This window comes from Benincasa hispida, chromosome 4 (assembly GCF_009727055.1).
Source record: "Benincasa hispida cultivar B227 chromosome 4, ASM972705v1, whole genome shotgun sequence".
Lineage (NCBI taxonomy): Eukaryota > Viridiplantae > Streptophyta > Magnoliopsida > Cucurbitales > Cucurbitaceae > Benincasa > Benincasa hispida.
This window is the reverse complement of record NC_052352.1, coordinates 41,652,726-41,724,814: the sequence shown is the minus strand read 5'-3', so window position 1 is coordinate 41,724,814 and position 72,089 is coordinate 41,652,726. Positions and strand designations below refer to the sequence as shown.

At 31.5% G+C, this 72,089-nt stretch overlaps 4 protein-coding genes across 7 annotated transcripts in view; all 4 read right to left on the bottom strand.

Annotated features, from left to right (window-relative positions):
* Positions 1–32,207: 32,207 nt before the first annotated feature.
* Positions 32,208–36,589, bottom strand: LOC120075009. Its single transcript, XM_039028145.1, has 3 exons — positions 35,607–36,589; positions 33,997–34,151; positions 32,208–32,830 (listed from the first exon to the last, which is right to left on the bottom strand). The coding sequence occupies exons 1-3, from the start codon at positions 36,208–36,210 to the stop codon at positions 32,570–32,572; spliced, it is 1,020 nt and encodes a 339-aa protein (XP_038884073.1). The 5' UTR covers positions 36,211–36,589; the 3' UTR covers positions 32,208–32,569.
* A 6,828-nt stretch (positions 36,590–43,417) lies between these two features.
* LOC120074982 (vesicle-associated membrane protein 727) lies at positions 43,418–46,471 on the bottom strand. Its single transcript, XM_039028109.1, has 6 exons — positions 46,305–46,471; positions 45,372–45,619; positions 45,090–45,288; positions 44,894–45,014; positions 43,824–43,886; positions 43,418–43,710 (listed from the first exon to the last, which is right to left on the bottom strand). Exons 2-6 carry the CDS (start codon positions 45,559–45,561, stop codon positions 43,567–43,569), a joined length of 717 nt encoding a protein of 238 aa, XP_038884037.1. The 5' UTR covers positions 45,562–45,619; positions 46,305–46,471; the 3' UTR covers positions 43,418–43,566.
* Positions 46,472–59,028: 12,557 nt separating this feature from the next.
* LOC120075526 (uncharacterized protein At2g38710) lies at positions 59,029–66,784 on the bottom strand. The gene is made up of 5 exons (XM_039029005.1): positions 66,442–66,784; positions 64,739–64,858; positions 63,125–63,239; positions 61,203–61,296; positions 59,029–59,631 (listed from the first exon to the last, which is right to left on the bottom strand). Exons 1-5 carry the CDS (start codon positions 66,543–66,545, stop codon positions 59,435–59,437), a joined length of 630 nt encoding a protein of 209 aa, XP_038884933.1. The 5' UTR covers positions 66,546–66,784; the 3' UTR covers positions 59,029–59,434.
* Positions 66,785–71,215: 4,431 nt separating this feature from the next.
* The window catches only part of LOC120076551 (multiple myeloma tumor-associated protein 2 homolog), a 3,845-nt gene continuing 2,971 nt past the window's right edge, over positions 71,216–72,089 (bottom strand). For 2 of the 4 annotated variants that reach the window (XM_039030414.1, XM_039030413.1), the window contains exon 4: positions 71,216–72,089. This exon is cut by the window's right edge and continues 239 nt beyond it. In XM_039030414.1, the coding sequence (XP_038886342.1) occupies positions 72,013–72,089 (77 nt within the window). In that variant the 3' untranslated portion in view covers positions 71,216–72,012. The other 2 variants (XR_005481570.1, XR_005481571.1) reach the window with 2 other exon arrangements.

Sequence of the window (72,089 nt, the reverse complement as noted above, 5' to 3'; positions counted from 1 at the left end):
ATGTATTTTAGTAATTACTCTCCCAATTTTGATTATATGCACTTGAAGTTGCATAACTAAATAAATGCTCATGTTGATAAGAAGCACCTAAAGCATCATTATTTTATATAAAAAAATTACTCAATTTAAATATGTGCACCAATAGTTGCATGATTTTAAATCAATAAGCGATTGTAAACTAACAAGCATATAGCAAAGAAAATATATTATTAGTTCATGCTCTTGCAATAGCAATATCAAGAAAAGTGTTTAATATTTTGATGAGTAATATCATATATTTATAACTTAATGAGCTGTTTATGAAAATCATAAATCTTAATCAAATAGTTCGATATATCATTTTGAAAAGTGAATGATATAACATTTAATAATTGTGGTTGAGATTGAAGTCATGATTAATAGAGGAAGATGAATTTACTCATCTCATGGTAATTATAAATTACTTATTTTTTCAAGAAAACCACACACAAAATATAATGATTAAAAGAAAGGCTCCATATCTTAGATGTAGTACAAATGAAGTGTATGTCTTATACCTGTCATACATTTAATTTTTTTTAAATTTAAAATTCCTTAATAAATGAAAATTGAAACAATATGCGAAGAAACAAATTTTGCAAATCTCCTGAAGAGATAAATTAATCTTGAAAATATGAAATAATTAGATGTTGCAAATTCATTTAAATCTGCTGAAGAGAGAATGAACATTATTGTAGAAGCAACAAATATTATTTGAGATCATCAAACTATTTAATATTTTGTTATATTTTTCTCATATTTACTTGTTAAAGTCTAATTTTACATTTTGCATTTTGTTTATTACTAGGGCCCATTACTTATTTTTTTTCATGAAGAAATATGAATATTTCTCAAATTTTGGATGACTTCGAGATTAACAACGAAGATCTATATTAGGCGGATAATTGAACAACGCACACTATACTAAAAAAGCAGAAAATATTTTTCATAGTTGACAATGATGAAAGAAAAAATCAATATAATATCAGGTCCTGTAGACTTGATTGAAGACTTTGGAAAAGCATATATAATTTTACCTAGAGGAACACAAGTTACAGTTGATAATATTTTGTTCCCTAGTAAGTCCAAGAGAAATTTACTAAGTTTAAAGGATATACGTTCTAATGGTTATCATATAGAGACTAGTAGTATGAATTAGTGTATCTCTCTATTATATCAATTGTCTCACATGAAAAATGTATATTCGAAAAATTGTCTGCTTTTTCTTTTGGATTATATTATACTCACATTAGTGGTATTGAAGCTTATGCAACCACGAACCTGAAGTTCATTCATCCAAATATATTTTCTATTTGACATGATCGGTTAGGTCATCCTGGGTCAATAATGATGAGAAAAATTATTGAAAATTCACATGGACATCGGTTGAAGAACCAAAATATTCTTCAATCAAATGAATTGTCATGCATTGCTTGGTCTAAAGGAAAATTAATTATTAGACCTTCACAAGCAAAAATTGGGTTTGAATCCCTTACATTCTTAGAACAAATACATGGTGATATTTGTGAGCCTATTAAGCCATACAGTGGACCATTTGGATATTTTATGGTTTTAATTGACGTATCCAGTATATGGTCACATGTATGCTTATTTTCAAATCGAAATCTTGCATTTACAAGACTACTGGCTCAAATAATCAAGTTAAGAGCATTTTTTTTCTTCTGATTATGGATTTAAGAAAATTCATCTTGATAATGTTGGTGAATTTACGTCTCAAGCATTCAATGATTATTGCATGTCAATTGGGATAAGTGTTGAACATCATGTAGCTCTTGTTCATACACAAATTTATAAATCGTCTACAATTAATTGTTAGACCAATGCTTATAAGAGCAAAGCTTCCAATACCTGTATCGGGTCATGCGATTTTATATGCAACGTCACTTATACGAATTAGACCAACAATTTACCATAAATATTCCCTGATACAATTAGCATTATGTTTCCATGTGTGAATTTATGGTATCGTATATATGAGAAAGACTGCATTTTGGAGTGATCTTTCCCTCTTTTTCAAACCAGCGGTGATCTCACTTTCGAAAGAGAGTCTCGACGTACTTAGTAGCACATAAATAGAACACGTAGTTTCGTACTAGAACTAGTCAATGGCTACAGGATAATTGGAGCATAGTACCCTATCCATTTATTCATTCGATCCGACTTGACTTGACTTTTTCTTCCGTATCAAGAATTTAAACATGGTTTGGCCTAATCTAGTAATGTAAAAATATGATTGAAATTTTTCATTGATACGACATGCTGCTTTTTCCATTCATTCCCTTCAGGATCAATCGTGGTCTTACAAACTCTACCAATAATGAACGAATCTGTTACTTCATAGAAACGTGTAAAAGATGCTAGCCACACTTAAAATCCGAGTATTCTACCATTGAGTTAGCAACCCCAAAAGTATCAAAAAGAAATTCTAGGTAGATATAATCAGAATTAAAGTAACAAAAGAAATGAAATTACACGACGTAATCAAAATATTCCAATAAAAAAAACTTCTTATATCACACAAAAGTAATATTTTGTATAACAAAAAATACAATGAGACCATCATGGGCCTGAAAAGCAAAGGTCATGAAATGGAGATAACTAGCTTCATTTATACACGATCAGATTATATTTGTTTGATACACTGTTGTTAATATTAATGTGAATAATTAAAAAAAGAATTATAAATGAATAAAAAATAAATGAAAATAATAATTTGAATTGAATAAATAGATTTATTTTATATTTATTATATATATACATATATATGTCAAATACATAAAACTAAAACTATAAATATTTATGGGACTTAAATTGATAGTTCAAAAACTCTTTTATATATTTTTGAAATTTACAGACCAAATAGTTATATAAACTTCAAAGTTTACTAATCAAAAGTATAATAGAAGATAAATATAAATAATAGCATAAACTAAATTTACATGAATGTATATTATCAATTTCAAAACTTAAGGTTCGATTTTTCGTATAAAAAATGTTTCCACATAAGAAAAAAACTAAAAACCATCCTGAGTTAACTTAGTAATAAAAAAAACATAATTTTAATAAATGGTTAAGAGGTTAAGGGTTCAATCCATGATGATTACTGATAACTTGTAGAAATATAAGTTATTTTTGCTATTAAGTTAGAACAACTAAGGTTATAGATTCTCCTCATTTTTAGAAGAAACGCATGGATTTATTCAAACATTAGCAAACTCATGCAAAAGAAGTTTTATTACTAAATATCGTGACACTAACGCATTGTATTGCANATAAATTATATTAAAATAAGAGAAAATAATTAAAAAAATTACAGACTTAGATTGGATTGATACTATAGAGATAATCAACATAGATAGACATAAAAGATGTAGGTGAAAGAAGAAATTAAGGAAGAAGTAGAAAAAAATATATCGATCACACTCCATAAATATAAATAAATAAAAAACTTAAACCCATTTTTTTATTTATTCATAAAAATTGCAACCAAATCACCTCATTGATGTGGTAATGTATAAATTTTTATTTATAATATATTGTATAGAACCAATTAGTTCTTTAATAACTTAATTGATATTTTTTCTATCCATCTTAGATCAATTTATATCAATAAAATAAAATATCTTTTTATCCTTTTCGAAGATGGAATTTTAAGGTAATAAATGTATAGTATGAATAGAACAAGAGGGGGAAGGGGGAAATACTAAAGAAAAGGTTAGCCAAAGCTATATACAAGTAATCCACACTTTTTTTTTATTATTTTATTAAATATTAATGGAATTTCGGTTATTGATTAAGGTGTAGTTTTGTAAAAACACCTGTCTTCTTTAAAATATCATGAACAGTTCTGGTAGGTTGAGCACCATTTTCAAGGAAATATAGAATAGCAGTAACATTTAAATAGGTTTGATTCTTTATCGGATCATAAAAACCCACTTTACATTCCCTCTCTTCAAGATTGAATATCAATTGTAATGGTTCGATAAACGACTCATTGGAATAGATGTAAATTAACACTACCCCTCCCAAAACCGTATAAGAAGTTTTCTCCTTATACAACTCGAGGAAATTCAAAGTTATGTATAAAATTCTACTTAATGTCAAATAGATCCAAATATATTAGACTATGATATAAATATTTCTTTCTTATTCTTTTGTTTCTTTTTGGGGAAAAAAAAAGCTCATTTTTATCCCCATAACTCAAGTGAGATAACTTTCACTCAAAGAAAAACAACCCTTAAGCTTAAGCATTTCATTTATTGAGTGGTCCCTAACCCCTTTATTTTTGCTGGCCTCCTTTAGAATCTATTTCGATTCTTCATTATGATCTAGTTTAGTTATTGAGACAATTGAAAAGGATTGTTACTTGTTTCAGGATCCTTTGTCCTTGCCTTGAATCATTGGATGTGCAGTATATGTTCCAATTACTCTACTACAACATACTAAGATGGGTTCTCAAAGGAGGCTAGGAATATATGTTGGATTTGATTTCCCATCAATCATTAGATATCTTGAACCTCGACAGGTGATGTATTTACTGCATGTTTTGCTAATTGTCATTTTAGTGAGACAAAATTTTCAACATTAGGGGGAGGAATTCATAAGTTGAAAAAAGAAATTACATGGAACGCGTCTTCACTATCTAATTTAGATTCCCATACAAAACAATGTGAACTGGAAGTTCAAAAAATAATTAATATGCAAAATATAACAAATCAAATGCCATATGCATTTACAAATGCTAATAAAGTGACTAAGTCACATATACCCACTGCAAATGTACCCTCTAAAATTGATATCCTATAGCAACAAGTTGTCATAACTAATGAGTCAACGATTTATGTCAAATAGTGCATATTTTTACTATATATTTTGGTACATATTTTAGTAAAAGTAGAACTTTATGTGATATTTTGACTTCGAGATGACTTAAGTTGAGTAAAATTAGAAAACACATGCCTTTGAATTGTATAAAATCGATTTAGAGTGATTTGAGCTAAGTATATAAGCTTTTATACTGATTTTTAACTATTTTGGTAAATTTTTGTCTGATGCGACCGCAAAACCAAATTTGATGCACCTGCATTAGAAAACCTTAATTTTTCATATTCATGCCCAGTCAATTCTAGTTACTAGTTTCTCGGTCAAAGCTGTTATTCCACACTTAAAATCATGGGAAAATGACCAACCATGATTTTAGGTCATCCTTAAACCAATGTTGGCCTATATAAAGGATGGAAAGCCTCCCATTTTATCATTTAACTCTCTGTCCACAAGTCAATCACAATTTACTCACATTTTCTGTCATTTTCATCATTCTCCTTGAGCTTCTTCTCAAATTCTCAAGTCAGTAGCCTTAAGAGCAGAAGTTTCTTTAAGGCTTAGCAGCTCTAGGTCATCTCATCCCATGGAAGCGTGTGGTGAGAGGAATCAACTTAGGAAAATACTAAAAATTTGAGGAATTGTCCCAAGGCATCTTTGAGTTGTATTTATTTAATTTATTTTCCTGTAATTCTCTATTTTCTTTCTTTATCCATTGAACATCATGTTGTAGCTATGATTCTTGTTTTAGTAAAGTTCATTATTTTATCATTTATCATGAGATACATTCTCTAAGGGGTTCAATTATGTGAATACCCTAGGGTTTTATGGCTTAAGCAATGCTTATGTTTCATACCTCTTTGACTTTTGCATTTCCTTTGCTAAGTTTATAGATAAATATTTTTAAGTTAAATTTAATTTAGCAATCTAGTGGAGTTCTAATACTAAGAAGCTTAGGATATAAACTGATGTCACAAAGGAATACGTGACTATGAGCCTAGGAACAAGATGGTTAGTCGCTTTAGGAATAAGGGACACCGTAAGATAAAGAACCTGAACTTGAATTAATCTAGGATTCAACTAACCATGTGAATATTAGGCATTAATTGCTTAGTTCTCCTAAAGAAATTGGACCACCAGATCGAATAGGAGTAGTTTTCTGTTCATGCATATTTCACAGTCCTGGTATGATGCGCCCGCATCACTTTTAGCATATAACCCGAAAGGTTGAAATGTAACTTATCCCTGTTCAACATATCTATTCACTAATTTTATAAACATTAAATCTCAAAATAACTTATTTACTGGTTACCCTTTGAGTTGCATCGAAAAACTCTTTTTTATAAAGATTGAATTGCATAAATAGTCTCGTGGGATTCGACTCTTACAATACTTCAAGATTTATTACTTCATCAATAGTGTATGCTTGCACTTAGACCATATTTATCCTCATTTTATCATTCATATACGTTTGGTCGATCAGTTAGCAACACGCATGAAGTAGGTTCCAAAGATTAAAATCCTCAAAAAAGAAAAGTTGTCAATAACTCAATTAAGAACGCAGATATTCAAGAAGAAATTCAAAATTTGACTCCTCAGAGGGATATTGAAGAAGACCAAATAATTAAAGATAATCATGAGATTTCAATAAATTATGTCACTACAGGAAAAAAGAAGGAACTGGATTGATATAGTTATTGACAACATTTTTGCTTATAATGTTACTTATGATATTATTTCTGAAATTGATGATTATGAGCCAAAATCTATCAAATAATGTCAAAATCGAAAAGATTGGTCTAAATGGAAAGAACCAATTGAGGCACAACTAAGCTCACTTTAAAAAAGAGAGGTTCTTGAACCAATAGTCCAGATACCAGAAGATGTCAAACCAATGGGATACAAATGGGTATTTATAAGAAAAAGAAATGAAAAGAATGAGGTCACAAGATATAAAGCGAGACTTATTGCACAAGGTTTCTTGCAAAAACCTGGTATTGATTATGATGAGTCATATTATCCCGTAGTGGATGCAATAACATATATCTAATTAACTTAGCTGTATACGACAAGCTTGACATGCATCTTATGAATGTAGCCACAACATATCCATATGGATCTCTAGATAATGATATTTACATGAAAATATCTAAAGGATTAAAGATACCATAATCGTATAATTCAATAATTCAAATGCTAGAGAATTATATTCTATCAAATTACAGAGATCCTTATATGGATTATAACAATATGGACGAATGTGGTATAATCGTCTAAGTGAATACTTGTTGAAAGAAGGGTATAAAAATAACCCTATTTGTCCTTGTGTTTTATAGAGAAATCACAGTCAGAATTTGTTATTATCATTATATATATTGGTGACTTAAATTGGAGCTTCTGAAGAGCTCTCAAAGGTAAAAGAATATCTAAAGAAGGAATTTGAGATGAAAGATGTCGGAAGAACAAAATTTTTCCTTGGCCTGAAAATGGAACATTTAGTAGATTTGATATTTATTCATCTATCAACTTATATAGAAAAGAGTTTGAAAAGTTTTTACATGGACAAAGCATACCTATTGAACATTCCAATAGTTGTTCGACCATTAGATGTGAAAAAGAACATATTTCTCCGGAAGACAATGAAGAACTACTTGGTCTTGAAGTACCATATCTTAATGTGATAAGTGCACTCATGTATCTTACTAATAACACACAACCTGATATGACATTTTTAGTGAACTTATTAGCTACATATAGTTATTCTCCAACAAAAAGACATTGCAATGAAATTAAACATGTACTCCAATATCTTCAATGGACGATTGATATGAGTTTATTTTATTCAAACAAATCAACTTTTGATTTAGTTGGGTATACAGATGCAGGTTATTTATCTGATGCACATAAGGTTAGATCTCAAACATATTATATATTTTTATGTGGGGGAATTGCTATATCATGGAGATCCATAAAGAAAACTATTATAGCTACCTCTTCATCATGTCGAGGTTCTTGCAATTCATGAGGCTATTAGAGAATGCGTATGGTTAAGATCAATGACTCAACACATTCGTGAAGCATGTGATTTATCTTTCGATAAAAATCTTCTAACAGTGTTATATGAAGACAATACATCATACATAGCTCAAATTAGGGAGGATATATTAAAGGAGATAGAATGAAGTATATCTCACCAAAGCTCTTCTACACCATGATCTAAAATAGAGAGATCACTGTTCAACAAATTTCTTCCAAGGATAACTTGGTAAACTTATTTACGAAAGAATTACTCATCGCAACAATCAAGAAGTTGGTGTACAACATTGGAATGTGACAACTCAAAGATCTTAAGTAATGTCTTTTTGAGGAGGAGAAAAACGCTGCACTTCTTTTCCCTTGATTAGGTTTTTTCCCAATGGGTTTTCCTAGAAAGGTCTTTATCGAGGCGGTTGTTAATATATATATATTATGTACACTGTACTCTTTTTTCCTTCACAAGGATTTTCCCCATTGGGTTTATGTACAATGTAAATCTAAAGGGAGGGGGTGTTGCAAATATTATGACTTTTATTAGATTTCCATTTAACTATATAGTCTTCCTACTAAGTTGTTCTTCCTCTTAATTAGCCATAAACTCGGTGGCTACTCCATTGTAAACCTTTAGAAACACACCTCTCCCATTTTGACAATAAAAAGAGCTCTCTTCTTTACTCTCCATCTCTTATTCTAGTTTCATAATAGGGTTTCCTTTTTTTAATGGGACTTTTGATTAATGTTGATTATGTCCTAAGTAATCTGCCTATTTTAGTAAATCTCAAAATCTTTTAATTTCTATTTTAATATTTCCTTAAATATCGTGATTTGATTTGATTTTAACCATAATCTGTTTAAGATCTTCTAATGTGAGACTGTGACTCACTATTCTTTTACCCTTTACTCCACTTTTTACCCTTTAAAATTAAAATTTTAGTAAATAATAATAATGGCTTAGCTGCCGCGTTTTAAGGAAATACATACAAATTACATTAAAAGATTAAATAAGATAATAAAATAACATAACGTAACAGTGTTTTGTTATCCATATATATATATATATATAGTCGTAAGCGACAAAATCAAAATTTAATAGAAAGTTAAAAATTCTCTCCTCTTATATTCATATTTATTTTAAGTGTACCAGTTTTCTGGGAGATTATCCAAAGTTCTCCATATGAAAAAAAATAATAATAATAAGAGATATAGAAAATGTAATATATTTTAAATATAATAATGATATAAAAGAATTTTAGGATTAATAAATAAGTAAGTTGAATGATAAGAATCAAGGTATTCTGCACATTCTTGTTGGCCCAATAACAAGATCCAAAGCAGCAAAGATTCAACAATCATTTATTCTTCATGTACAAGATTGGATAGGGTCGATACATCCTCTATTTCATGTAGAGCATATTAATCCAATAGACGAAGGACCATCTAGAGTATTGAAGGTCAATATTTGCTCAGTTGAAGTGGAACATGGAGTAGACATTAAGTTTCCATGAGTACAAGCACTTTGAAGAATTTTTGTATCAAGTTCACAAACATTTTATTGTAATTTTAGCTTTAATTTGACTTCAATGACCAGTCAAAGATGGAGGCGGTCATTAATGATGTTACATTAAAGATGGTGGTTAGAAGATGAAGAACTCTTTTAATATTTTATTTTGACTTTTCTTACTTTACATTAAATAGGTTTAGAATCTCTACAAGGCTTTATAAAGTCTTCTACTCATCCATTTGTAATGAGATTAAGATTTTGATTAATGAAATTTGAGATCTCATATTTTGAGACTTTTTCCTTAGAATTTTGCAATTCTTATGATAGAATGCATGTAGTCATTCAATCTAACCTTGATCAAGTTGATCATGGAGTGACTCAATCTAGAACAAGATTTTCCAATTTTGCTTCTAGATCTTCAATCAAGTAGTAATCTAATTCTAGTATTTTCTCAGAGTTCAACTAAATTTTATCGGGAGGTGTTAATTTCTTTGATTCAAAGGTTCTTGTTACATAATAGCTTGAGGCTTTGGGCTTTGGGTTAGGGTTGTCTTATCATTTGGAATCAGAGCATAGGTTGCATTTTGTGGCTTGCTTTAGAATTGACCATATCTTTCTTTGTTGTTTTTGCATTTTAATTCAATCTTTCAATTCTGTCCATTGATTTCCTTATTGCCATCCATTATTCTTCATGTTTTTATGTTATTTTCATCTTATTGATTAAGTTTAGATCTAAAAAAATTAAAAAAAAGAAGGTGAAAATAGAAGAAAAAAATAAAAAAAGTGACAAGAAATCAAAATTTGTTCATGCAATTATTCATGAAAATGGTGTGTTTGATCTATCAATTTGGCATAATAGAGTTATTACATTAACTCTCTCTATTTTTTTTGTCAATTCCAAGATCAATTCCATGTTATGCTTCCTAACATTTATGGCTGAAAACTATTCTCAAGAACTTCCTTCTTTTCCTTCGTTTTTTTTAATGCAAATGAAGGATTTGATTCAGTGTCTTTCTTTAAAAGTTTAGATCAGCCTATCATCTTTAATCGTTAAGGACATTTAGTCAAAATCATTACATAAGACCTATTTATTTGCAATTTCATTTCTGTCAATTTTATCTGAAAACTGCATTGTCCTTTCTTTTATGATTTTTCATTGTGTTTCTTGTTCTATTTTTTCCTTCTTTTTAAATTTTATTTCCATGATTGTCTTGTCTTGTTTATATTTAATTGCTTTCTATTTCAAGAATTTCTTGTATAAGCCTACCCAATATCATAATTTAGCCACTTTTCTAAATAGCCTACCTTTTTATGTGTAAACACGAGTCTTCCCGAGTGAACAATTAGTGAGTTGTATTTGTGAGATCCTTTTAAAATATTACTATGAGTCAAGGAGAGGGAGATCGTGTGGGGATTAGTGAAACTTGGTATAGAGAAGAACAAGCTGGTGTTATAACTCAATTGACCCAAGTAGTTGAATCCTTAATAGACCGGGTAGATAGGATGGGGGTAACAAGGAATCCTTAACAAGGGGAAATGAGTTCTAATGAAGGAGTTGAATATGAAGAAGATGATAATAATGAAACTCTTTTAGTTGGGAAAAACCCAAGGGGAAGGAAAGTGTTAGTCCAAGGTAGAGGAAGAGGAAGAAAAAGGGAAAGGAACATGTTACAACTAAGAATGGTAGAAAGGGAGCACCAAAATGAGAGGAGAGGAAAGAGGAATCAGGGGAGTGATGCTTACAATTCCTACCTTTCATGGGACAACGGATCCAGGGGAGTATTTGAAGGGATTGAAATTCCCCGCAGTGGAAGAAATCATATCCCAGATTTAATTTTACAGAACAATAATTAGAGGACGGAAACACATGATAAACAAAATTAATTAAACATGTTTTCTACTATACATGAAGAATAAGAAGGGTTAGGATATCACATGCCCATTGAAGACCAATTCTTCGCATTCCTTTCCAATTCACGTTGTCTTCTCCTGATCTCACGAACATCGCAACAGGACACTACCACAGGGTCTTCCCCGTTATTCTCAGAGACGAGAACCGTGTAGAGGTTTGGACTTGCACTTAAATTTGGAATGAGGGAAGGAGAAGAGATCTGAGAGGTTATTCTACAGAACAAAGAGAGAAGAAGATGAAGATCTGAGAGAAATTTTTTTTCTCTCTCTCTACTTTCTTTTACGTGATATTAGGAATTGAAAGAATTGAGGGAGTTATAACTCTCTCCCTTTTAATAATTCAAAATTCAAATTCAAAATTTGAATTTAATAAAATAATAAAAGAATATATACATTAACTAACTTAATATATATAAATATTAAGTTATATGTTATATCACATATATCATATAATCTATAGTTTATATTATATCACATATAATATAACATATAGTTTTTATATAAATCACATTCATATAATTTAATATTTAAATCACATTCAAATAACAACCCCTCTCATCAAACTATATAAATTTAATATGAATCATATTCATATTAATTTTAACATATAGTTTCTATATAAATCATATTCACGTAATTAATATTTGAATTATATTCAAGTATTTATTTCTCTCATAAAACTATATAAATTAAATATGAATCATATTCACATTAAATTGTAACATATGGATTTTATATGAATCATATTCATATAATTAATATTTGAATCATATTCAAATATTTATGTCTCTCATAAAACTATATATAAATTTAATATGAATCATATTCACATTAAATTTTAACATATAAATCATATTCAAATAATTAATAATTGAATCATATTCAAATAATTAATAATTGAATCATATTCAAATATTTATTTCTCTCTAAAAATTATATAATGTATCAACATACATTATATAATGTATCTATATTGTTTAATTGTATCATATACAAATAATTTTCTTTAATAAATTTGAACAATTCAAACTTAAACAAAATTAATTTGATTCCCATCAGTCCTCATTGAGCTAATGAGGGGACCTTATGGACCTATAGATTGAAATTCCAATGATATGAGATTAATTTATTAGACTCTTTTAATCAAATTAATCAACATTCATTAACTGTCGGTCACTCCACTAAAGACCGATAATTGAACTTTCACACTATAGATATATTTTTGTGTCCATTAGATATAACCAATCTCCATTAGATATAACCAATCACAATGTGTTTACTCTTCACAAATTGCTCGTAAGGACAGCTTGATTAAATTACCGTTTTACCCCTGTAGTTATATCTAACTCCTTAAGTACCACTGATCCCTTTAATGAACAATTAGTTATAGTCCAACTATAACCGAACCCCTCTCGGGCCAAGAGAGAGTGAGGCACCTCATTGTTCAAGCTTTGGAATCAGCCTTTAAGGGAGAAATTTATCTTTTTAACCTCACTATAGGGAAGTAGTGAATTCCTTATTGTGTAGCTGTGTTCCTAGCTTCCCAATCAGACGAATTCCCAAAATGATAGGCTTATTAAGTTGGTGAATCTGGCCACTCTCACCAATACAAATCAAAGGATCGCCCTCATAAGCAGAAGTTCACAACTCACTCAGGATTAAAGTCAAATCACCTATGGTCATCTTGGTGAAATGTAAATCTCTTCTAGAAACAACGTTATAAAAAGAGACTTAACATTTCGTGGTCCGATCTTTATACAAACTCTTTTGTATATCCCCGCTCACATGTCTCCACAAGAATAATTAGGATCAGATCATTTGTAGTTCTTTACAACAATTGTAACAACTACAAAGCGGGTCGTATCAGTAGTGTTACCAAGATAAGACACCCAACCTTATCTATATACTACAGACAATTTAAGTTATCACTTAAACATGATCCACTTGTCTGTCTCCACATACATGTTTAAGTTACATTAGATAACCTTGGATCTTAGGTTAATGTATTATTGCACAAGTAATATAAAATTAATCAACCATTGATTCAACTAACATAAAACTACGAGGCTTTAGGGCATACACTATACTCTACATGCTCTCCCACTTGCCCTGGCACACTAGAGACATGTCTCGTCCTAGATAGTCTAGGAGATCCTCTCACACTTTAGCCTAGAGAATCCTTTTATATAATAGAAACAGTTATGTCAATAAGAACCATCTGTTCACTAACGAAATGTACTCACATTTCATGTTATTCTTTTCACTAGGTGCTTACATATGGTCTCCAACTTAATCCTTGAATCACATTATCGCATAAAGTGGATAGATTAAATTATATATGAAACAATTTTCATATATCTCAAGACACCTTGAGCATAAGCAAATTATTGCTTCACAAGCAAAATACTGTCTCTCAGTCTAATAGACACCATCTAGGATAAAACATGGATTTCTCTAAATCCAATATGAAACAGTGTAACTCGTAAAAAAAATAAAATCTTAAACTATATATACTGAAGTTTCATTATTCATAAGTTTTAATTTTCAACACTCAATGGTCATACCATTGAATTCCCTGATTAAACCAACCAATTTTATATTAAATGTTAATGTTCATTTTCTTGTCAGTACAAGAATATCGTCATCGCTTAAATTCATTGATTATGATATTATATCAGAAAAATTCTTAAAATTGTATAGGCGTTTTAATCTCCTTTTCATAAAAGAAGGTATTCATTTTTACACATCTCATATGCAATAACAAATGTACTAAGACTCTACTATAAAACTAGGTAGAAAATTGGCTCATAGTCTATTTTCGCCCAACAACTCTAGTGTGGGTTTTCACCTAACACCAAGAGTCTTATTTTGAAGATCTATATCTCCAAATACTACACTTTCAAGCTTTCTTTTCATAGACTCCTGTATATCCTATGAGGTAACCCCATCAATGAAAGTCTACAAAAAGCTTATTGAGATTAAGTATAATACTTCATCTCATAATTATGACTTTAATAACTTTTGTCAACTTCTTTGAATACTTGTCATCTAGTATGACAGCTTTGATTTCCAATAAGTCATAGAGTAGGTTGAGTCACTGCATGGTTCTCCCATTACAAAGATTCATAAGTTGTCATTTTGTCATCTTATATGACAATAAAGACTTCAGGTAAGTCTTGTTATAAAGGTCGAGTTATCTCATAACTCTCCCAATACCATGAAAATCCATCTATTTGATAGTTAGAAATTGACGTGAAAATGAAACAAAATGTTAACAACACTTGTTAACTATTACGTGGTGTTACTTGAAATAAATTCATCAATATAGTCTATACCCTTCAACTTTCCAAATAAATCAGTATTTGTCACACAAACACATCATTTTACTTTGGAAAGTCCAAAGGAATACTTAGGTATCTTTTGAACATTACTTTCAGTAAGGGTTTGTTTTGACACAAGTGTCTCAACTTACCCAAAACCTGAAATGTTATAAACAAGTTTTATAACACATCCATGATACAACAATGTTTCGCAAATATGTTGGCAGAAATAATGTTCAAAATAATGCTATCTATCTCACATTACCTTAATGAAGTCAAACATCAGTGTAATTTAAAAACATTAGGACTGAGTTTAACAGAGAACTTAAAATGTACTAAGTTGAACAAGGTCATATTTCTCCTGCAGCAAAATGTCACACAAAGTGTACTGAATGCTTTAAATGAGATCTCATCTCATCTTTGTCAATAAGGCTCAATACATCAAATATTCGGTACTAATTATGTTCAGATCATAATGTCACAATGTGTTTGCCTAAGTTATTTAAACTTTAGTCTAATTTCTTTTGAACATTTCAAAGAAAATAAGACATGAGCTGAATTGGAATAGGATACATTTATTCATAAATACTCATCAGTCATATTAATGGATTATCTATGAAATTAGACTTATGCTTTCTAATATAGGACCACTTGGGTCAAAGAAAGAAAGTTGAACATTGACTAGATAACCTTATGTGATAAGATTTAATGACACACTTGCATAAGAAGCAAGGCTTTTAACCAGTAATAATAATTTAACTCTAACTCTTAGAGAATTACCCGTAACTATCACTTCTAAAAAGCAAAGTCATGTATCTTTCAGGAGAATAAAATTTGTCTTTGTTTTCGGATTCATTAATCCTTACACTCTCACAGTTGAGTAATATATGTGTTAACCTTTAACAAACAAAAATGTGTATATTTAATGATGAACATTGATAACTTGCAGAAATACCAGTTATTATAAGACTTTTATTTAGAATCATGAGGGCTAACAAGTAGAAAATGCAGTGATAATATTTAGAATTTGCGAAAAATTGAGTTTTGAGTCGATTAGCACCTAAATCCTCACTGACCCCAATATTATGCGTTGTTCTATGTCAAAGTGTTTATTTTTGTAGCTATCACAGGAATCAAACGCATGCGTTTGAAATAAACAATCGCAGACAAACGCATGCGCTGAAAGTTGGATCGCATGCGTCCATCGCATGGAAGTTGCGGTGATCGAATGCGCCCATTGCATGAAAGTTACGGTGATCGAATGCGCCCATTGCATGAAAGTTACGGTGATCGAATGCGTCCATTGCACGAAAGTTGCGGTGATCAAGCAAATGCGGTGATCAATTGGGAATTGCGGCCATGGAGTGACAACCATAATAGAAGGACGATCGCAAGATGGGTAGAACGCGTTGATACTTCAGTTGAATCAAGCTCGGACGCATACCTTAAAAGTATCAACAAGATAAGACGATGTGACATTGCCCATACCGTGACAAAAGCAGCAGTGAGCCATAATGCAATCATGATAGCTATCGGCGTTTAAACTCTACAAATAGCCTTTTGGACCTTCATTTCAAGATATCTGAACTTCTGCCTCAAGGCAGAGGTTTGCGATCACAGATGAGAGCTTGAACAAGATTTTCAGTGAGAATTCTTCACCTCCACAAACCAGACCGAGTGACGATCGGAGCTTTCGCCGGAGATAGAGCTCGAGAGAGACATCTCCACCATTCATCCATGGCACCACCACCAGCCTTGACGCAGAGTCCTTCATTTCTCTTCTAACCTCTGTATTGTATTACATTTTAGCTTAAGATATTAAGACAATTTGAAATCAATGCATCTCTTGATTCCTTCAATGCCATCTTCTTCATCATATTTATCTTTATCATTACTTATTTTCAATATTTATTTATCAAAGGCGATCACATACTTAATCGTGTAGCCTAGAGATAGGACGCATATAGCAATCCAACGAGAGGTGTGCGTTGTGCGAGTATAGTGAGTTAATCCTCTTTGCTTGGTGAAAGGTTGTAGCAACGCTTGTCTATGGGTTATTTCATTGCTTGTCTATAAGTTAAATAACCGCGTCTAACTGCCTGAGAAGGTAAGAGATGAAACGCACTAAAGCAAAGTTTGCATTATTCCTAAAGATAGGCATAATCTTATGCTCGACGCAACCATGTACTATAGAGATACAGTCATGCGGCTGATCATCGAGAGGTGTGCGATACGTTAGTGTAATGATCTGGGATTACTTGGGCTAAGATAATAAACATTATTATGCATTAATGGTTGTTGTGTATCTACCTATTCTCATCGCAAGTCTTCTATTGCTCAATCTGTTTAGTTTTTGTAGGAATAATGTGTAAATCCATTAAACTTCTTTTTATTTTTCTTTTCATCGCCTCAAACGTATTACTTCACCAGCATTATTGAATGACAAGTCCCTGTGTTCGACCTCGGATTACCCGAGAAACTTGCATTTACGTTATACTTGGCGCGAGCGTAAGAAAACTTGTGATTGGAACACGTGGCCATTGCATACTAGATTAACACATTTTCATTCCGACGCATGACCTCAGACGCATGGGCGTAAATGCATAGCTTAAACCATGTCTAACGCATGACTGTATGTACAACCCCATTCGTCCCTAATAAAATTTTCCATACCAATAAACATATTTTCAAAATAACTTTTGAAAAGATATCTAATTACCAAAAATATTCATACATTATGAAATATTTTAGTAATTTTCCTTGGAGAAATTGAATCTCTCTCATGGTGATAAAAGCACCATATTCAGCATAAGTAAACATCATCATATTTTAATGCACAAAAATGCATTTAATTAAAGCTGAACATGTTTTCAAAAATGACTTTTGAAAAAACATGTCTTATCACTAACTATTCATACACTATGAAATATTTAGTAATAAAGCTTGGAGGAGTGGAATTTCTCTTGTGGTGATAAAAACACTATATTCAGCAAAATTAAATAACATTTAATGTCTCTCACTACTTTAACTGAGATGAACATCCTATTGCCAATTAGTAGAACTATTCCACTTATATAAGAATTCGCCAAGATTTACTATATAATTGTAATGAAGAAAAATTTTGATAGTGAATCATTATTCAGCTATCAATGTGTGAATTTGTATTCTCCATGATGAACTTAGTAAATTAGATTTACTTATTCTCATTTTTCTTCTTTTTGAGACATTTCCAAAATCCCTCAACAACTGACATCTCAAACTAATTAGAAAACTTTTTCCTCATTAGCTCTAGTCCTTATAATTTTCTTAGAACCCCGATGATACTTAACTTTATAGATCATTTAGCTTCCCATGACTCTAACATATAATATATTTTGTCATGTTCTTATCTAGACACATCATATGTTATGTAGATAATTACAATAAGCTATCACTGTAAAGTTTACTCATGAACACTCAAAAATTCTTTTGAGAACATTTTCCAAATTAAAAGACAAAATTACACTGTTCTTATGAGTCGAAAAAAATTTCAATATAATATATTCATCAAAATATTTGACTTATATTGGTAATTAAAATTTTTAGAGAAATAAATATAACTTTGAATTATATAAGATATGTTAATTGATTATATGCAATCTATTATTCATTCTAATTCAGCAAAGAAATTTTAAGATGAATCCATGAATTTAAATATGAATCTCATTCATATAAATGCAAAATTTCTATTGCTATGATACTCTAGTGAGTCAGAATAAAAGCCATCGTAGGCCAGTCACTCATTCCTTCACTGGATTGAGACATTCTCAACAAAATGTTATACCATAATAACTTTTTATTCCTATAACATCTAGTTACCATATTTTAGTCAAGAAACTATTAACTTACTTAATAATTTCTTATAAGTGTAACCTTTCATTTTAGATTCTAGAGTTCTGCCCCAATGAGCCAATCGTAGGGAAAAACCGATTGGGACAAAAATTAAAGTAATCCTATCCATTTATAGAGTTTGAGTAAAATTTCATGCAAACACCATCCCTAGGAGACACAAGCAAAGGTGTCTTGAGGCCAAGTATGAAATTTTACTTCAAACCAATGAAGAAGACCTTCACACTTCCCTCTCACACTTACTATAAACACTCTCTCCATTCACCTTGATATTGACCTATGCAAAGACCATCTATAGGAGGACACAAGCAAAGGTGTCTCGAGGCCGAGCATAATCTCACAGTGTGAACTATTTAGGGATAAACGTGAAAAAGAAATTAAAGTATCATATACATCATTTTTCTCCCACTGAGATTTTACAAATGAGGGTTCATAACTTAGGTAAATTAGGCTAATAAATTTATCTAAGTGAATTGTTAATTTGGCCTAATATAACAATTATATTGGATAGTTTAACAATGTTGATTCTTGTTTATTAAACACTTTAATAAACCTAAATCATTCATTGCATGCTTATAATATTATTGTTTAATTCACCTTCCAAGTCGGTTCTCAGGTAGAGGTGTTCCGTTTTCGTCAGCTTAAATACCTCAACCTTAGACAAAACTTCCCTTAGACAAAGGTCCCTTATAGACAATTATGTACAAATTTAATCTTTTATTTACTCCAATTTAATCCTACTAAAAGGAAATTAAAAGATTTATCTTACTTCTAATCATATTAGATATAAATATTAATATAAGTCTAGGTGAAATTAATTTTAAAACATTTCAAATTAATTTAACCTATGTTTACATACAACTCTTGATTATAGATTTTAATTCTAATTTCATTTACCTTATAATTATTATAAAGTCTAATGAAACAATTAAAACCTAAGTCATGCATCTAATAACATACATAAAATATAACGATTATATTTCTAAGGTAATGACATGATTCATGCATTTTCATTTTTATTATGTAACATAGCATTTAGATTATCAAACAATGAAAATAAATAAAATACCCATCACATAATATAACACTTATATTATACATCATACTAATATAACATTTATAATAAAGTATGATGCATGGATATGTTACTATGTATGCAATCATATAATACAACTCTTATATTAAATATGATGCATGAGCATGCTTAATTTAATCATGCAACTATATAATATAACTTTTATATTAAAATGATACATGATTTTATGTTTATCCTATGATGAGATTTATACTATATGGCATACAATATGACATATAAATAATTAAAATCATACCTCATATGTATAAATAAAACAGCAATATTAGACCAAAATTGGTATCCTAAACATTAATTAAATTAATATAAGTAACGAAAATATAATTAATAATTAATTATTACAAATTAATAATTAAAAAATAGAAAAACTACAAAGAAACTGTTGGGGAGACTCGAATGCACGAAGTGGAGGTTTCTTGACACGTGTGAGCATTGCAACGCTGGCTTTTATGTTGCCATAGCATTGAAACGCTGCGGCTAGAGCGTTGTGACGCTGTAAGGCAGAAAGCTTACTCTATTTCACCTGTTCATCCAATCTGCTCGATTCTTGCTCCAAAATTTCACCAATTCGAAGCCAAAACTCCATCACGAACTACACGAACAATTACAGACTCAGTTACATGAAATTAAATACCCAAAACATCGGGTAATTACAACTTTAAACACCTTTAAAGTAGTAAATTCTAGGCCAATTTTGAAATCATCCAATATGCAAAACCCATACATTCAAAATGCAATATGCACCCACCAAAACTATGAATTAAAGTTCGAAAATAAAAAATTGGGACTCAAACGATCGCACTCTCATACCAATTGTAGGGATTGAAATTCCCCGCAATGGAAGAAATCATGTCCCGATTTTAATTATACAGAACAATAATTAGAGGACGAAAACACAAGATAAACAAAATTAGTTGAACATGCTTTCTATTGTACAAGAAGAAGAAGAAGGGTTAGGATATCACATACCCATTGAAGACCAATTCTTTGCATTCCTCTCCAATTTCTGTCATCTTCTCCGAACTCACAAACACTGCAATCAGACACCACCAAAGGATCTTCCCCATTATTCTCAGGGACGAGAACTGTGCAGAGGTGTGGGCTTGCACTTAAATTTGGAATGAGGGAAGGAGAAGAGAATTAAGATTATTCTGAGAAAATTTGTTTTCTGCAGGACAAAAAGAGAAGGAGATGAAGATTCGAGAGAGTTTTTTTTTCTCTCACTACTTTCTTTTACGCGATATTGGGAGTTGAAGGGGTAGAGGGAGATAACTCCTTCCCTTTAATAATTCAAAATTCAAATTCAAATTTTGAATTTCAATTATATATATATATATATATATTATCTAACTTAATATATATAAATATTAAGCTATAGGTTATATCACATATAATATAGCCTATAGTTTTTATATATATCCCATTTATATAATTTAATATTTGAGTCACATTCAAATAACAACCCCTCTCATCAAACTATATAAATTTAAATGCATTAACTATGTTATTGATAAAAATGATTAGTTCAAAATTGATGTTGATGGTATATCTTAAATGCATTATTTTTTTGTCAAATAATATATCAAATATAAATTAAATGTTAATTTGCTTTTAATTGGGTGATTGACCAAGAATCACTTTGCATTTTTTCCCCCATTTTTTAGTTAAGTAAAATTTCTCCCACATGTATATTGATTGCTTTTTTAAATGAAATATGTCATTCTTTTTAGTAATTTGGCAGTTTTAACATCACATTTGAATCGAACATTAGATGTTTATACACATGCATTAAGTTACTAAACGAACATATGCACTAGACACATGCACTTTTTTTCTTTTAAATAAACACATGCACTTAGTTACTAGTTACCATAACTGTTACATGTTTATGTGAGTTGAGTTAGATTTAGTTTAATGTCTATTAAACTAAATTTATAATTCAAACAAAAATTGTTAAAAAAAAAAAAGAAGGAAATTAAATCAGAATAAGATCGTACTTAAAAAAAAAACTTAGATGCAATTGAACTGTATCTATCTTTTGTGTAGCCTGCTATCCAATCAGAATATGTCAGTTAGACTTTTTCTTTTTTAAAAAATATTTTTTAAAAAAAAATGTTTGTGTGGTAAAGTATAGGTAATCGGGTACATCTATCTTTTGTGTAGCCTGACTGCTATCCAATCAAAATATGTCATGTGGTATTTTTCTTTTTTAAAAATATATTTTTTTTTTAAAAAAAATCTTCGGGTGGTAAAGAGTAGGGAAGATGACGGTTAGATACAGTCAGGTTGTACTTAATCATTGCTCAAAAGAAAAAGGTAAAAATTTGTATTTCTTGTCAATCTATTCTCTTAGGCACCACTAAATTGATAACACACGGTGAAATCATTTAAATTCTGCTTGGAAAATTGAAATATTGTTGGGTGAAAATTTAACTTTCAAAACAAAAAGGGAACCAACTTTTGGAGAATTCCACATTGAAAAATTTGATGTTGGAAGTCTCTTTTATGTACTCCTTGTGTTTTGGGTTTGGACCCCAATGGGAGAGAGTGAGAAAATAGACCAATATGGGTTTGGTGGACATCCCACACGCCGTCGGTCGGGCGTGGTGTGTGTGTGATGATTATTTTTTAATATAAAAAAAATATTTTTTAATATAAAAAAATATTTTTTTATTTTTTTTATTGTTTTTAACCAAAAAAAAGAAGGAAACAGTCCGTTCATCCGCACATTTCGTCCGCCCATCCCGCGCGTTTCGTTGCACACATTCTGTGGCGGAGCGCTCTTCTCGCTCCCTATAGATCGAGCTGAAGGCCTATAAAAAGCGAGGCCTTTAGCAGTTCGAATACACAGAATTCATTTTATTCATTTCCCACTTTGTTTTTCTCTCCTCCTACATCCTAGCTTTCCGAGCAGTGAGTTTAGAAAGGGTATATGTTCCGGTCGGTAATGGTGCATTTTCAACCGATTTTCATTTGATTGTTTTATCCTGGAGATGACGTGACAATTTTCAGAACTGCTTGCACATTTGGGCAGAGCCATGAAACGTCTTAAATAGAGCGAGCTCCGCGACTCAGCCTTAACGAGTTTCTATTTTGCAGGTTTTGCTCTTCGCTTGACCACTGTACCTTGATGGTTTACTATTCGTCGTAATGAGGGTCTTACCGTTTTCAACAAATTTCTTTGGTTATTTGCATAAGAAGGTAATTCTTGTTGTCTGATTTTTGTTCTTGCATTCTTTTTTGGTGTAATGCAGGAGTTATTTGCTCAAAAAAGAGAATGCAACTGTTTATACGTTAGTTGGTCCTATTCTTGTGAAGAAAGTGTAACAAGAATTTCAATTTCAAAACTGTTATCCTTAGCTAATTTGTGGCATTCTTTTGTTGTCTTTTGTTTTGAGTTATTCTTAAATGTTGTATCCAAATGTTTATTTGAAATCTGAATCCTCATCTCCGAAGAGCTGGTATAATAATGGAAAAATATATCTTCTAATTCGAGCAATGTTGTTTATAGCAGTGATGATTAGTATTAACAATTCTCTTAATTTTGGAAATTTTGTTTGCATATTCGGAATTTGGTGTTCTTGGAATGTTCTTCATTTCTACGTTAGCAGCTTTCTTTACCCTGTACAGTAGTTTGTAGTTGTGTGAGTATGCATTATCTTTGACCACAATATTGAGAATTAATATGAAATTAACCTTTACATATAGTCGTAACTATTTTGTAAATCCTATATATAAAGGATAGTAGCTATAAGCTAATTACAAGCTAAGAAATTACTTAAAAAAACTTTACAACTTATCTGTATTTCTTCTGATCATAATATCCGTCGGCTCCTCCATGGATGTAGGCTTACCTTGCTGAACCACATTAAAAACCTCTATGTTTATCTTCTTTTGTTCTTCTCTTCATCCTTTTTGCTAAGGCATTAGTGGGTTAAGTAAATCCTGATCCTCAACGTGTAGGATTGTGCTTAGCCATCTGTTTTTTCAAATACCAGAGGTTTTCAGTTCGTGGTGTGTTTTCCTTTCCGATTTTAGGCCTCAGTGCATAGTGGACAACCCCAACACAAAATGATTACAATTTTTCATTACAGGAAGCACGTTGATGGAATTATCAAAGATTTGAAAGAGAAGTAAATGAGCAAAAGAGAGAATGTTAGTATTGTTTTATCATATGCATTTGGTGATGAAATTTTATGAACACAATTTCTTTCATTACGAGGCTCAAGTATTGTTGGTTACTTTATTTTATTTACAGGGAAAAAAAAGGCTTTTATTCCGTTGATGTTGAGTCGAGTTTTTATTTTCTCATCAAGCTTCAAAATATCAAACAAAACTCATTGAATTCAGTTTAACGAAATGATACATTCTTATCTTATTTTGAGTATAATTTTTATTTTCATTTTATTCTTGAGTTAATATTTTTCACTTACATCAAATTAAAATTTTACTTAGGTTCACTTTGGTCTTTAAGATTGATTAAATTTAAAATAAGTATTTAATGAAAAATCAAAGTTAAATATAAATTTCGAAGCTTTGAAGATTAAATTGAAATAAAACTCAAAATTCAAAGTAAAAAAATATAACATTTTAAAATATTGGAACCTAAGCAATTAAAAAAAATCTTAAAAAAGAAGTTAGTAATCTAATTTTTAGTGATGTTCACTTTGATTTTTGACATTGGCTAAACTTAAGATGAGTATTTAATGAAAAATCAAGATTAAATATAAATATTTGAAGCCTTAGAGATCAAATTAAAATAAAACACAAAAGTAAGGGGAAAATATAACATTTTAAAATATTGGGACTAAACAGAAATTAAGCTCAAATTTTAACACTAAAAGTTTGATATTTTGAAATCTATAAATCAAGTAGAAACTAACTTAAAACCTAAAGCAATTAAAAATGTATTTTTTTTCTAAAAAAAAAAAAGAGTTAGTAATCTATATCTATCCTTGAGTTTGAATATTTTTCACTTAAATCAAATTAACTTTTTACTAGTGTTCTCCTTGATTTTTGGCCTTGGCTAAACTTTGAGTATTTAATAAAAATTTGAGACAAAATATAAATATTTGAAATCTTAAAGATTAAATAAAATAAAACTTAAAAGTCAAAGAGGAAAATGTAACATTTTAAAATATTGGGACCAAATGAAAATGAAGTTCAAAATCTAAGGCTAAAAGTTTAATATTTTGAAATCTAGAAAAGAATTAGAAAGTGGACTTAAAACCTGATTAAAAATGTTTTTTTCCAGAAAAAAAAAAGTTAGTGATCTATGCTTTATTATGTTGCATATTGTGTTATTTACGCCATTTTGCATATAGTACGGTTTTGCAATTTGCGATTATTTTTTTTACAAAATAAAGTATACAATTAATTGCTGTGATACAAAAAATTTCGAACATGTCCGTAGACATACAAATATCCTTTCATTAAATTGTATAGCATATCCTTACAACCATCAGTCAAAGATACACAAAATTAAACACAACAAAAAAAAATATGTTTTCCTTCATCCCTTTCTCCTAACTCCCTGATTCTCTCTTTAAAATAGCAAAACAGAATAATAAATCCGTTATAAAAATGGCAAAACAAAATAAAAGAAATAATAAATCAAACTTTTAAAAATCCAAAGTACCATAACACATGGATACAAACCTTGTTACACTAGAGGAAAAGAGACCTACGATAGCTTCGAAAAAAACGCTATAATAGGTCTTTTATAGCATTTAGTAACACGCTATGAAATTCTTGATTTTTTATAGTATTTTGCAAACCACAATTAATCTTTTTATCATCTAAGATAGCATTTTAAATCAAATATAAAAATGCTTTTATAACCAAAATTTGAGGTTATTGTTCATCTATTATAGCATTTATTTGAAATTATAACTATTTGTTTAATGAATGCTATAATAAGCCTTCAAATTAGCTTTTTAAAATTTTTATAGCTTTTTTTATGAACTTTTTATATCTTTTCGATTATATTCATGTTGATATTATTGTGCTAAATACCTTGAAAGTGACAAAATGTATATATCTAAATAAGCATTTATACAAGATTCAAATTGTCAAAAAAAAAAATGAAGAAATATATTAATTATTATCTTACATATAGAGATGAACAAAACATAGACTTAATAAATTACATGTTGATATAACAAATCTAATTAACTCCAAGTTAATTGTATTTATTGTCTAGGTATTGTATTTATTGGTATATCTTCAGCAACCTACAAAAAGTCATTAAGTAATAAAAAATTAGTAAAATTATTGAAGTAAAGAACAAAAATAATAAATAGATGTACATACAAATTAGAACTTTGCACTTCCCGTTGCATCTTCAATGTGTCTTGGGATGATAGAAAAAAATAAAGATGGAAAATAAAAAGAACCTATTAATATCTATAAACAAAATCCATAAAGATGGAATAGACAACTCTTTCCCTTCCTATCGATGAAGTCTTTTCCTCTTCCCCATCCTTCCATCTTCAAGGTTGTTCTCCATAGTGTGCAACCAGAATTAAACAAAAACCTAAAAGAATCTCACAGAAAATTTTGTCTAGGCGTTTCGTACTCACAAAATCCGTTCGTGTGGAGCGAAGGTGACCCCGAGGCAACGACTGATGGTCAGCGACTGGTGCTGGTAAAAGACAAAATGGGAGAAAAGAAGGAGGGAGATCAGAGAAGAGAAAAAACATAACACCCACTGGAAGCTAGTGCAGACAACGACGACGAGGTGCTGCACACGACATGACTTGGCTTGCAGCCGAGTGAGAGGAGAAAGACGACGAACTTCTCCTGTGGGTCTGATGCAGTCGGCTAAGCGAGAGAGAGAGAGGGATTAAAATCTTGAGACTAAGTGAGGGGAAGAGAGATTTCGTGTGTGGGGGCCGACTGATAGAGGGATTTAGGCTTTTATTCTTTTTTATTTTATTATTGTTTTTCCTTTTGCTTTTCCCCTTAAATTCCCAATCTTCTAACAAAACAAGTTTCAACTCTGCAAATCTCCGAATTTAATTTAAACCAAATTCTCAGATCTTTTATAATTTATAATTCGAATTTCCAATATTATTTTTTGGCAAAATATCTAGAATTTAACCTAAATAATATGAAATAATTAATTTAAAATTACCTACAAATTCGGAACATCACATTCTGTTTCCGTTTAATTATTCTATCAAGTAAGCAAACTAAAGTGTGTAATTTTATTTACCTATCTAGTCATTCTCATATATTGATAAAAAGTTAATTTGAATTTGATAAATAACAGTTAGTCAAAATTGATAATTAAATTAAACAATCTAATTTGACAAATAACTATATATAATTAGAATTTAGAATGACAAGCCAATATTTTATAACATTGCACAACAATTTTATCTATAAATATAATCTAAACATGTACATCATGATTGAATGAATGAGCAAAAACATGAACCATTAAGGAAAAAAAAACTATATTCATAAATTCCATAACAGAAAACAAAAAACAAGTAAAATATTATCATTTAATCCTAAGATAGAAACACAAAGAGCATAACAGAACAAACTTTAAAAAGCAATATTTTATTATACAATTATATATGATTATGTTGTAACAAAGGGATGTGAAACATATAAAGTATATTGATAATAGATGGAGAAATTAACATTTATTAAAAAAATAAAATTATAACATGACTAAAATTGTAAATGTATGAGAAACAATATATAAAGTATAGTAATAATATATGGAAAATACTTGAAGCAAATAAAACCATCCATAAATGTTTACAATGAAAAATATGAGGTAAAAATACAAAAACAAATAAAAACCCAAACTCAACTGGGTATTGGATTTTTACATGACCTACGATTATGACCCTTACTACCAAAATGAGTACAACCTACTGTTTTCCTATTTTCTAATCAAGATGGGATTCTCTTTTTCCTAGGTCTTCTAGTCAGGCATTTGACTTGAGGAGGACGAATGGGGTTGTCGTTCAAATTACAGAGACTTGAAAATTGTTACACGTTACCAATAGGTCATGTTTCCTACCTATATAGTAGTTATTTTCATGCCACTTACCATTGAACAAAACTTTTAATCATTCAACAACGTAACAAGAAAGCGTTTTGCACAGAGGATGAAGAAAGCTAGGGCTACGTGTTGTATTCTAATATAAAAAAAATCATTTAAAACCTGTGAATCTTGGTTAAGATTAATAGAAAGAATAATATAAATAAGATATCTCAGCTAGGATAATTAATACAATATGATATTTTAAATTTCAAAACAAGATTTGAAAATTAGTTGATGTAGAAGATTCGAAAATTGAACAACTATTAAATCTAATTTGAAAATTCAAAACAACTATTAAATCTCAAGATTTATGGCAAATATAAAACCCCACAAACTAGGTTTTGAGTTCTTTTCTCTGCCTTTCTTCCGGGTGGTTTGCGAGTTTGCGTCTATGTGTTGGTTTGTTCTGGTCTTATCCTTTTGGTTTTGTTGATACCTTGATCCCGGACAGTGGAATCCTCTTTGTTGTTGTATAATAATATCACCTATTCTAAAAAAATTATCCATTTGAAATGATAATCTTAGTTGACGTTGAAAGTTTATATATAGTTGAGCAATTAATTAATTACAGTCTCATTAATAAAGATGTCAAATTAATTACACTGCAATTAAAAGAGGGACAATGAGGATATTTTAGGATTTCAGAAAATGTGCTCACGTGACATATATGTGTTTTGCTATAATTTAAAAGGATCTCGTCTTCTTCAATTTTTTCAAATGATAATGTAATTACTGCTATATACCTAATTATTCCTTTGAAAGTTACCATTCGAGATGATGACTATGACAGTGACCTTAAACGAAAATTTATATTAAGGTTATTTCATATCGTATGAAGTCTCGACTTAGTCCAACATTCTAATAAAAATGTGGTTTTAAAATGTTTACAAAAAGTTGCGGTAATTTTACAACTATTAAAATTACTTGAGGGTTTGAAACAAATTACAAAGCCTACATAATATAACTATTTTCATCATGGTGCTATTATTATTAACAATGTGAAAAGGTAGAGTTTGATAAACGTAAATATTTTCTAAGTTTATCAGATTTTGGTTAGAAAATATTCTTGGTCCCAAACTTTTTTCATGAAAAGTATTATTATGATTTAAAGAAATTTCTTATATAGGTACATCAATAAAAGGGGTTTTTTTTTTTTTTGAAACTACAAAGATTTAGTCGATACATATTAAAAATTTACACTTAATTTTGATAAGACTTATTCACGATAAGTATTAAATTTTTACAAAATTGAAAGTATAAAAATTAAATTATTACGTATTAAAATCAAAAACTAGATTTGTTAGAGTTTAGAGAGTAGAGAGACTATATTGGTACAAAATAAATTAATAAAATGTTGCTTCTATCTCTATGAAGTTTAAGGATCGAAGGGATCGAATCTCAACAGAAGCGTTTATTGCTTTACCTTTAACATTTGATTGAAATCACAGAGAACTAAGAAGTGTAAAACCTAAACATTAAACATGTTTGTCCTACTATAAGTTACAGGGAGAAAGGAGAATACATTTGAGTACTCTGATAAGGGTAGTTATTCATAATTACACATTTACATTCAAAACATTTTGACCATTGAGGAAAATAAATTTTCATTAAAATAATAAAGACAGTTTTCCAAAATAAATAACAAATAAGAAAAACCGGGGCCCCTAAAATAATGAGGAAAAAAAATAACTTAAACAAATAAAATTTTGACCAACATCGAGTTTCAAATTAAAACTTTTAAATAGCTTGAAAACGTAAACTGAGCAGAAGCGATTTACATGTCCCATATGGCACGGTCACAAGTCTCTCTAATCACCCGTCGATCCGTTCCTATCATTACCTGAAAAACATAAATTAATAAAGGTTGAGTATAAAATACTCAGTAAGTGATCTCATTACCGGGATCAGGCTATGCATCCATGAGTAGAGAATGATGGCCCGTGGCTTATACAGCTACATCGATTTTTTATGATGAAAAGAAACTAAAAGACGTATTGTCTTGCCTTGACACGCATGTCTAGCGGCCCGTAGGCACATCGTCAAACATGAAAATAACATGAACATGAACCCGTCGACTCACACATGTCTAGCTGCTCGTAGGCACACCATCAAACATGGAAATAACATGAACGTATACCTGTCGGCTCACACATGTCTAGCGGCCCGTAGGCACACCATCAAACATGAAAAATAACATGAACGTAAACCTGTTGGCTCACGCATGTCTAGCGGCCCGTACGCACACCGTCAAACATGAAACATGAAAAAAAAAATATGAACGTAAACATGTCGGTCCACGCATGTCTAGCGGCTCGTAGGCACACCGTCAAATATGAGACTAGACTCGTCGGTCCTCTGAAATAAAACATGCGTCAAGGCGAGACGGTAAACTGCCCTATTGGTCTATTCATGTATCACATACATAATTTCAGTACTGATTAGAAATTCGAACATGCTCATAATACTTATAATTGTCATGCAAAAAATATATCACAAAGACAAAATCATGCTTTTAAAGTCCATTAATTAACTTTGTAAATCTAATCTAGGCCGCCTGGCACGAAGGCACCGGTAATAGTACCACTTACCTCAACTTGGTAAAAAAACACGTAAAACAAAATCTCCTTAGAACTTCTTTAGCACACTTGAATCAACCTAAAGTTGTGGCTTGGTCCAACAAAAATTCCAAAACTTGATTCAATTAGCCAATTTGATCCAGAATTAAATCCAAAATCAATAACTTAATTTTCTCACTATTACTCTCAATCCAAAAGAATAACCAACCAACAACTTACCCAAAACTTATCGATCTTTACCAAATTTCTGCAAAACGAAAAATGGTCTCTAGCTTGATGGTCAATGTCTCAAAACTTCCAAATCTTTAATCTAAGTTTCACACCAAGGAAAGGTTACTAATTTAACCCAAGATCAAATTGGTGAATTTCACCTCCCAAATTATAAGGAAAATAAGTGTTACCCAAAGTTTTTCTCAAAATTCCGACAAAGATCGGACAAGTGGCGGCTGATGGCACGTCGGCTCGTGGCTACCATAGATAGGCAGTGGGTGTTGCTGTTGGACGACATAAATTGTTTAGGCTAGCGGTTGGTAGTGAGGGTATTGCATGAGGAGGGTTTGCGAGAGTGAGAGAGAAGGGAAATTTCTAGTTTTACAGATTTTATTCAGCAGCGATTACGAACAAACCAGAGCTTCAAACAACGATCCAACCGTTCAAAATGAAACTCTATGTCTCGAACAGACTGACCAAATTTGAGCACGATCCAACTGTTCAAACTCCACAATTTTGTGGAAGCTATCGCTGAAAAACCGAATGGCTTTTTCCCCAATTTTTTTCTTCTTTTCACACTCATCTAATTTCGAAAAAATCTCAATTCTTTTATTTGTTTCAAATTTTGAAAAGATAAATAAAATATTTTATCACAATAGCTCCAAAATCTCCAAAGATTCTATTAAATTGAGAAATTAATTAATTTTTCAAATTATCTTAATTTAGGCTTCAAAAACCAAAATTAAAAGGCATAAGATCCATCAATTTGATACAAATTAAATTCTTCCAAATATTTAAATCAATTCAAAACCACATGAAATTAATGATCTCTTTTAAATTTACAGATTAAGGGAAGAGACTTTCTTCTGTTTTGTCAAGAAAATCTTTTCTACAAAATGGGAGTATGAGAGTGAGAATGAAATTGATTCTCTTTAAAGCAAACTTATAAAATCCCTTTCTTTTCATAAATTTCCTTAGAGCATACCAATATAAGTTTTATTCATCCACTTTCTTCAACTTCTTCTTTTAGTTCTTCCTATCCACGAATTTTTTTCTCCCTCCATCTCTTATTTTATTTTCTAAGTGCAAAATAGGGATCTAAATTCTTAAAAAATAGTGATTTTTTTTTTCTTGAAAAAGAAAGTTCTCTTTTTTTGCCATTTATGCAAATGGATCGGCAAAGTACTGATTTTTTCATTTAAAAAATAAAAGTAAAAAAACGTGACCAATATGATTGCACCACGTAGAGGTCAGTAGATAGAGGATACAGCCGTGGAGGTAAGTTTAGCTCTTTAAAATTACCTTACAATTCTTAAACAATTTCCTTTAAAAAAAACTTTGAAAATCAATTTGTATTGATTGGGAAAAAAATCCAAAATGATCCCTAAATTTATCAACTATGTTAAATTGGACCTCAGATTGGGTCTTAAAGCTTCAAGTATTGCGATTTTTACCCAGCTTCATTTTTCGCTGGTGCTCTATGGACTTATCATCCAACATTTTTTAGATAGCACAAATAAAATCATAGCAAGAAATCGTCAAATGCTACCATGACTGTTGCAAGATTAAAAGATTTTATAAAAAAAAAAATGGAAAACAAGAATAAATAAATAATGATAATAAAACCCAAATTATCCACACAGACTAATCTTTTTATATAAATAACAAATACATTAATTGCACATCCATATCAAACTAAATCTAAATATTTAGCACTCATTCTTGTTCTCATATATGAACAAAATATGATTATGAATCTGATGTCCTACTATTGTAACTAATTATGTGAACAAAAGTTCAATTACAAGTCTCAAACAATGGACTCAACTGATCAAGCTATATGTCTTCGAACAAAAAGTTAGAGATTCAAATCTACCCACCCACTTATTAAAAAGAAAAAAAGTTTTTTTCTCTCTTCTTCTTATCATTTTTGTGGCACACTGTTCTAAGAAAATATGCAATAAATGACTATATTTCATCTCCAAACTAAAACGACAAGATGCCAAAGAAAGAACAGCCATTCATTCTGACCTATTGACACAAAGGATGTTGCAAATCCAATTTAGATGGGAGGGAAAAAAAAAAGAAATTTTATATACATATTTGATCTTATACAACATCCATCAGCAGCATTGAGCCAAAGCTTGTTCGGATTCTATCGCTGCTGCTCGTAATCAGATCCAAATACTGCAGTGCTTCCAGAGGGAGAAGACCTTCAAGAAAGAAATTTAGTAAATGAGAATGAGTTTGTTTCATCACATCCAAGAGCTGCTCCAACATTTTGTCCTGCTGCTCTTTGTTCAGGTCTACAGCTTCAAGCCAAGGTAGTATATTTTTCTCTTCATCCAAAAAGTGATGTTTACAGTGTTCCTGTCCCAAAGAAGAAGTAAAGGAAGAGATTGGAAGAAAGAAAAAAAGGCAAGGAAAAAGAAATCAGCTCATAATGAGCAAACAATCTTAGAGTGCAGTAAAGAAAATGTGAAGTGTGAAGTACGTATAAACGATTTTTGCTGATCAAATACCTTGAAACATAAATTTTGATCTTAAAAGTCGTGTGGATTCCACATGATGTTTTATTACAGGATAACTGAATGGCTCTAAAACTCTGCCTGTTATCAATATTGTGTAATAATGAGGCAGAAAAGTAGTTGAATATGAAGTAAAAGTGGTTTGGCTATTGAAGTCTACTAAATCATCACCATGTTAAAAAGCTCAACTTATTAAAGTGTAGTAAATTCAATACATTCTCCACAATGGCATAAAGTAATGTGGATCAATTAGCCTGAATTTAATAACCATCGCAAAAAAGGGTTATGCGAACAGCTAGTCTTATAGTGTGGTCACAAGGTGTCGTGGAGGAAAGAGTTATTGACGCTCCTTCAGTCCACATGATTTAAATGGTTATCTTTATTTCCTACTTTGCCCCTATCTACTTTGATAAAGTCACGATGAGTGTTCTTTGTTTCAATAGGGTCGACCTAAATGACGGCAGAGTAAATAAATGATTCTGACAGAGATATAAATGTGAGTGAAGAGATTTAAGTCTCAAACAAGAATCCTGAAACAACTAGAAATTGGCAATTGAGTCGTAGAAAACAGGTACGAATCACTTAATCTTTTACGTCTTCAACAAGTAGAGTGCGAAGATTTGAACTTTTGACTTCTTGGTCGATGACATATATCTAAACTAGTTGAACTATGCTTAGATTGACAACCACTCAATCCTTTTCTCTTGAGTGGTTTGTTCAGGGTCTTCTTATATAAAAAATTGACAGTAATGCATTTTATCTTTAGAGTTGTTCTACTTCTATTGGATTTGTAGTTAAAGACCTTTGGTCTCTTCCCATAACCAATGAAGAAAACAGATCACGTTGATATGGTTTGACAATTTATCACTCATCCATTGTCTTTCTTTCATCTGATTCTGCTCAGTGGTCAATACACTTTCTCTGGAATCTTAAGCGTAAGGTCTTAAATCCCTATGTCCTAATGTATTTTGAACATGTTAGGATTATAGAAGGCTTGAAGGGAGTTACCTGCAAGAGCTTGAGACGTTTGGAAAGGCTGGAGAGCGCTTCTTGACAAACTGAACTTCCCAAGTCCAAAACGACTGCAGACTTAATGTCTTCTTTGATTCCATTCATGATGGGTAGATCCCTTGCATGCTCCTCGTTTGAAGCTTTACACAATCCTGCATTATATTTATGGCATCTAGCAATTAGTCCCTTCATCTGTACTCCAATATGTATAATATATATGTGCATAGATGATGGGCTCTGTTTGAATAAATCCAAATTCCCATTGTAATAAACCATTACAAGTATATTTGTTTAGAGTAGACCAAAGTCGTCTATGTAAACATAGTTTAGTAGGGAATACATTTTTTTTTCTTAAGGGTAATAGGCTTGAATTCCCACCTTTTTTATGTGAAAAGAACAAATTTATATTGAGATTGTAAATTTCTCCACCCCCATTTCAATTTAAATAGTCACCCTGAGTCCATCTTTTCTAGACACATTAAATATTTTTTTAGGAAAAAAAAATAAAAATCAGGTGAAATTCTTCTAAAACAATAATAAGACCATCGGAAAGAAATGCTCAATTCAGTTCAAATCATATTTAAGCTACCCTATTTATTATATTTTTGTTTTAAAAAAGTTATTTTAATCCTAAATTTTGTACTAGAAAATACTTAGACTTTGCTATTAATTTTTTTTTATATATAAATCACAAATAAATAGATCAAAATTCTGGTTTATACATACATTCATACATATATATATATATATATATAAATGAAAATGCTGGTTAAATAATTGATAGAATAAGAATATTAACACAATTATTTAAATATATCTTTTGTATAGTTTATGGTCTAAAACAATACATTTAAACTAAAAAGTTTCAAGGCTACATTTCAAAACCTTTTAAAAATAAACTACATTTCATTAATAGAAAAAACCAAAAGAAGTTTAAAGACTGAAATAATACATTTGAAATTTTGATGACCAAAACAAATAAATATAGAAAGTAATGGAACAAAATAAAATTTAATAAAAAATTTAGAAACTTGTATAATTAACAATTTAACATGAGTTGTCGTTTTTTTTTTTTTTTCTGAGTACAGGTTGTCTTTTAGTTGCTTCCCCTAGTTTCCTCTCATGTGATTTGTTTTTTAAATAACTGAAAACAGTTTTTCCTTTAAACATGTGAATAGTTTGCACATTTCCATAAAACTAAGTAAAAGAAGCCAAATGTCAAAGTGGTTGAGTTCAGCAGTACTCCTCTTAGATCGAAAGTTCAAATTCTCAACACCCCACTTGTTAGTGTTAAAAAACCAGCCAAAGAACCTCTTTATTTTCCCCAAATTGAAAAGATGGGATAACCAAGAAAGTTATTGAAGTTCATCGCTGTTTCTTACTGATCATCTCAATCTCCAGGGCTAGTTTGATAGATCTAAAACGACCTTTCCTACAATCAATAACGTTTATGAAAATTGCATTAAATCTGTTGTAAACTCACAATCACAAACACTTCTTCTTCCATGTATTTTCTTTCATGATCCGGAAATTTCTAGGATTTGGATTGCATAAACTCAAATTCTATTCAATGTAACGCAGAGCAGAATCAGAACCATGGGACTTACCTCGATCAGCCTTCTCCAAGATCGGGAAGAGGACTCTCTCCTCCATTTGAGCGTGTTCCAGCATCACTTCCAGCAGCTGAGAGTAGCTCTTCCCGAACTTCCTTAGCTCCATCCTCGGCGTTCCCACCGCCGGATCAACGGTCGTTCTCCCTCCACGACTCGCCAGGTCCTTCGCCCATCTCAACATCCTCTCCAAATGCCACAACACGCTCTTGTGCTGCAGCGCCACCACTCTCACGGCAACCAACGACGTCGTTTCGTCGTCGTCAACGCGGCGATTCGACAGTGGTAGCGGCGGATGAGGAAACCTATTATCTATGAACCGAAGCATCCTTTCACGTGAACCGGAAATGGTCTCGGTCCCGATCCGAATAGCCGGCGAATCAGAGCCAAAATGCGGAGTCTCAGAAGGGATGAAACTGAGTTTCACAGACTTGTATAGCAAAGCGAATCGGATGTAGCAGGTGAAAGCATTATTTGGAGGGCCGTAAAGGCGCACGATCGGATTAGAAGGCCCCGCGGTATCGCCACAGCCTCTGATGAACTCCTGAGGCACAATCTCCGCCGCCGATTTCTTCGAACTCCCAAGGCAATTATTCCCCATTGAAGGAACAATTTCCGGTGGTTAACAAGGCGGATTGGAAAAAAACGTTTGATGAAGAAGAAAAGGAAATGCGTGCGAATAAGGAAAATGGATTAAACTACATAAAGCAGCCAAGAAGAAGAAGAAATCCCCAACAAACACAGCAAAGAGGAAAAGCAATGGAATAATATAATGAATAATGAGAAGCTAAAGTAATGGACGTAGTAAGAGAGGAGAAACCAGGTGGCCGGAGGAGGGTTTTCGCGGCGGCGGTGGCGGCGGAGGTTGCTTGTAACGAAAGGGAATTCTGTTGAGAGAAAAATGGAAGAGAGAATCAAATAAATAAAGGAAGTTTGGTTATTGCTTTGGTGAACTGTACTGAACACCCCACGCTCCTTTCTTCTCTGTCTTTTTCTTCTTTTGATTCTTTTATTCTCTATTTTCCATTCTTTGTTTTTTTTCCTCCAAAATTAATGGATAATGAAATTAGGGACCTCTCTCCCATTTTTATATCACATGCTAATGCCATATTCCACCCATGTAAATTAGTTTTGAGATGGAATTCACTTTTATCTAATATGGTATTAGAGTTCATAAAATTCAAATAGATATTTGATTTTAAAAAATAATAATAAAATTCGAAGCAAGAATAGCAAACCCAGAAGACACCATCGAGAGGACATGTCGAGAATTTTACATTAGAAAGATAAAAAGATTTCACAATCTTCAGAATAATAATACTAATTTGGCTACATCTCCCATTATCAATAGGTTAAATTGTAAATCTGGTATATATGGATTGGAGAAAGCCTGAATTTAAGTCCCTATGATTTATAAACAGAATAGTCTCTACAACTATTTACGAGAGTTTTATCAAACCATATAAACTAATTTCTAACTTTTAAAACTACTGTGACTAAACTATTAGTAGAATAAAATATTATTTCTATAACTTCAGCTACTATTTCCATTACCAATTAATTTTCACATAAAACCTCATGAATCCAAAGAGACACCATATTTTTGTGTGGTAAGGGATTCGAATCACCACCTAGTGGTCAATAACACACTTGTATGCTAGTTGAGTTATGCTCGTTTTGACAAGAAGACACCGTCTTGTAAGACACATGTCAAGGATTTCTTTATAGAAAAATGAGATCTCACAATATTTAAAAGAAACATAAGGTACTCCTCCCATAATCAATTGATTGTGAGATTCGCAAACATGATTCAATAGAATAATGATAGGTCTCCAATTATATTATATCAAAAAAGAAAGAATAAAAGAGATAAGGGGAAGTCGGCGGTTGAACCAGTTAAGGATTACTTTCGATGTCGTTGGGAGAAGTTGAGGTTTAAAAAGAGGAAAGAAACCGGAAGAGAGGCAAGGAAGTCTGAATATCAGGAGTGAGGAAGGAGAGCTCTCGAGAGTGGGAGTTCGGAAGTCTTTGTCATGGAGAAGTCATCGTAATGTGTCGCTCATTACCTATTACAACTAAGCGATCGTGTAGTAGAGCTCAGTGATCGTGTAGCATTTGGTAGGCAATCATGTAAAATCTGGTAAGCGACCGTGTAGTAGTTAGTAAGCAATCGTATTGTACATTGTAAACATTCGCTAGGTATTTGTGGACGATCGTCTAGTGTTACTCAGCGATCGTGTAGAGACTATAAGCGATCGTATAGAGTTTTGTAAACGGTCGTTGGGAATTTGATAAGTGATCGTCTAGTATCTGTTTGTCTCACATCGTTTAATAAAGAATTCATTCATCATTTAGTTGCTATTTTGAAAGATTGTACCAACACATTACGATAATAAAATCCTACAAGAATTAGTATCCTAACAAATTGGTATCAAAGCAACCACCTGGGCAAGCATGGTTCAGAAATGTTTTGAATAGAAACTGGAATTACTAGAACAAGTGATCTTGGGATTCAGAGTCGAAATACAAAAATTGCCAACCATAGAGGAGAATTTGGCATCGTTAGCAAAGAGCATTGAGAGTTTGGGATTGCAAGCAGAGAAACATCAACAAATATTCATTTCTTATGTTATGGAAATGGCCAAGAGAAAGGCAAAAGTGACGGAAGAGGCAGAAAGATCGAATACCCATAATGTGTATAAAGCAAATAATTCGGTGAAAGCCACCGGAGAAGATGCGATTTGCGACTGAAGCAAATTCAAAAAAGTAGAAATGTTTGTGTTTAGCAAATGCGATCCAGACGCGTGGTTATTCAGAGCAGACCGCTATTTTTAAATTCATAAGTTGACTGAATTTGAGAAGATGACAGTGGTGGTTGTGAGTTTCGATGGCGCCGTATTAGATTGGCACTGGTCGAAGGAAGGCAGATAGTCATTCAAAGACTGGGAAGATTTGAAGAAAATGATGCTAGTGTGATTCCGATCTTTAAGAGAGGAATCGATCTATGGAAGATTCTTGGCTATTAAACAAGAAACGACGGTGGAGGAATATCGAAATCTGTTCGATAAGTTAGTAGCATCGCTGCCTCATCTGCCGAACAAGGTTCTTGAGGAGACATTCATGAACGGTTTAGTGCCATGAATAAAGGCGGAAGTTGAATGTTGGGATCCCACCGGGTTAGCGTAAATGATGTCGCTAGCACAGTGTGTTGAAGATAGAGAAAATGAGCAGGTCAAAACGGGACGAACACGAACATACGGAGGTAAATTCCAAAATTCGAACTCTTCAAATTTTGATACTGAAAATGTGAGTAAATCAGTAGGTGGAAGTGAACTGAAAGAGGGAGGGAAAACCAGTGACTCATTTCCGATGAGGACAGTCATGTTGCGAAAGACGTCGAACAATAATAACCAAGGAGAAATTTCGACAAGAAGATTAACTTATGCTGAATTTTAGTCAAAAAGGAAAAAGGGACTCTGTTTTCGGTGCGACGAAAAGTATACTGTTGGGCGTCGGTGCAAAGGGTGAGAGTTGAGAGAATTGAGATTACTTGTGGTGCAGACGTCCGATGAGGAATGGGAATTGTGTGAAGACGACGAAGCAAGAGAAGAGACGTTAGAATTGCGTATGTTGACGTTGAGTGAGGAAATTTCATCTATTACTGAACTATCTGTGAACTTAGTTGTGGGATTGACGAACCCACGAACAATGAAGATTAAAGGAGATATCAAAGGAGAATTGGTGGTGGTGTTGATAGACTGTGGAGCCACACATAACTTCATATCAGAGGGTCTAGCGAATCTGCTGCAGTTGAACATCACAGACACGACTAATTACGAAATAGTTTTAGGACCTGGAACTGCTTTGCGAGGAAAGGGAGTATGCAAAAATGTGGAAATGAGGCTGGGAGATTGGAGAGTGTGTGATAGTTTCATACTATTGGAGTTGGAAAGTGTTGACGTGATTTTGGGGATGCAATGGCTACACTCTTTGGGGAAACCAGAGGTAGATTGGCAGAACCTAACAATGTCATTTGTCATGAGGGTCGGAAGATTACCCTGCAAGAGAATCCAAGTCTGACAAAGGTAAGGGTTAGTCTAAAATGTACTATGAAGATATGGGATGCTGCCCTGTGAGTACTTCATGAGCGTTTAAGAGTGGCTCAAGAGAAAATGAAGAAGACTGCCAAAAAGGGAGCTGGACAGACAGAACTTTACCTTAAGGACTAGGTAAAAGTGGGGGGGGGGAGGTAATGATAGGTCTCCAATCATGTTGTATCAAAAAAGAAAGAATAAAAGAGATAAGGGGAAATCAGCGGTTGAATCGGTTAAGGATTAGTTTCAATACCGTTGGGAGAAGTTGAGGTTTAAAAAGAGGAAAGAAATCGAAAGGGAGGCAAGAAAGTCTGAATATCAGGAGTGAGAAATGAGAGCTCTCGAGAATGGGAGTTCGAAAGTCTCTATCATGGAGAAGTCATCGTAGTGTGTCGCTCATCATCTACTACAACTAAGCGATCGTGTAGCATTTGGTAGGCGATCGTGTAGAATCTGGTAAGTGATCGTGCAGTAGTTGGTAAGCAATCGTATAGTACATTATAAACGATCGCGGGTTGTTTGTGGACGATCGTCTAGTGTTACACAACGATCGTGTAGAGACTGTAAGCGATCGTATAGAGTTTTGTAAACGATAGTTGGAAATTTGATAAGTGATCATCTAGTATCTGTTTGTCTCACATCGTTTAATAAAGATATTCATCGTTTAGTTGCTATTCCAAAAGATTGTACCAATACATTACGATAATAAAATCCTACAAGAATCAATATCCTAACAAATAAATAAAATATTTATTACTTTTTATTAAAAAAAATAGTAAAAAATTGTGGAGTTTGAGATTTGAATTATGGAGACATGGAATTTTGAGATGTTAATATAATAGGCTCATTAATGAAATGTAACTAGATAATATTTTGTTATTGTTGTAATGGTAATGGCTAAATAAATGTTAGGATGCAAAGATCGAGAATGCAATTAAAACTTTTTTAAGTTTAAGGATTAAGTAAATGCAATGCTCAAACTTCAATTTATAATGGTTAAATTATCATTATAGTAGACTCTTAAGGTGCTTTATTTGAATATTTAATATAGTAGCTCACTCATTATAATATACCATTAATTAAAGTATTATAATCTATCATTAACTATATAATTAGTTAACATTTATAATTATTATAACCTAGAATTAATTACAGTATTACTATTTCAAATGTCCCTATGTTACAATGTTTATCATTTGTTTATCATTTCCTATTTATCCTCTCTTTCTCTCATTGTTACCGTGTTACCTATTTTCTATCCAAACTAAAATAACATCCAAACCACAAATTGTTATAACTCAAATTAAAATAGTATGCATCTCCAACAAGAGACTATTATGTTGCATATTTTTCTTTAATTATAGTATATAGATATAATAGATGATGCCAACATAAGTAGAGTTTGATAGTGACCGTTGTTAAAATTTATACCCTTCATTTTTAAGATTGGAAGTTTAAATTTAAGCGTAAGAAGAAAAAAAAATAGGTAGTTTTTTTTAAATAGATTATGGAAAATATTTTTTTATATTAACTTAACCATTGGTGATTGATGTTCGAAAATTTGTTCAAATTAGTTGTTAGAATATCACTTTTTTGATGGGCAAAACCTCAAAATTTAAATCACAAGTAAACTAATGGTAAAGCTTTTCTTATGTTATTAATTTTTATGTGACGTGGCAAATTTTATTACTTTTTTCATTGTATGAAATGAGGTCACATAATCAAAGAAATATATACATATAATAAATTAATCTCATCATTTTAAATTAATGACAACTAATTTTGAACAAAATTTCAAACATCAATGATTAAAATATCACTTTTCGGTATTTGGGAGCAAAAATTAAAAAGTATCTATATATATATTTCCCAGTCTCAACAACCAAAAATGTTTTTGTTTTTAACATAATTATTTATTTAATAAGAAATATTTTGGCTGTACTCAAAAAATGAATAAATAGTTTACAATCTTTAAATCGAAACAATTTTTCTAATGTGAGTAATTTGAAATGTCTTTTTCAAAATGATTAAAAATAGTGAAACAGTAGCTTAATGAGATTCAAAATTCAAAAGAATCGATATTGGAAATAATTGGATAATTATTCTTTTTTATTATTTAAAAAAGAAAAAGAAAAAGAAAAAGAAACATGCACTAGCCGTTAATGTGTTAATTTGCAATTGGATATGGTATGAAACAGCTTCATCAATCAAAGGATGCCACTTTTCATGTTATAAACATCATCCCATCAACAACAGGGAAAAAATTATGTTAAATTTAGAAATTAATAAAATTTTAAATTCATGGGTCAATGAGCCTCATAATTTACCATTTCGATATTTTTTTAAAAAAAGAAAGGGGTTAAGATACTGTCTGTCAAATGTATATATAACTTAAATCTTCTTTGATAATTGCTATTTGACTTTTAGGAATATTAAAGGAGTAAATTGTGTTGCAGCTTAGATTAGGATGATGGTGGGCTGGGTTGGGTTTGAAGAATTTTTTAGACCAAATCCAATTGTTTGGATTATAAATTTCTTAACCCAAATAATCTTATTAAGAAATGAACTCAACCATGAAATATTCAGATTACTCTAATCATTTATTTAAAATTTTGTCCTAAAAAGAAGTAAAATGCAAACACGTAAAAATCTAATTTAATTATTTTCATATATTGAGTTAATATTGACAACTCAATTTCAGTTTATATAATAAATTTTTTTCAAAGTGCTAGAAACTATTTTTTAAGAGTGGTTGGAGAATCAATTATTAGAAAAATAATAAAATTAAATAAAACGAAAATCAACATGAATATATATATATATATATATAGATACAAATCAAAAAATAGTTGAATGTGAAGTAATCTCTTAAACCAGTAAAATCCCCCAACTGATAAAATTAAATAAAACTAAATAAATATATGTATATCAAATTGTACAAAAGCAAAATAATAATAATATAAATATATTAAAGTTAATAATAAGTTGTTCAGGTTTATTTGGATTATATTAGGTGAAATCATAAATCAACTCAACTCATAAAATTTTCACTTATTTAATAATCCAACCCAAACGACACAAGTTGAATTGAGTGATTGATATTTTTTTATCATGATTTTTTGAAAACCTCTAGCTCATACTACACACATCTCTATACATCTCATTTAATCACAAAAATGGAAAAAAACATCCTTAAAGAAAAAAAATTACCATGTGATAATTTGTGATTGGACAATTTGGATAGATTGAATTGCACAAGGGTTGCATCTAAACACTTTTCGTATTAAAATTATAAACAAGAAGAAAAATGTTTGGGTGCACTACACCTAATAGTTCAATCATGTGACAAAAAATTTTCTCTTTTGCCTACTTTTTATTCTTGTTTTAAAAAATGAAAGTCATTGAATGACCTTTCAACCAAGAATTAGGCCTGAAGAATTCATAATAATAGCAAAGTATTACCAAAGAAAGCATAAACCAATGTAAACATAGTCTTCGAAGTTAATACAAATTAAGAAAGGAAGCAAAGTAAATTACAAGTACATTTTGCAGGTAAGAAGAATAACATATCATGGAAGAGCCCTTTGCAAGATCAAACCCTGTCCCCATAATAGTAACGCCAACCAAATTGACCGTATAATTAAACAGAGTGTAAGGTAATTTCATTTTCAACACAGATTCTTCAACACAAAACAGATAGAAGAAACCCAACAAAAAAAAAAAATAACAGGTGATTTAATTATAGAATGCTAATTACAAATTAGAATAAGAGACAAGGCATATCATATATATATAGATTTGGTAACAGTTTCCTTGCATACATAGCCAACTGAAAACACTCGTCTGTTACTAACTTTACCAAATCAACATTTGAAACCACCGCATACAATAAACCAAAGTATGATGATCAAGATCAAGATTCCTCCCCCAACCATCAGCTTCATTTGTAAACTCTGAAGCCACATTTTTCGGCGAAGTTGCCTTCCTTGTCGATGAAAGTTATCAGCCTAAATTTAAACAGAAATCCGAATGTTAAACAAGAAAGGTATATGATTTATATTATCTTCAACTTCCTAGTTCCCATTCAAAGTTCTCAACTGATAGTTTAAATGATGCATACCTGAAATTGTAGGTTTTCTGTTTTGTCCACCAGAAGCTCGATCCGTTCACCACGATCCAAAACCTGCAAGAGAAGCAGGAAATTGATATCATATCTATTTAGAACAGCTGAGAAAGATAAGTTCCAGATTTCCAATCCCCAAATCTCCCTCGTCTTAGGTACGAACAACTTAGTGGCGGCGAGTGCGGCTAAATGGAAGAAAACTCCTCATTTTCAGTTTATTTGCAGAAGAAACTTCTAAGCATCTCTCTCTCCCTCTTTATTACAGGAAACAAAAGTAGTCATATATACTTAAACTGCACAAAAAAATATGGCATGGTTTTTTCTCCTTTTGCCAATCTCCCAAGCAAGATCTCAATTCAGTGACTTTAATCGGCATAGGTGGTCCAACAATTTCCTTTACTTGATCAAAAATAAAACATCGAGTAATGAAAAATCTTTTGTTCATCGGTTAAAAAATTGAAAAGATCAAGTTCTCATGTCAGCTATCAAATATTCATATTTTAATCATATTCTAAATGCCAAAGTGATGCTACATTGCCCAAAATCACCACAATCATTTCCAACGGCTGTATTGAGAACAAGGAAGGGCAGAAAAGGGGGCAATGTGAGATATTTGATCAATTCCAGTCCACTTTATCCATAACTGACCTATACCAAATTCTTCACATAATTATTCTTCAACTGGTCCAGATGAAAATCCGATCCTTTGAAAACAAGCAAGCAACACACTAGTGTCATATTTTTTTTATTTTTATTTTTTCATTTCCTTGCAACATAATCACTGAAATCTAAAATATTGCCTGTATTACTTCAAGGGAGCAAAACTATGTTCCATGCTCTTGGCTAATATGCTACTTGGCTGATGTACCTACCAGGATACCAAAATGCAACAGGGGTATGCCTAGATACATGTTTAATGAGATTCGATACATTTGCCAAGAGAGTGCAAAGTACTTTCAAGTTTATACATTATGCACAATAGTGATTATGCAAAAGAAACTCTCTCAAAACCTCAATAGAAAATCTTGAGCAGAAATTGCATGATTTCATAAAACAAGAAGCCTAACCTTTTCAATGTTATCCATCATAATTCCTTTCACCTCTGTTATTTGAGCCTTCAGCTTGGAAAGTTTACTCATTTCTTCTGGGTGGTTCATGCAGTACTGCATGTGCTCCTTAAGCCTTGGCCTATCATGAAAATTAGAGGTAGTTAGGTAAAATGTACGACACAGGCTCAAACATTGATAATAAACATAGGCATACCCAAATTCTCTGTCAAGAGTGTATGCAACACTGAATCGGTCTAGAAATAAATCATCATCATCCTCATCATCTGCAAGTGGGTGAGGGTTCTCATCCTTGATACTTGAACCATAACGCTGTTTAAAGTCATCTTTCACACGCTCAAGAAATACAAATGGCATATTCCTTCCAACTGATTCATCCGCAACAGCCAGAAAAACTGCAAATCAATCAAACATTTTCAGCAACATGTTCCAGTGAAGTCAAAACAAGTACATTGCCGAACTTAAGAAAACACAATACCAAATCCACTGTCAAGAAGAAAGTTGAATGTATGCCCATCACATGAGTATGTGCACTTGCTGCTATTAGAAGGCAATCTCTGTAAGCATTGAACAGCAATGGTACTAAAATTCCCTGAGAATGATGTGTGTTCTGCTAAAACAACAGTTCCTTTAGCAACAAAGCTATATATTAGGCCTTTCTGACTCATCTCTCACTGTTATCTGAGAAGAATCAAAGTAGTAGCACTCACAAACTGCAGCAGTAACCTACAAAAAAATTAAACGAACATAGTTAATTGAATTTCATTCTCAACCTAGAGGTAGGAAACATGAGAAAATTCCCAAAATTTTAGTTAATAACATGATACGTGGCTACCCTTTCCGTTAATCTATTCTCATTCAATTTGCAACTAAGCTCAGTTACCTATAACTGTTGCCTATTGGGTCTTCTCTTTTTGAAATCTCGTATGAACACTTATCATTTAAATTCCTAGATCTTGGGTGAAGGTTATTCAGCTAAGTTAATTCCTATTGTTTGTAAAGTTTGCATACTAGCAGTATATACAAACTGAGCCCAAATTAACAAAGGCCAATCAAAGAACCAGGAACTTGTATATTTTGTTTTCTATGGCAGTAAAGTTGAAATCAAAAACAATAACTAATTAATCAAATGAAGTACTACCCAATACACAATTGCATCAAATACACCAAACCGCATACGAAAAACCCCAATTATTCCGTCAGATAATCAATAACTCCAAATCACAAAGAAAACAATAATTGTACATTACGACGAACGAAGAGGAGATGAAACAAATGCTGATTACGAAAGAGTACGGGAAACAAATCAAACCCTAAACAGATTCTTCCAGAATTACTCACAAAAAACAAAATTAAATCCGACGATCCAATCAGAAAGTAAAAATCGAAGAACAAAGAGGAAATTGCGAACCTTAAACTGGAAATCTCTAGTCAACTTCACGTAAGATGGAAGCTAAAAGATCGATCAGTTTGAAGAATTCATGAAACTGGGGAAAGAAAAAGGGAGGGGTCATATATATAAAGGAAGCCGAACCTCGATCAGTTTAACCGTCCGTCTCCGTTTAGGAACAAGTCTCTGAAAATGTTATAATTTATAAAATACCAGCTTATATTTTTATATTCTACTCAAATTAATAAAATTTAATTTGTCGTTAATTTTTTTTTTTTAAAAAAAAATGTTTCATAAGATTCTTAAATTTTTAACTTTATGTCAAGGTGAGTTTAGTTCAGTGATGTTGACGTGTATTTAGATTTAAGAGGTTAGAGATTGTGATAAATTCATAATTGATTTATTAAATTTAAATTTTATATCAAATAGAATACCTAATTTTTAATTTTGTGTCGGGTAGATTTTTATCTATAAAAAAATTCAAAGTTATAAGAACTACATTTATGAATTTAAAAATAAAAAATAGACACGAATCTTTAAGTTCATGAATTAAATTTGTAATTTAACTATTTAAGAAAATAATAATTTTTATATAATAAAATATAATTAATTTTTTAAATAATAAAAAGACAATTAGTTAACAACTTAAATTAATTTTTATATAATAAAATATAACTAATTTTTTAGATAATAAAAATATAATTAATTAACAACTTAAAATTAACATTTTAACTAAGTAAAACTGTTTCCTATTTTTTTACCCATTAAAAAAGGGGGAAATTAGACATTTTCATCACTCATTAAGTTGATACTGTAATAATGATTATGGTTCTACTTATAATTGATAATAGATATTCATTAGATGTCCATGTTTAGTGTTTATTGATTATGTGTTATACTCTCATTTCGCAAAATGTTGTTACATATTATTATTGTCCATGTAATCCACCTTCCACTTGCCAAATTGTCTAGACATTTGGTGAGTTTTGGAATATACATACATTAAGGCATGCATTTAAGAAAATCATGGTATAAAAACCTCATATAAAATGCTTATGTGTTAAAATCATTCATAAAACTAACATTGGAAAAACATTTATTAATACTTGTCACTCACTATCTTAAGCTACTTATCCAAAAGGTTGTACACCTCTCCTATTTATGTTTACCCTGAAAAAGAAAGGTCTCTTAGTCAGTATACTTAGCTCCCTTTTGAGCTTAATGCATAACTTAACTTCACCACATACTAATAGTCATCGCATCATGACTAAGTTTGATGCATCGAACTATCTTCACCGCATCGGCTATCCTTAGCCATCTTACCTTATAACTTGGCTGATAATTAAAAATCCTTCCTCAAGGTGCTTTGGCAAGCATTGAAACGCCTTCTCGGTCTATGCGATGTACTCAAAGCGCCTTCGTTGTGGATTGACTATGTTGTATGCGTCAATGCATAACATCACTGGATCAGCTGCTTGCTTGTTCTTAATATGCAGCTACTTGCTTATTCATCCACAACATCATTTTCATATTCAATCTTACAAATTTCTTAATTTAATTCCAATATTCATAAAAAATAACTCCTTTTTAGGAAATTGCTAAAAAAAACATCTTATCTTTTACTTACCTTAGAATATGAGCATTATTTCTCCTGGAATCGATTAGAAATTCCTCAACCTTTTCTTTTTAGCTGGCCAAAAATTCTTCAACCTTCAAAATCTTCATATGGCAGCAACACTCCTAATTTAGACGTTAGAAAACATTTAATAAAACAGTTTCCTTCGTTACTAAGCCTATTTATGCTTAAGAGTGCATGAAGAGTTCGCTTAATTAAATGCCACCTGGCATGCTTATCCTTTCATTAACGTTTACAAGGCTACTATCTGGCTTACTTACTCGTTAATTAAGTTGAATTCTTAGCTTAAACTTTATCGTATGGCCTTGTGGCCACTCAAGCCTTCTCCCTTCAATGCATGCTCTTCTGTTGCATCACCTGTCAACTTAGCTCAACATTAATATACAAAGTTTGTTGCATAAATTTTTCATACCACTTTGTTGTACTTAGTCATAACGCCCCCTTTCTTGGACCTCTGCTTGCATAGTTCAACCAGACTAGACGCGTGGCACCTCATAATTTCTAAAGGAACCCCGAGGTCTATAGCTGAAGCGGGATCGTCCCAATTTTAGATTTTTCTCAAAATCAGAAATTTACAACACATAAAATATGCATATCAACAGAAAAATAATAACATGCTTCTTTAATAAAATAGAGAGGGGTTTGGATCATGCTTACTCTTAAAGAACCATTCTCCACGTAATTCTTTTTCTTCACGAACTAATGGCCATCAATGAGGACACCACCATAAATATTTCCTCTGTATTCTCTGTAAGGAAAGAGAATCCTCAAGAGTGTTAGACTCTGAGATCTTTTGGGAAGAGGAAAGAAAGATTAGAGAGAAAATGCAGTTTTTGGACAGGGAGATCTTGAAAAAACATGCACACCGAACCTCTCTATGAAGAAGAAGATGATAAAGAGGAATCTCCTTCAAATTACCCACTCACCACATAATTGATTGGGAGAGAATTAAAGGGAAGTTTTCCCACCCTTTAATTTTCAAAAAAAAAATTAATTAAAAAAAATTATTTAAATAATATTATATATATATATATAATAACTAACTTATTATGTAAAGACCCGACCCCCTAGGACTTAAGTTAGGTCGTTACTAAAATACATGCATGCATAGAACTTAAAACGACACTCTTTTATGATGAAATAAATGTTAAATAGATAAAGGGAGTTCAAAACTCCTTTATTAAATGCAAATATTAAAAACAATAATAGGGTACCCATAAATCATAAAGGTTAATAAATAAGTATGAAAAACAATTCTAATAAAATAATTTCAAACATCAAAATTGAAAATTAGCAAAAACATGAAGGAAATCTAAGTCTTATGAGCGGGAAGCATAAAAACTGGTCCCCGTGGCTCGATCACGGATTTCACTTGTCATTCGCCAGCGCGTCTCTACTCTTACCTGAAACAACAACATGAGAAAGAATGAGTATGAAATACTCAGTAAGTAACCCTACTACTGGGGTCAGGCTGGGCATCTATGTTCTCTAGATACCCACCTCTGATGATACATATAAACTGCTCTAGTCCTCATGAGACACATATGCACATGAAACAAGGAGACTGAGTCTTATCCTTACTGTAGTTAAGTATGTCCACTATCTCTGGTGAATCCCGAAGGAGACACAAACTGGTGAATCCCAAAGGAAACACAAACTGGTGAATCCCGAAGAAACACAAACTGGTGAATCTTGAAGAAACACAAACTGGTGAATCTCGAAGGAAACACAAATTGGTGAATCCCGAAGGAAACATAAACTGGTGAATCCCGAAAGAAACACAAAAATTAATAGGCATCTAACTAATCAGTAAGGACATTTGCACAGTCTCAACATCATAATCATCATTGTACGAATCTATGACATACATATAAACCTCAACATCATGGCTCTACAACATACACATATACCTCAACATCATGGTTCTACAACATACATGTATACCTCAACATCATGGTTCTACAACATACATATATACCTCAACATCATCAAATCAAATACAACTATATAGAAGTACACACCATCTCATACTAGCATTCAAGTGTCTATGTGCATAATTAAATAATTCAGATCTCATACCAAAACATACTTTGATCATATTCATACTCAGTCTTCATGCTAACATTCTGCCATAACATACATTTATCATGCTAACATACATCCAGTGTCTGGCCCGTGGGTAGTTCCAGTAGTAAGATTACTTGCCTTGATATTAGGTCGAACCAAAAAGCAATTGAATCTTTGTGTAATTCTTGAATCCTTAATCAAGCTTAAACATAAACCAAACTTTAAAATTAATAGTTAAGGTCAAATTCCAAACACCCAAATATTACAAAATATTTCCAGATAACCTTACCTAAGTGTGGTCCAATTCGAATTCACCTTCCAAACCTCCAATTTTAAGCCCAAATAATTAGCAAACCAAACTCTTCTTCATTTTGAATGAAATTTTGAATCAACCCCTAATCATAATTTGAAATTAGGCTTACATGATCAAAGCTTGAATCAAATACATACTTCACTACCAATGTCTCAAATAAAATTATCCATATGTAGCTTCGTCAAAAAATTACTTCCAAATGACTTTACCAAAATTTCTCAACAACCAAAATTAATCCACAAGAGGGTCATCAAAGCATAAAACTTACCAAAACTCGCCTAAAACAAACTCCAACTTCACTAAACAACACCTCAATACCTTCACAAACTTGAATCCAAAGTTGAAACACAATGGGTATCAACCAATTGATGCCAAAAGTAAATGAGTATTCAAGAATCAACCGAAAACAAACCCAAATGGCAGAAATCTTACACAAATCAATAGATCCAGTTACGGCAAAAGCGAACGACGCTTAAGTAGTGGTGGACGGAGGTCATGAATAATAAACTGACGCGGCGGCTTTAGGCGGCGTCGGACAGGCTCACGAGCGTGAGGAAGAAAAAGGGGGTGGGGTTTGACTTTTATAAAAATAATAATAATAATAATAATAAAACAAAAAAGAAATAAATATAATTACATTTAATTCATTTCCGTTTTATACTATAAACTTCCTTTCCGTTTCAAAAGAAAATTAATTCCTTCCATTAGTTTCCAATTTGTATAATTTCACGCCAAAATTCCAAAAATGTCCTCCAACTAATAACAATTACTGAAATTCCAAATAATAAAGTTACTAAAATTACATTATTACTAAAAAATGTACGAGGTGTTATATTCTTCCCTCCTCAAAGAACTTTCGTCCTCGAAAGTTCATTCTTGAAAAAAAACTCCGGGGGTGTTACATATTATATGCATATATGTGTTATATCATATATAACACATAACCTATAATTTTTATATTGTATTAAATACAATATAACCTATAGTTATTAATTCTCTCAATAATACATGGTATTTAATATAAATCAAATTCATATTAAATTTAATTATATGAATCTCATCCATATAATTAGTGTTTGAATCATATTCAAATATTTAATTGATCTCAAATAAATTTTATATTATAATGTATCAAATACATTATATTAATTATGTCATATATAATTAATTTAATATAATTATATCACATATAATTAATTCCCTAAATTAATTTGAACAATTCAAATTAATCCAAAATTGATTCTCAATAATCCCTGTTGAGCGACAGAGGGAACCTTATGGACCTATAGATTGAAGCTTCAATGGTATTTGAATAATTAATTAAACTCCTTTAATAGTCTGTCACTCCACTAAAGACCGACAACTGCACTCTTCGCACTACAAATATATTTATGTGTCCATTAGATATAACCTGTTAACAGTATGATGAACAATAAGTCATAATCCCTATAGTTACATCTAACTCCTTAAGTACCACTGATCCCTCTAATGAACAATAATTCATAGTCCAACTATGACTAAACCCCTCTCGGACCAAGAGAGGATGCAGCTTCACATCATTCAAGCCTCGAAATCAGCCCTTAAAGGAATAATTAATCTACTTAATTACGTCTTGTGTGGTTGTGTTCCCAGCTCTCCAATCAGATGAATTCCCAAGATGATCATAATCATATCATTTGTAGCACTTTACAACAATTGAATATCTAAAAAGCAGGTCATATTCATAATGTCACCAAGATAAGGTATCCAGCCTTATCCATCTACTACAGACCATTTAGGTTATCACTTTAAACATGATCCACCTCTATGTCTCTACATACATGTTTAAACTATAAAAGATAACCTTGGATGTTAGTTTATTGGTATTGTGGGTTAATGCTACTAAATGTCGAATAAAACATCTCATATTTTATTAAATAAGTAAAATTATTTGTACATTAAAATTACAAACTACAGAACCACGAGATTTAGGATATCAACCCCAACAATTTCAATGCATGGAATCCTCTCTAAATTTTTGAAGTGTTAACTTGCTTCTTCTTCACCCGAAAACTCAGCATTCCACACTTAACATATCTTCTTGCCCGTTTTTCCAATTTACCATTAATAGACTTCTCCAACTCTCTATGTGTCAACCATGTTTACAACCTGAACGCATATAGTCAGACCACTTAGAAAATTTTCCTTTTGTTACATTTCAGACGCATTATTCATTATACACACTTAACTTACTTTTTTCATGGATGTTAATACACATCTTTAACTCATAATTAAGAGCACTTAAACTTAATTAACTAGTAAAACAAGTCCAGGGGTTTACAGTATATGTTCCAATTGCTCCACCATAACGTACTAAGATGAGTCCTCAAATGAGGTTAGGAATATATATTGGATATGATTCCCCATCAATTATCAAATATCTTGAACCCCTGATAGGTGATGTATTTACCGCACGATTTTCTTATTGTCATTTTAATGAGACAGATTTTCCAACATTAGGGGGAGGAATTAAGACGTTGAAAAAAGAAATTACATGGAATACGTCGTTATTGTCTCATTTAGATCCTTATATAGTTCAATGTGAATTTGAAGTTCAGAAGATAATTCATTTGAAAAATATAGCAAATCTATATATTTATAGATGCAAATAAAGTAACTAAATCACATACACCAACTACAAATGTTCCATCGAAAATTGATATCTCAACACAGCAAGTTATCATTAATGAGTTTGGAACACACCAAAAGCGTGGTAAACCAGTGGGTTCCAAAAATAAAAATCTTTGAAAAAAATAATTAATAGTCAAGAAGATTTGGTTGCGGATGTAAATACTCATGAAAAAATTCATGATATGACTAATGAAGAAGGTGGAATACATAAATTTGATCATGAGATTTCAATCAACTGTATCATGACAGGAAAAAGATGGAATCGAACTCAAGTAGTTATTGACGACATTTTTGCATATAATGTTGCTCTTGATATTATATCTGAAAATGAGGATTCTTAACCACAATTTGTTGAAGAATATCGACATATAAAAGATTGGTTTCAGTGGAAAGAAGCAATTGAGACAGAATTAAGCTCACTTTCAAAAAGTCAAGTTTCTGGACCAGTAGTTCGAACACCAGAAGGTGTCAAACCTGTGGGATACAAATGGGTATTTGTGAGGAAAATAAATGAAAATAATATGGTCACAAGTAAAGCAAGACTAGTTGCACAAGGTTTTTCACAAAGATTTGGTATTGATTATGAGTAGACGTATTCTCTGGTGGTGGATGCAATTATATTAAGATATTTAATTGGACTGACTGTGTATGAAAATTTGGGCAGGCATCTTATGGATGCAGTCATGACATATTTATATGGATCTCTTGATAATGATATTTATATGAGGATCCCAGAAGGATTTAAGGTACCAAAAACATATAAATCAAATTCCCAGGAATTTTATTCAATAAAGTTACAGAGATCGCTATATGGATTGAAGCAATCATGACGAATGTGGTACAATCGTCTGAGTGGATATTTGTTGAAAGAAGCATATCAAAATAATCCAATATGTCCAAGTATTTTTATAAATAAATCACTGTCAGGGTTTGTTATTATAACCGTATATGTTGATAACTTAAATATAATTGGGACTCTTAAAGAGCTTTCAAAGGCAATAGAATATCTTAAGAAAGAATTTGAGATGAAAAATCTTGGAAAAATAAAGTTGTTCCTGAGTTTGTAAATTGAACATTTAGTAGATGGGATATTTGTTCATCAACCAACTTATACAGGAAAAAATTTGAAAATTTTTTATATGGACAAAGCACATCCATTAAACATCCCAATGGAAGTTCGTTAACTAGATGTGAAGAAGGATATATTTCGACCTCGAGACGATAATGAAGAACTTCTTGGTCCTGAAGTACCATATCTTAGTACAATTTGTGCACTTATGTACCTTGCTAATAATACAAGTCCAGATATTGAATTCTCGGTAATTTTATTAGCAAAATATAGTTCTTCTCCAACAAAAAAATATTGGAATTGGAATTAAGCATATACTCTGTTATCTCCGAGGAACGATTGATATGGGTTTGTTTTATTCAAATAAATCAAATTTTGATCTAGTTGGTTATGTAGATTCTGAATATTTATTTAATCCACACAAAGCTAGATCTCAAACAGATTATCTATTCACATGTGGAAGAATTGATGTATAGTGACGGTGAGTAAAACATACCAAAACGACTACTTCCTCAAATCATGCTAAAATTCTTGCAATTCACGAGGCTAGTCGAGAATGTGTATGGCTAAGGTCAATAACTTAGCACATTTGTGAAACATGTGGTTTGTCTTCTAATAAAAATCTTCCAACAATATTATTCGAAAACACCACAACATGCATAAATCAAAGGAGGATATATTAAAGGAGATAGACAAAAGCATATTTCATCAAAGATAGAAAAAAAAAACATATTTGACCAAAGGCTTTTCTACAAGAAGCTTTGGTGATATCACCGTACAACAAATTTGTTCAAAAGATAACCTAGCAAACTTATTTACAAAGGCATTACCTACCGCAATCTTTGAAGAACTAGTGCACAACATTGTAATGCGGCGACTTAGAGATTTCAAGTGATGTTTCCATGAGAGGGAGTAAATATACTTTATAAGAGTATGAAATATGTACTTTTTTCACTTCGTTAGGATTTTTTTCCCATTAGGTTTTTTCTAGGCATATTTAATATATATAATGGGCATCTAAAGGGAAGTATTACACATGTTATGATAATATATGCTCATTAGATGCTCATGCTTAATGTCCTTTGACCATGTGTCATGCTTTCATTTCCCAAAGTGTTGTCCATGTGTCATGCCTTCATTTCCCAAAATGTTGTCCATGTGTCTCAACATTACACATTATTAGTGTTCATGTAATCCACCTCCTACTTGCCAAATTGCCTATAAAAGAGTGACATTTGGTAGATTGAAGAACACACATTGGGCAAATTCCATGAAAGTTTGAGAAAGTGGAGAACTAAGAGAAATTTCTTATTTTATATTTTGCTATTTTATTTTATTTATTTATATATTATGTCTAATTTATTTTAATATTTTTTTATTTATTTATTATTATTATATTTTATATTTAATATTTATATTTATTGATATCTGTGTTCCCTTTGTGCTCCTCGAGTTCACAACACACTTTTGTTTATTCCCCTATTATATACTTGAGAAAAAGAAACTTGTTTCAATTAAATTCCTTCTGCTTTAATTTATTTTTCTTGTGTATATTCATTTTATTATAAAAGAAAAAAAAATCAAATTACAAGTTTCTTTTTGGTTTGATCTAAAAAAAAATCTAAGAATTAGGTTTGAAATGGGTTAAGCATCCTAATCTCAACTTCTTATACTCTTTTCTATGGGTTTGAATAATTGGTTAATTTTTTTTAAATTTAATGTAGAAAGTCTGTCGGCCAACTTCCGGACACTACCTCCAATGATCGCCTTCGTCCAAGTCCGACCGTCATCTCCGATGATTGCCGCCATCCAACCTCTAGCCGTCACTTCTGATGAAGCAAACTTATGGCCATCAATTCTAGCAATCTTCGCAAACCAACTTCCAAGCTCCACCAACTAACCTTGAAAAACATTAATAAAATCACTTTTAGTACATAACAAACCAAATAAACTTACATATAACAATACTTTTCAGAAAAAGTGGCCAAACACATTTGTGTTCTTATTTTAAGGAGTTTTTTTAATCAAGAGTGTTTTTAAAAAAGTGAATTTTTGGAAACCTTTTTTTCCTAAGTCATTCCAACACATCGCTCATTTAATTATAATAATATTTTTTTACAATACACTTTCTCTTTTTTCTTATTCTTTTTTCTTTTTAGATTTTTTTTAATTATTATTATTAGATTATATTTTTTAATTATCTCTTCCCTTCTTTGTTTAAAATTAATATTTCCTTCATTTTATGAGATTTTGTTTATTTGCTTCTCTTTTCCTAATTGAAAATTGATCACCTATTTATTGTGATCTTAGATATAAGTCAAATATATTAGTAATATAATGAAAAATGTAAATATATATCGCATATATCATGATTTGTTTTTTGGTATTTATTTACAAATATATAAGAAAATGTAAATATACATCGAATAAATTCTTCTAAGACGCATATTGTATAAATCGTATTGTTCGTGCACTTATCAATAATATACACTGATTTAATTTTAGAAAATTCAAATATAGAATACTATATATATCAAATAAACTTTTCTTTTGGTATTATTATTATTATTATTATTATAAAAATTAAATAGTAAGGAGAGTTGAAAAAATAAATTGAGCTAGATTTTTGTGTAAAATAATAATGCAATTGTGTAATTAGGTATATTTATTTAGGCTATATGTGTAGAATGTTCAAATTTAATTTAATACATTTTCATTTTTTCCATTAGCCAATTTAACTAGCTTGAAGACTTAGAATCATTTTTTAAACTAAAAGGACCACAATGTTGGAAACAATTTAGCGGTCAAAACAAAATTAGAGTTCAAACTTTATGATTTTGTTATTCTTCAAATGTAATTTGATTAAAAAATATATACATAATTTTTCAATAATTGAATCTAGGATTAAAATACTAGTTTATTTCAACTTGAAGTTAGCATATTATGGTAAAAAGTCCGATCTTTTTCAAATTAGTTAAAGTGACAAAAGTCTATGAAATTTTATTTCAAAACATAGTAAAATCAAAATATCAAATTTTAAAACAATAAATTAAATAAATGTATAATGTTAGTCAAATCAAAATTTTATTTTTTTAAGAAAAATAGATATTCTTCTAAATTTTTTAGTTTACTTTAAATTTAACTAGGTTAAAATAATTAAAATGAAAAATTTAAACTAATCCTAAAATCTAACCATTGATTAAATAATATAATATATATATATATATATATATATTCCATAAAACTCAAGATTTAAAAATGTGCACTTCATTACACTTTGAACCCAGGCTTTTTAAACCCATACTTCTAAAATCTGCACTCCAAACATGTTTTTCTTAAACTCATGCTATCTAAACTTCCACTTAACCGCAGGCGTAACATTCTCAGGTTTAAGATTTCAAACCTGCACACCAAACATCTAAGAGTGTGTTTTAAATACATTCTCAAGTGTTTAATTTAAAAAATAAGTCATTTTAGGAAAAAAAAAATGAAGTTTGAATAAAAATGAATTTTTTGAAAAATATTTTTTTCTTAAGTCAGTCCAAACAGGTCCTAAAAGTATTTAATATGTTTTTAAAATTTTACTTTTGTGCTTAATAAATTCTCAAATTTTAAAAAATTTTAAGTGGTCCTTAAACTTTCAATTTTATTTTCAATAGGTCACTAAATTTTCAATTGTATATCTAATAGTTTTTTACTTATTCAACATTTTTAAAAATTTATAGTCCTACTAAGTTTTAGGATTCCATTAAACATAAAATTCAATTATCCTACTAATTATAGATAATTCTTTTTAGTTTAATAATTGTAGAAGTGGGAGAAGAAACGACTTTTGTGGTGATAACTTGATTAATCATCTTATAAGTAATAATCTTAATAATCTTTTGTGATAGTACCTTTAAACATAACCTAACTAGTCTAGGTATAAATCTTCAATTTAAATAACTATTGGACCTAGATAATTATTTGATGTTAGTTTATTATTAATTTAAACTCATTTGGATGAGATTCAATCTATTACGATCTTGGATATATATACATATATATACACACGTGTGTGTATATATATATGGTCAATAATAACACAACTTAGTCATTAAGACATCTTTTATTTCCTCTAACATATCAATGAAGATTCAAATCCTAATCAACATCGATGTGTGAAATGAAATTTTAGTCTAAGTAATTATTAATTTATAGCTCGTTTGAATCAAGTTCATTTTATTATGAGAACACAAACATAAAGCTAATAGTTGCAAATCATTACTTCATTTGCAACTTGATATTCTAAAAATGTATTTCTATTAGTTAAAATTTTTAAGTAACTATCAATTTAAATGTTTTCTTTTAAAAAAATGTCAATTTAGATGTATTTTTATATCAATTTAAATATGATTTTGTTCCTAAAATTTTAGTTTATTTTATTAACATAACTGAACTTTGAAAACGAGCCTATTAACATACATACTAAAAACATTTAACATACATACTAAAAACATTTACTATCGACCTCAAAATCAGATATTCTAAATTTCAATTATACCCCTAAACTTTGAAAGTTTCCATTTTTACCCTAAACTTTGAAAATCTGTTCCAAAAAACATCATTAAATTTTGATCCAAAAAGAAACTCCATTTAATAGTTGGTCATTTTTACATACCAAACCAATCTTTTACAACAATCCACTTGTGGATAATTTTTTTTTAGTTTATTTCGAAAAAATAAAAATAGAAAAATGGGAAGCGTAATATTTCCAACTTTACAAAAATAGTGAAGACATGAAATATTAGGACAAAAATGCTAATCCATTTTTAAAAATCAGAATAAATTGTGAATCATGTTCCAACACAACATTCACAAACCATACCTCTATGAATCCACAAAGGAAATATATAGATTTTTCTCTTTTTGATATCTAAGAGTGTTCGAGTCAGCTTCCACATACCTTGACTAATCACAATTGAAACGAAAATCATGAAGATAAAAAGGTAGGATGCAATGTAATATACAAATGAAATTAAAAGGGGGAAAAACCTTCAAATTTTAATGTTCAAACCCATTGATAGAAAAAGATGCAGCTAAAATGGTAGATAGATAAATAGCATATAGCAATATGATAATTAGAACTGGGAAGTATTACAGAGCAGCAAACTACAGAGAAGCTGCAAGGCTTGAATGATAAGTTTCCAAATAACTATTGGGTTCTTCAGTTCCCCCCCCGCCTTTTTTTCCTTTCTTGTTGAATGGCATTGAAAAGACAGTGATTCAAAAGAAGCATCTTGGATGAATGGAACACAAGACATATCATTCAGGCATCCTATATTTTGTTTTAGTTCAGTACCCAAACTTAAGCTTTGCAGATTTTAGCAAAGGCCGTTTGGAAGAATCAATGGTTGTTAGGCTTTAGCCCCGACCACGCAAGGAGCTGTGCCCCGGGTAGTTTTAACATAGGAGACATACTCACCATAGTGCATGGTGAATAGGGTGCTCTGGTACCGGGTCAATCGAATACGTTTACGCAGTGACTCGGTGATTGCACCATTATATCCTGCCTTCCGCATCAATGAGTCAATCGCCTCGATTTTTGTCCAACCTGAAAAAATCAAGATCCAGCCGAACCCGAAACCCCAGTCAGCTGGAGGAACTATAAAGCTAAACAGACATTTGGCAACGTTTTAGGCAAAAAAAAACTGGATTTCAAAAGGTATTTTGTTCTTTTGAGTTGCATAAATCAGGCCACCCTGTCAAAGTCTAATACAAGACCACGAGATATCTCACTCTGCTCGAGGACTTGTCAATCTCGCAGAAGGAAGATACAGGGCAACAACAAAAAATTCGAGTAAACATGGGAAGATGTACCGAGTATAGGATACTTAGAATAAGAGAAAATGCAAACACGTACAGTAAAAACTATTATTTCACAATTCACATCCTCGAGTCAAGAAAGTGATTGTAGGAATTGCATGTGTAGCTAAATTGACTGTTAAAAAAAATTATGCTGACTTCATATGCAGACAAATTATATGAATGATAGACTTAGAAGTCTTGGAGGGGCCAAATAAATTTTTGGTTTAAATCACATTTGGATCCTTGTTCCATTTGGTTTTTAAACATCCAAAATGTATAGTCTAGTCATTAACTTCAGAAAGTTGATCATTTTTAGAGTCATTTTGATCCATGACTCTCAAAGACAGTCTTCGTTGCATAACCAATTGATTTTTTGTTTTTGAAAATTTTTAGTTTATACACTCGCAAATTTTTTACCACGGATTTCATCTTTTAGAAAGATTAGAATTCAGAGCCAAATTTCAAAAACAGAATCAAATTTTTAAATACTTTGTTTCAATTTTCAAAACTTGGCTTTGATATCTATATAACTTGCATTTAATTATTTTGCAAAAGGCAGGATGGATATAATGATGCAATCACCAAATCACTCCATAAGTGTATCCGATTGACCCAGCAGGCAGCTTTACCGTAATCAAGTAGAAGTGATGTTTATAAGTTGAAGTTGTGTTTACAAGTTTTGCTGAAGTTGTGTTTATAAGAAGTATTATTTTGCAACATAAAATTTGCCTACTTAATACCTATTTCAGTCAACCTATATGTGGCATGTTAATGCACATAAGAAGCCTATTTATCTATCTAATAACTAATTAATGGTCAAATAACTGTGAGAACCAACATAGTTACTTATTGTAAAGTTTACAGACTAGAATAGAAATTTAAAAATTCATCCACCAAAATAGATTAAAGCTTAAAATTTTAGACACTAAAAAAATAGATTTTTTTATGTTCAAGAATCAAATTAGATTGATCTTAAAAATTTATGGACTAAAAGTAAGTTTTCTCAACTTAATTAGTTATTATAAAATGAATAGAAAAAATCGAGGAATAAAAGTTAAAAGAAGAGTTAGTGTAGGAATGAAGTAAAACAAAATATATGATATATATTTGGTACGGAATCTAAATTTTACTACTAACAGTGAAAAAAATTGCAAAATTAATTAAAATGGTGTGTGTGTGTGTGTGTGTGTGGAGTGAGGGGTAGTCCACCCCATAGTTATAGTGACAACTACTTTGTATTCAAAGCAAATCACTGGATTTCAAAATAAAAGGAAAGGAGGACTAATATTTATCCACAAAAAAGCACGGTAAACATACCTTCATGGGCAGCGACCTCGGGCAGATACGTAGCACTTCGTCTAGCATTATAGTCGGGATCATTAAATTCAATAATAATACCATGCTTACCTACCTGCAATAAGACATGAAGACCCCTGATTACGATAAAGCTACCTACCAGACTGAGTATTCTGTGAGAGTTTGGGACTGGCCAAAAGCATGACGGGCAACCAGGACAGGACCAGCTCGACACTTTTGGAAAAACTAGCCAGAATCATGAAACGTACTCAACCAATCCTTGCAAGCCACAACAGCAGTGCACTTTTCGAATTTCTAACAATCAAGCCTAGTGAGTCCTTATATATATGCAAGGGTATATTTATTCAGACGGTACTTAAGTATGAACTAAACGTGCATCTTGAATCCTACTATCATTAACTTCTTGGCAAGGCTAGTTGAGTAAACCACTTGCAAGTTATGCCTATAAGCCTGTGATAGTATATAGCAAGAAAGTTCCTATTATACAAAAATCTTGGATGTATTTAGTAGCTAACAAGCACTAAATGAAATGATATTTGTAGTAGCCAATCTGCTCAAAATTTTTCATTTTCCTGATAAGTACATGTTCAGGGAGCATTTCCTGGTCCACACCTTGGAATTTGAGACTGGATATCTTAGTAAATTGAAGAATAACATATTTTGGTTCAGGCATTTGCTCATATAATCTTACTAAAGAAGGAGCCATTTTCATTGTTACCGTGCCCGCTGTTAAAATTAAGTCTGCCTGTCTAGGACTAGATCTTGGTACCAGTCCATAACGATCAAAGTCGAATCGTGAACCTATTAATGAAGCGAATTCAATGCATATGATGTGTAAGTGTGAATAGAGGCCAAGAAAGAACGACAAAATCCGAGGGTTCTACAAATACAATGAGAGAAATGGTTAAATTAAACTAGTTACTGTCCAAGAACAAATTGACTTACATGCCTTTAGGCTTTAGGTAACCAGTTTTCTGATGAAAGGTATTCCTTAGAATATATTGATATTCAGAGGAAGAAACAGCTAAGGCAATACAAAACTACTCAGCCTATTGGAGAACGCTGATAATCTCTCCTTCCTTTGCTCTTCCACAACTATCTACGAAAGACAAAGCAATGAAAAATCCCCAGCCTTCCGTAAGGTACTGCCCTTACTTTGTATTGATATATTGAGAAAGAGCAGGCCCTAAGGCAATACAAACTCTCTCAGCCAATTCGAGAGGGTTGGTAATCTCTCCTCTCTCTCAAGAACTTGCTAATACACAGAACCTGAAAATGAAAAACTACTGCTCTCCCACAAAGTACCTCTCTCTGCCTAACAAACAGCATAACAAACACCCGACACCAACATTCTCCCCACTGGTCCCCACAAGACGCTCCCCAACCTTTCAAACATAGCTAAGCACGTAACTAACCAGTCCTCCACTATGACCTTCTTACCCTTCCTCTATATTGATGTATAATCGGAGGCTTAACACCTTCCTAATACGTATATATGCTACCTTCTAACCCAAGATTACCTTACAGTGGTCTTACCGGCCCCCAGCGCTTTCTAACTAACTTCCATAAGAGTTAATCCCCTTTTTGCCCCTTCTTGTGTAGGTGATCGTAATAGGTGGCCTAACATCTGACTTCCTTTAAAGAAGATAGTTCATGAATATTACTCTAACAATATAGCTCATGCCTGGCAGACATATTTTAATCATTAATAATGCACAAAATTGTTTCAGATAATTTTTTTATTATTATTTGAGAAATGTTTTAGATGGTTTAATGAAAGAAAAAAGGTACTTAGATTCTGTGAAAGAGCAGAAAACCAAAACCAACTACTATACTTGCTGAACACAAACACAAACCTTGGATTATTATCGGGGTCGGGGGGGGGGGGGGGGGGGGAGGGGGGGACGGGGACAGAGACATACCTCCCAATCCAGATAATTCGTAGCTATTTCATAATCAACTAGAATGGAAACTGTGCATTCCAAATATGGTAATTCTTTAGGCTGTATTGGGGGGAACCTCCGGTCCCTCAATGCACTGCAACATATTCAAGAAAAAAGTAATCACAAACTAACTCTTTAGATGCCCAATGAAGTCGGCCAGGTTGAACAGATAGAAAAATGAAATTTGCATTTAGTCATGACAATGAAAAAGAGAGAGCATGTGAAACCAAGAGTTGAGATAGAGCAAGAGAAACATGGTTATTTCCTTATATGTATATATGCTAGTGCCACCTTCTAACCCCCCCACCACACACACAAAAAAAAAAGGACTCCATGCATGAATGTGAATAATTTACATAGAAATCAGGTAGACCGCTTAAGAATGGATTTTTCATTCTCTCTCGAATTTCATTCAAGAAATCAGCCTCCTCCCCGCCGCTCCATTCCCTGAACTTTATTTATCAAATCAGTTTTAAATCAACCAAACTTCCAACAATATGGATCACTTATGTCAAGTGTATGCACTTCCCATTCACCCATTGATTTTTCTCCCATATAATTTGATTTAAGAAAGCCAAGGAAAGGGCAACGGAAAAAGGTTGCTCCATCACACATCATACTTTAAGTGACACCTTTGTTTTGATCACTGACAAAAACATCCAACAGCATTTGTAATAATTCAGGAACTCCATGATATGCTTGAAAGTACAGCATCGTGATAAAGGACTCGTAATAGCAATTGTGTTAAAGACACACACGACACACATACTAAATTTAAAATGCCATAGGATTCTTCTTATACATGTAAGACCTCCAAAGTGGAGGGGGAAAAAACAAATCAAACTATTCATCTATGATGTTGTAATTGAAATCTTTCTTTATAAAGAAAATTAATACCTTCAATAGATGACTGCCAAAAAATTAAACCCATGGGTTTTAAAAAGTATCAGAGTTTACTACTTGTCCATCTAACCACTAGCCAAACTCTAGTAGCGAAGCAACGCAAGCCAAGGGATTGTGGAAAAGTTTTCCGATAGTAAAATAGAATATGGAAAAAAATTGTGGAAGGCTTTGGTCACTAGAGTAAAAAAGGACAATAGAATCCACAATTACTCTTCTTTTGGCCTGCATGAAAAATCTTACAGTTTTAACTCCCAATCCAACTCAAAAGAATTGAAAAATCTCATTCATTTTTAATTCATGTTACACTACCAGAGCAAAGGCAAGCAGAACCAGATTTTTATCCTATGTGCAAAGACAACCATGATTAATAATAAGCAGTGAGGTACAAATTCCTGGAGTTGGGCCAGACTATGGCTGCGAACCATGCACCACCATCCTTATACAAACGAAGTAGGACACCATTAGCATACGTTTGGATCATTACATTACTTTCAAATGAAAATTTCTATCTATGCATTTAGAGATGACTAGCAGAAATGGACAGCAAATTCAATAAATAAACACCATCATCAAAGATTCACAAATTCTGTTAAATACTTTGTCCCAAATATTCGGGTCAACCAACTGATTTGGGAAGTTTTTAGGTAAAGCAGTGGATGAAAGGTAGAAGTAGGCATTAAGCAACAATACCTATTTAAAGCATAATCCTTGAAGCCATTTATCAAGCAGCGAGCTTCTAGAGTTCCTATGCACCCTCGCAAACGAGGTTCACCACCATTGATCACTTTTTTCCATGTAACAAACAAGGGGCTGGCAGAAAAAAAATATATATTCACGTGAAATAAAAACAGGTGCAATCAATAGTAAGAACATACTAGGTATGAAGGACAAAAGTATATCTAACCCAATCTGAGCATGGCTTAGTAGATAGAGACGCTAATTGCCATCTCAAAAGTCGATAGTTGATCCCCACCCCCCGATTGTTGAACTCAAAAAACGGAAAAAAGAAACTTGTATGCTAACCACATGATAGAACACAGAAAATGTGTAGAACAACAGACTGATAGCTGAATATGTCTCAGAAAACACACAAAATTGGTCGTGGCTTTCTATGAAGACCAGTGACAACTTTGTTTTCCTTTTTGTATAATAATCTGAGATATGACCACATAACAATAAATGTAAAATAAATATAATCTCAGTAAGGGTCAAACCAACAAGTATTAAAAACAGTTTTATATAAAGTTATGAATACAGGAAAACACATAATCATAAGCTAAAAACAAAAAGAAGACGGCCTCAAGACAAGCAATGTTTAGTTTAGCAGAAATACATTTCATCATACAGATTAACCAACCATTATAGCTCATATGCTGAATCAAAACAGCCTGTTTGTATATATAGGACTTGATGTCATTGCCTCAACTCTTGAACGAGAACATATGCCTACAGTAAATATAATCCACTAACATCACTGTAGATGATATCTAATCTTTCTAGGAGAAAATTGGAAACAAAAATGTCAACAGCACTGAGGAAGATCCTTGGCAATATACAAATGGTACTAAAATTAACATACAATAACTTATTAGTTATTACCATGAGGAAGAAGCCTATACTTATATTCTTGTTTCTTCCATTCAGACTTCGCAAATATATAGAAAAATAATAAAAAGAATATAAACCACAGGAACAGGCTTCTTGGGCAGATCTAGTTTTTAAAAAACATCAAATTAGATGCTCATTCAATTTATTAAGCTTTCCCCTATGATGCACACTAAAAGTTGCTCTTTCCAGGGTATGTAGCAGGAAGTGCCTAGCTACAAGTAGCTGAATCGGGTTTCCTGGCAGCCACACAGAAAACGGTTACTCCCCTTACCATTTATCACCACTCACCACAACCCTATCTTTTAACCATTATCTAGCACATATATTCTTTTAGTTTTAGATCAAAAAAAAAAAAAAAAAAAAAAAAAAAAAAAAAAAAAAAACCATACTTTATAAAGAAAATGAAAAGGAGCCAAAACAGAAAGCATTCACCAATAACAAAAACAAAAATCGAATTCAATTGAACAAATATTATTTATAATATACTTAAAATGCTCCCTTTCTCTGTGTTCCTATAATGAAACATTTGAACTAAGCTATTTAAAGCAGGAAAAGAACGACAAAGTGGACAATTCGCTAAAATTTGAAGTACTCGGTAACAATTAAAATTAAACCCAGAAATCAAAACCCAATAACGATCATAATCGAAACCGACCCACCGACGTTAAAATCAGTAAAACCACAAACATGATCACACGCTAAAACCTAAACATGCAAGCAAACAAATCCCACAACATGATCGTACATGAAGAAAAAAAAAACAAAAGGGGGGTGAAAGAAATTACTGTTGACCGCCGTCGAAAGCGGGGGGAGGGGCTTCTTCGCCGTTGTAGTGAGCGAGAAGGGTATCGAAACAGTACACCACCATCTCTCTGTTGGCGGACACCATAGTTGCTGTAATCAGTAAGCAGTGAAGTGAAGAAGGTGGTAAGGAAATTATAATGAAATGGAGGAAAGAAAGAGAGAAGAATTTGGTGGGTGTAATAATTGAGGGACCGGAAGAAAAGGAAGAAGAATGAAGAAGAAGGAGAAGAAGAAGAAGAAGAGAAGGAAGAAGAGGAGCGTTTTTTCTCTCTCCTCTTTTCTTTTCCCTCTCTCTCTAGAGCTCACTTTTGCGCCTTTATTCTGATGCCAATAACAAATTTTTATGAATATAAATTCATTCATTTCATGTAGGACCCATTTCCCAGTACTTTTATTCTGCTTGCTTCTTTTGTTGGGATTCTTCTCATTATTCCCAAAAAAAAATTATTGTTTTGCTTTAAATATATAAATTTTAAAATTCTAACTATGGTCCATAATATTTTTTTAATTCGTTTTTAATGAATTAAGATTAAATTTAAACCTTAAAAAATATTTAATTGATCTCTAATTAATTTTTAAACATTAATTGATCTATTATTTATAATTTGAAGTTTTTAATGAATATATATTAAGGTTTAAAGACTATATTTGATATGGAGAGGTTTCAAATTATTGCTTATATTTTACTTAATAATTTTAATGTAATTTAAGTATTTCTCGAATTTATCTTTTTTATGATATTTTGAGTTGGGATATTTTTGTAATTTTATTATAAACTATGATGTGGTGTTTTGTTTTTCTTTCTAATGCCATTAAAATCTTGACTTTATGTTGTTACAATGAATTGAATCTTGACCTTTTAAGTTTATTTTTTCAAGATTAGTCATGAAAGCTTATTGAATTTGCAATTATGTATGTGAACCGCATGCTAAGAACATTCAAATGGGATTGATCATCTTATCTTGTAGAATGTTTGAATCTTGAGTCAATGAACTTGTTCTTTGTCTCAAGAGCTTTGATCTTAAGGCAATTCGTGTCTAACTCAATCCTTGAGGGTTGAGATTGTGTTGATTTGGGGGTTTTAGTGATTGAAAATTAGGATTTCTCATTTTCAAAGGGTTATTGATTCAAATTGTTAGGGTTTCCATATCAATACCTGTAATTTAAAATGTTAAAGGATTAGACATAAACTCAATGTTGAAAGGCAAGACCAATGATTTAAAATTTTCAAACCATTTTCAGGTTTTAATAACTATTTTCATTGACAACTCTCGAGGGTTTCACCAAATTTTTGGATATATGATATTAATTTCTATTGTGAGGTAGAAGGAAGTGGGATCCCATAAATTTTTTCTATAGAGAAAAATCTCAAAAATACCAAAAGAAGATAGGGAAAAAATTCTCTCTGTGTTTTTTGTGTTTTTTTTTCTTTGTGATGTTGAGATAACTACCTGGAGAGAGAAGAGGAAATTTTTTTAAAGTTCTCTCTCACTCCCATATAACTCCCCAAGTTAGGGGGTTTGTTATAATATATATATAACCTTAAATGTGCATTTGGGGAGTTTAAATCCCAAGTTGGGGAGTTATATATATATATATATATATATATCAAATAATTAAATATCTCATATTTAATTAAATGTGCATTTGAATCATATTTTAATACATCTCTCTCATAACTTATAGTTTTAATTCAATTAACTTAATTAAATTTAATTTAATAATTAATTAATCATTAAATTAAATATCACGTATTTAATTTAACCTTAAAATTGAATACATTCAATTATTTTCTCCCATATTACCTATAGTTTTAATATGCATTTAGTATGCATTAATTCGAACCTATAGTTTTAATATGAATTCTATTCATATTAAATTTAATATTTGAAATTTAATATTTGAACTTCTTCAAATATTTAATTTTGAATCAAATGCAAAATAAATGTATATTATAAAATTTAATTAAAATATAAACTTTATATTATTATTATGTATCACCATACATTATATTATTTCCCTTAGTAAATTTGAACATTTCAAATTACTTTAATTACCTCGATACGTTTGTGAGCTACCAGTGGGACCTAACGAACCTACAAATCAGAACCTCCAACGATATGAGATTAATGGACTAAACTCATTAACCAAGTTAATCAATATTCGTTAACCGTAGGTACACTCCACTATGACCCACAGTTGCACTATTATCACTGCAGATATATTTTTGTGTTCACTGATATTGACGATTAACAGCAAGTTAGTCCTTCATGAGTGTTTGTAACACCAGCTGGACCAAATTACCGTTTTTACCCCTGAGTTACCTCTACGTTCTTAAGTATCAATGCTCCTCTAATGAACACCCTATTTGTGTTCCAACCATCAAACAAAACCCCTCTCGAGCCAGTGAGAGGGTAGGACCCTTTGCTCAAGGTTGAGAGACACTACTTGGGAACATTTTTCTACTTACAAATCAGGAATGAGTTAATTCCATATTGTGTAATTATGTTCCCAGCTCTCCACTCGGTCTTATCCCCAAAATGGTAGGCTTATTGAGTCGATGAACTTGCCACTCTCACCCATACAAATCAAGTAGAAACCAAGTTGCCTAGGTCATCCTAATGAAATAGAAACCTAACTAGTTAAAGGCGTTACATCTATCAATTACTATTTCGAGGTCCAGTCTTATGTGAACTCATTGTATAGGATACCCCACTCGCATGTGCCTTACACGAAAGCGTTGGATCATTGTGTTTGTATCAAATACAAAATGGGTCGTAACCAAAGTGTTACCAGGATAAGGTACCAAATCTTATCCCTATACTATAGCCCCTTTAAGTTGTATCTTGAACATTGATCCCCATATGTCTCCACATACAGTTCAAGACTCATACAACAACTTACGATGTTAGTTTATTGGATCATGGTTATTTAGGCAAGATAAAACAATAACAATTTATTGAAATAAACATCAATAACATTTTATTAATGATTGGTCAAATGTTGCATTTACTATCTACGAGTTTTAGGATGTAAAACCCAACATTAACGTCTTTAATTTTATTTCACTAGAAAAATGTCTCAAGGAGAAAAGCCTACTTGAGCCTCTCAATAGAAGCCCAAGCCACTTACAAGGACACAAGGTAACTCTGTTTCCCTAGACACAAACATTATGTTTACGCCAAATATGATAGATAATTGCATGCCAAACGACTCTCTAGATCTCATACCTCAACTATTTTACCTCAAACTCATGTATGCTTTTTATTATTATTACTATTATTATTTTACAAATATAACATATTGCTAAAAAGAGAGAATGAGCTCACACCTTGAAGTCAAGGCACAAGCAAAACATAATAGAAGAATAGACAAAATAAGGCAAAAACCAATAATACAAGGAAAAAAAATAAAAGAGAAAATGTCTCAACACGAAGAGTTCCCATTGGTCCTCACAAGAGAAGTCCAACCCACTTAGAATAACAAATAAAAATCTCAGACCGAACAGTCAAATTAATCATATGGGGCAGCCAAATGGTAGCACCATGAACTCTTAAATTACGCTCATGCCAAATATAGTAGGTAACTGCACACCAAGCAACTCTCCAAACTTTATGCCTCAATCGCTTCCCAAAGCCAAACTGACAAATCTAAGTGAACTTCGTATCCCAATGCGAAATCTTATGAAAATATCAACTCGACAAAAGCAAATCATCCCACAAAATAATCTTTAGACCCAACTCCACGAATACACAAATACACCAAGATCACTAGAGATATCAGAACACCACCAACAAGCACGATCACAAGACTGCAAGCAATTTCGAATGACTAGCCAAAAAATGGAGGAGTGTCTGGAGATATTGTCTCCAAACCAGATAGAACTCGTCCAAGGCACATTACTTTTTAAATGATATTTTCGTATGAAAATTTCATGTGAACTATGCTAGATTTGCAATGAACAATGAGTAATTCCCATTTCGATTGTAAATATATTTTATGATACTTTTGTGGACATTTTAGGTGGGTTATGTTCAATCACGTTGGCTAAATGAATTTAAAGCTTGATATAAATTACATTACTCGCAAATCGGTGAACCTTCCGAAGTTCTATCGTTTTTGAAAAATGCCAAATAGTTCTCAAAAACACATGAAATGAAGACTAAACCTGGAGAGAGCTTATGGGACATATTCATAAATCGGAACAAAAAAAAAATGAAAGCTCATCATTCGAAGAGATAAAAAAATGAAAGCTTGTCATCGAAGAGTATATGAGTATAAATTTATACGTGGATCGTATGTTCAAAAATGGAAAGATTAAACTTGTAATTAAAAAAAGTTATGGACCTAATTAAAAAGGAAGAAACCATTAGTCAAATTATTAATTCCATAATCTCTAACATGACATATATTCCACATTAACAAATACAAACCTATGAAAATGAACTTGCAATATGTCAAACTGAGCTATGACATTTGAGCGTGCTAATAACCACAAAATCTATGGTTCAAATCCTCTTACGCCAATTGTACTTAAAAAGACGAGCAATACTACTTTGTTTTTCCATTTTCTATTTGAAAAATATTGAATTAGTTTAGAAACAATTTCTTTACTTGTTTATAAAATTGTCAAATTGTAAACACGAACAAAGAAAATTCCTGTCTATCTTCCCCAAAAATCCTCTCTGCCAATTGAATCATCAGTTTTTAAAGGTGGATAACTATTACATAAGAATAACAAGAGTTACAGATAGATAGTCATCAAACATGCTACATTGAAAAAATTTCCAACACAATAAAAGGTGAAATTAAATCTAAAGTTGATGGAAGGGTAGGAAGAAATTTCTCCAGTAATCTGTATACCTAAGAACTCGGACACAATTATACAACCTATAGAACAGGTTAAATATACAATATATAGAACAGATCCTGTTCAAGTAAGGTCATTCCTTGTAATTTGTATACAATAGCTTTTCACCATTCATATAGTTGGTCCATGGGAGACTTCCAATGAATCTCAAGAAACGTCCATTTTTGCATCTCTATCTCATCAAATCCTCAAATATCAACTCTAAATAAGGGCTTTTTGAAGTCATAAGATCAAAGTATAACCATTTTCCGGATCACAGTCATCTAACAAAAAATTCAAAACTAAGCTCAGTGGAACTGAACGGTTTGAATTTGATTAAAGATTATAATCTAAAGAAATCAGAGATTACAGAAAAGAAGATTTACACTCTTACTAAAAGGAGTCAGCTTCTTCATCACCAGCCATATGAGAGCCACTAAAGCAAAGACCATTTGGAGATGGAAGAGCCCAATGAACCTGGAGATTGAAGAACAGTACCTACAACTTGAAGTCAGAGAAATGACAATTATGTAACTGAACATTGGGGATTTTGACCCTTATAGAACTACCATTAATACATGGAATGTAAATGCAGAGTAAATAATCAGTCGGCACACACTCAATGAATTTCTAGTAATGGATGATGTTCATCCCATGTCAAGTTACAGAGTATATGGCATAGTGTGAACCATGATCCTTGTGTTCAATCAGAGTCGTGTCTTCCCCTTTCTTTGTCTCTACTCCGTTTCTTCCTATCATTGGAATCACGAGAGTGTCTCT

What these genes read in the sequence shown, in the direction of transcription:
- LOC120075009 (XM_039028145.1), bottom strand. Translation starts at nt 36,210, where the DNA reads ATGGGGAATAATTGCCTTGGGAGTTCGAAGAAATCGGCGGCGGAGATT. An exon ending in CTTGGAGAAGGCTGATCGAG is followed by an intron (nt 34,152 to 35,606) that starts GTAAGTCCCATG and finishes AATATAATGCAG; the next exon opens with GATTGTGTAAAGCTTCAAAC. An exon ending in AACGTCTCAAGCTCTTGCAG is followed by an intron (nt 32,831 to 33,996) that starts GTAACTCCCTTC and finishes TCTTTGGGACAG; the next exon opens with GAACACTGTAAACATCACTT.
- LOC120074982 (XM_039028109.1), bottom strand. Translation starts at nt 45,561, where the DNA reads ATGAGTCAGAAAGGCCTAATATATAGCTTTGTTGCTAAAGGAACTGTT. An exon ending in ACTCTTGACAGAGAATTTGG is followed by an intron (nt 45,015 to 45,089) that starts GTATGCCTATGT and finishes TTTTCATGATAG; the next exon opens with GCCAAGGCTTAAGGAGCACA. An exon ending in TGATGGATAACATTGAAAAG is followed by an intron (nt 43,887 to 44,893) that starts GTTAGGCTTCTT and finishes CTTCTCTTGCAG; the next exon opens with GTTTTGGATCGTGGTGAACG.
- LOC120075526 (XM_039029005.1), bottom strand. Translation starts at nt 66,545, where the DNA reads ATGGTGTCCGCCAACAGAGAGATGGTGGTGTACTGTTTCGATACCCTT. An exon ending in AAGGATTATGCTTTAAATAG is followed by an intron (nt 63,240 to 64,738) that starts GTATTGTTGCTT and finishes AATATGTTGCAG; the next exon opens with TGCATTGAGGGACCGGAGGT. An exon ending in CGAATTATCTGGATTGGGAG is followed by an intron (nt 61,297 to 63,124) that starts GTATGTCTCTGT and finishes GTCTTATTGCAG; the next exon opens with GTAGGTAAGCATGGTATTAT.